This window comes from Myotis yumanensis, unplaced genomic scaffold (assembly GCF_028538775.1).
Source record: "Myotis yumanensis isolate MYYU_CA2020_CCGP unplaced genomic scaffold, mMyoYum1.0.hap1 SCAF_1, whole genome shotgun sequence".
Classification (NCBI taxonomy): Eukaryota; Metazoa; Chordata; class Mammalia; order Chiroptera; family Vespertilionidae; genus Myotis; species Myotis yumanensis.
The window spans coordinates 223,329,064-223,401,152 of record NW_027223752.1 but is presented as its reverse complement, the minus strand read 5'-3'; positions in this window follow the sequence as shown (position 1 = coordinate 223,401,152).

The window sequence follows — 72,089 nt, the reverse complement described above, 5'->3', positions numbered from 1 at the left end:
AGATGATTTGAAGGTTTAATGTTTGTCACAAAGTGTATGCAAATAACTTTATTCTAAGAATTATGGTAACAGGTTTGACCTGCAAACAATATCTACTTAGTGTTAGGGATTATCTCAATGTTTAATAGGACACACTGTGCCAATTAATTTAGGAATTATGGCTAACATATTTGTGGCATTTACATCCATGTATGTACGTTTGCATGTATGTATATATGCATCATGTATCTATTATCTACCTATTCAGCCATCCACTATTCATATCACAAAAGAAAATTGCTAATTGCTACCTACATATGTGTGTATTCATTAATTCTAATAATATGCCTATGGAACTGGTTTACTGACATTATCATCCTCTTTCTGCAAATGAATTAACTGGACAGAAGAAATTAAGCAAACTTTTCCAAGGTCATACAAGAAAAAAATGCAGGAAACAGATTGCCAATCTTGGCAATCTGGCTTCAGAGTCTGCGTTTACCTGCAATACAGTGATTCAGTCAATACTAGTAATTGATAAAACAGCCAAAATAGTTACAAGAAAAGTAAATTTAGAATAAAGGAATCTTTCTTTAAAATTTTGATTCACTTCAACCTTTTTCTCTGTAAATATCTTTTTTTTTTTTTTTTTTTTTTTTTTGGTTTGGGTTGAAGAAAGCATTATGGGCCTGAATTTACTCTTTAATATACTTCCCAATGGAAGAAAAGGTGGTACCCAGGAGAAGCCTGTGTGGGTAATAGAGTATATATTTATGAAACACACTGTAGATTAACATGAATAATTTTTTTACAAATTATGTGAATCCATGTGGGTCAGGCTTAAGCAAATGGCATTTAAATATTATATTGTAGAAATTGTTGAACTTATACCAATCATTTGCACCTCTTGGAAGTCTAAATAGAAATCATTCTTTGGGGGAAATATGTTTTTCTTTGCAAATGCTTGGTGCAGCATCTTCTTAAATCAGAAGTGTTTTGTTCTGAAAATAATGTTATTAATATGTTCAAATGCACTATTTAAACATAGATTTTGCTGATTTTACATTTGAAATAAGGCACAGCCCATGCAAAGTATGAATTGATTTATAGCTAGCTCAGTTGTCTATGATTTCATGGAGCACAAATGTATTTACAGTAAGTGTTATGACCTCCCAAGGGGAGAATCCACAATATTGAGCAAAGTGGCATTGAGCAGAACAGCTTCTGGAGAAATATTAACCAATTTCTGCCCAGCTTTTAATGTGTCTGAGGGGAGCTTCTGTTTTGCAGATGATCTTGCTGCTTTTGCTATCACATAGGATTTTAGTTGGGCTTAGAATATATTTTCATTATGGAAGAGGAAAAAAAAGGTGAATAAATAGGACTATGAAATATTGATATGAGTACAGGAGTGAAAAGAGGCAACAGCTACCCAAATTATCCTATATAATAAAAGGGTAATATGCAAATTGACCCTAACAGCAGAGCGACTGGGAATCACTGGTCACTATGACACACACTGACCACCAGGGGGCAGATGCTCAATGCAGGAGCTGCCCCCTGGTACTCCCACAGGGGGAGCTCTGCTCAGCCACAAGCCAGGCTGACGGCTGCCAGTACAGTGGTGGTGGTGGGAGCCTCTCCCGCCTCCTCAGCAGTGCTAAGGATGTCCAACTGCAGGTAAGACCTGCTCCCCACTGGCAAGTGGACATCCCCCGAGGGCTGCCAGAGTGCCAGAGGGATGTCTGACTGCCAGCTTAGGCCCAATCTCCCGAGGAGCCGGCCTAAGCCAGCAGGTGTTCATCCCCCGAGGGGTCCCAGACTGCGAGAGGTCACAGGCCAGGCTGAGGGACCCTCCTGAGTGCACAAATTTTTGTGCACCGGGCCTCTAGTCCTATCTAATAATAGACAAAGATTGAAATTAACTGTACCTCTGTGACATTTCCCATTGGCTAATCAGCAAGATATGCAAATTGACTGCCAACAAAGATGGTGGCCAGCAGCCACACAGCTGAAGCGAGCAGGAGGCTTGCTCGCTCCAGTGATGGAGGAAGCCAAGGTTCCCCGCCTGCCGCGGCCGGGCTCTGAGCTCCACTCTAAGCAACAAAGTTGCAATTATAGAAGCTAAACAAATCCCAGATACCTGCTTTCAGCAGGCCGTGGCCTTGAAGCTGGAGCGGCAACAAAGTTTCAATTATAGAAGGTAAATAAATCCCAGAATTTAAAAAAAAGAAGAAAAGGAGAGGCTGGGCGCTTCACTCGCTGGTGGGCTTGGCCAGCCTGAAAACCCTCAGCCCCTCATCCAGACTGGCCAGGCACCCCAGTGGGGACCCCCACCCTAAAGGGGGTGTGGCCAGCCTGAAAACAGCCATCAGCCACTCTTCCAGGCTGGCCAGGCACCCCAGTGGGGACCCCCACCCTGAAGGGGGTGTTACTAGCTGAAAACAGCCATTAGCCCCTCACCCAGGCTAGCCATGCACCCAAGTGGGACCCCCACCCTGATCCAGGACACCCTTCAGGGATAACCAGCTGGCCGTCACCCGTGCACCAGGCCTCTATCCTATATAGTAAAAGGGTAATATGCAAACTGACCCTAACAGCAGAAAGGCTGGGAATGACTGGTCACTATGACACACACTGACCACCAGGGGGCAGACGCTCAATGCAGGAGCTGCCCTCTGGTGGTCAGTGAGCTCCCACATGGGGGAGCTCTGCTCATCCACAAGCCAGGCTGATGGCTGCCAGTACAGTGGTGGTGGTGGGAGCCTCTCCCACCTCCTCAGCAGCTCTAAGGATGTCTGACTGCAGCTTAGGCCTGCTCCCCACTGGCAAGTGGACATCCCCTGAGGGCTCCTGAGCTTCCAGAGGGATGTCTGACTGCCAGCTTAGGCCCAATCACCCAGGGAATGGGCCTAAACCAGCATGTGGTCATCCCCTGAGGGGTTCCAGACTGCAAGAGGGCATAGGCCGGGCTGAGGGACCTCCCGTCCCCCTGAGTGCACACATTTTTGTGTACCAGGCCTCTAGTGTGTATACACACACACACACACAGACACACACACACTCTACAGGCCCAGTGCATGAATTCGTGCATTGGTGGGGTCTCTCGGCCTGGCCAGTTATGGAGGCCTATGGGGGGAGGGAGCCGTCATGAAGGGGGAGAGACAGTGGGAGTTTGACTGTAGGAGCACACTGACCACCAGGGGTCCGCTCCTGCATTGAGTGTTTGCCCCCTGGTGGTCATTGTGCATTATAGTGACTGGTTTACTGGTCGTGCAGATCATTTGGTGGTAACAGTGCATTCTGCTTTTATATATACTAGAGGACTGGTGCACAATATTTGTGCACTGGGGGGTTTTCCCTCAGCCCAGCCTGCAACCTCTCCAATCTGGGACCCCTTGGGGGGTGTCCGACTGCTGGTTTAGGCCCGAAACCTGTGAGATCAGCCCTAAACTGACAGTCGGACATCCCTCTCACAATCCTGGACATCAGGCTCCCAACCGCTCACCTGCCGGATGGCCCCTAACCACTTCTGCCAGCCTGATCACCCCCTAACCACTCCCCTGCCAGCCCAGTTTCCCCCAACTGCCCTCCCCTGCCAACCTAGTCGCCCCTAATTACCCTCCCCTGCTGGCCTGATCACCCACAGCTGCCCTCCCGTGCTGGCTATCTTGTGGTGGCCATCTTGTGACTACATAGGGGTGACCATCTTTGACCACATGGGGGCGCCATCTTGTGTGAAGGCATGAGGGCCAATTTGCATATTTTCTCTTTATATAGGATATCCTATCTAATAATAGACAAACATGGTAATTGACCATACCTTCGCTATGCCTCCCATTGGCTAATCAGGGCAAGATGCAAATTAACCGCCAACAAAGATGGCGACTAATTTGCATACTGCAGGCAGGGCCAGCAGTGCGCGACACTGCCTGCGGGACCCGGGCCCGGATTCCTGACCCGGCGAGTTGGGGCCAGCAGCGCACGCCGCTGCCTGGGGGATCCGGGCCTTGGATCCATGATCTGGGAGGGATCAAATCGGTGGAGAAGGGAAAGAGCCCAGTTGGCAAAGAAGGGATGGAGCCTAGGGCTAAGAGGCGAAGGGAGGGAGTGAGACAGCGGAGAAGGGAGCGAAGCCCGCCTAGGTGGGCTTCGCTCCCTTCTCTACTTCGCTCAGGTCTCAATTCTTGCAGGAATCTTCCTGCAACAGGCCTCTAGTATATATATATATATACAGAGACCTCCCAAGAGACCTTCCACACATCCTTCTGGACAAAACCATAATGGCAGGGCCAAGGTAAAGGTGGTTAGGGGTGATCAGGCTGGCAGGGGGGGCATTTGGGGGCAATCAGACAAGCAGGGGAGTGCAGTTGGGAGTGAGCAGGCTGGCAGGGGGGGCAGTTGGGGGTTATCAGGCCGGCAGGCAGGTGAACAGTTAGGAGCCAGCGGTCCTGTATTATGAGAGGGATGTCCAACTTCCGGTTGAGGCACAATCCCAGGGATCAGGCCTCAACTGGAAATTGGACATCCCCTGAGGGGTCCCAGATTGGAGAGGGTGCAGGCTGGGTTTAGGGACCCCCCCCTTTGTGCACGAATTTCATGCACTAGGCTACTAGTATGTATATGTGTGTGTGTGTGTGTGTGTGTGTATATATCACCTAGTATGTGTGTGTGTATGTGTGTGTGTATATACCACCTAGTATGTGTGTGTGTGTGTGTGTGTGTGTGTGCGTGTGTGTGTATGTATATACCACCCCAGTCTCCACTTGCCCCTCATGCTGTACTAATATATTCCTTCATGACTCCCTTCTCTACTCACCATCCCTCAGCTCTCTGGGCTGAAAAGATAAGGACCCATTTCCTTAGGAGGATCAATTCTTGTAAGAGCCAATTGACCGGAGGGGCATATGCGTCTGGAAAGGACAAGTGTCTCCCCAGAAGCATGGCTTCCTGGAGACATTTGGAAGTTTATTGACTTCAAGAGAATTGAAAGCTTGGACCTATGTGCCACTTTCTCAGAGGAGTTTATCAGAGCCCTAGGACCTTTTGGGCTCTGTGTCTCTGCTTTGAGTAACAAGGGAGTCATTGCCACAGCTTTATCATTGTGCTGAGACAACAAATATTGCACAGAAGGTTAAAAACCTAGGTTTGGGCTAAAATTTGTTTGATACTTTGCATTTCTTTACCTTATTAATGTTTTATGTGAGTTTGTATTCATTAGTGTTTGTTTTTTTTTATTTGAATGACTCTGGGCCCAAAATTGCTAGGGCCTTTTGCTACTTTACTGAGGGGTAGAGGCAATGCTTGTCATTATATCAGAAAAAAAAATTAACCCCCAGGCTCCTGAAGGTGAGTTTTGAATTTATGTTGTTACCAAAAGTAGAGAAGTGTAATAGCCATTATAAGGACAGCTAAAGAATGTGATAAATATTAAGACAAAGTAATATACAACATTTTTTGTTAATGTTGGTGTCTAAGCTTCCTGTTTTTTTTTTTTTTTCTCTCTTTTCCTTCTAAATTAAGAGAAAGTAATATACAAGGTTTTTGGTTTTGTTGTCTAAAAGTTCCTGTGATTTTTTCTCCCCTCTCTTTTCCCTCCAAATTTTATCTGTTATGGAAGAAGGAGACTCAGGAATATGTAGAGTGAACCTAGCTAGAGAGAAATATGTCAAATACTAATATTTGTCTAGCACCACTAATGTTATATGTCATATACTGGTAAACAAGGCAGGAAATAAAATAAAAGTTGGAATTGGTTTTGATCTCATTTTGCTTTTGAGCTCATTTAGAATACATAGCATCTGGCTGGGTGACTCAGACCTTTGCACTTCAAGTCATTCATTAAATCCTGTGATTTAAAATAGTCTCCCTTAATAAAGGTTTCAAATTAAAATGTACAAATTTTCAAAAAGAATTTTTTATCGTTGACACTATTACAGATGTCCACCATCCCCCCCGCTTTCCCCCCCATCACCCAGCCCACCCCCCACCCCAGGCCTTTACAACACTATTGTCTGTGTCCATGGGCTATGCATATAAGCACATATGATCTTCAATTAACTTCTTCCAAGTTGTCCCCACACCCCTCTTCTCTGAGATCTGTGAGTCCGTTCCTTGTATTCATGCCTCTGGACCTATTTTATTCTTCAGTTTATTTTGTTCATTAGTTATCTACAAAATGCATTTTGTAGATTTTATTTTTATCTAATCCAACTTAAGCTTCAATTCTCTCAGGTATTGGCTTGGAAAATAGTAAGTTTTCTTTTCTCCTAAATATTTTGGGCGAATCAATTTGTGATTTTAATTTTCTCATTTTGCTTTCTTTTACAATGGCTTTTGAGTCCACATTTTAGTATTTTATATAGTACTAGAGGCCCGGTGCACAAAAATTTGTGCACTCAGGGGACGGGGGGAGGGAGGCCCCCCAGCCTGGCCTGTGCCCTCTCGCAGTCTGGGACCCCTCGGGAGATAACGACCTGCTGGCTTAGGCCTGCTCCCGGGTGGCAGAGGGCAGGCCCAATCCCTAAGTGCAGCCCCTGGCCAGGCTCAGAGCAGGGCCGATTGGGGAGTTGGGGTGCCGCCCCGTCATGCACAGAGCAGGGCAGATCAGGAGGTTGAGATGCCACCCTCAGTCATGCTCAGGGTAGAGCCGATTGGGGGGTTGGGGCACTGCCCCCTGTCACACTCAAGGCAGGGTCGATGGGGAGGTTGCGGCGCCACCCCCTGTCACACACAGAGCAGGGCCGATCAGGGGGTTGGTGCACTGCACCCTGTCAAACACAGAGCTGCAGGGCAATCAGGGGATTGGGGAGCTCCACCTTATCAGGCACAGAGCAGGGCTGATCAGGGGGTTGGGACGCCTTCCCCTGTCATGAACAGAGCAGGGCGGATAGGGAGGTTGTGGACCAACCCCCTGTCACACACAGAGCCACAGGGCAATCAGGGGGTTTGGGCGCTGCCCCCTGTCACGCTGATCTCGGTGCCGGGAGCCTCGCTGCTCCTTTGATCCCGGTGCTGGGAGGCATATTACCCTTTTACTATATAGGATAGAGGCCTGGTGCATGGGTGGGGGCCGGCTGGTTTGCCCTGAATGGTGTCCTGGATCAGGGTGGGGGTCCCCACTGGGGTGCCTGGCCAGTCTGGGTGAGGGGCTGAGGGTTGTTTTCCGGAAGCGAGTGACTGAAGCTCCCAACCGCTCCTTGTTTTCTTTTCTTTTTTTTTATTCTGGGCCAGCTTTAGCTCTGAGGCCTCACTGCTGAAAACATTGATACAAAGTTTCGGTCCGGCTGGCTTTCAGTCTAGCTGGTTTCTGGTGTTTTGTTTAGCTTCTTATTTGCAACATAGTATATAGTTGCTTAGAGTTGCAGCTGCTGAGAGGCTGGCAAGTGAGGCGGGGAATGTTTGAGTCTGCAGCAAGCAAGCCTCATGTTCGCTTCAGTGCCTGGCTGCCGGCCGCCATCTTGGCTGACAGTTAATTTGCATATACTCACTGATTAGCCAATGAAAAGGGTAGCAGTCGTACGCTAATTACCATGTTTCTCTTTTATTAGTGTAGATAACATCCTATATAATAAAAGGCTAATATGCTATGTGTTCGGTTGTCTGTTTAACCAATCAAAGCATGATATGCTAATGATATGCTAAGGCAGCTCAACCACTCGCTATGATGTGCACTGATCACCAGAGGACAGATGGTCAACAAGTCGCTATGATGTGCACTGACCACCAGGGGGCAGGCTGCTCCGACTGCTAGGTTAGCTTACTGCTAGGGTCCAGTGAATCGGGACTGAGTGAGATGGGCTGGACACACCCTGGAGCCCTCCTGCAGTCCCTTCCTGGCCCTGATCGTGCACCGGTAGGGTCCCTCAGCCTGGCCTGCGCCCTCTCGCAGTCCAGGACCCCTCAGAGAATGTTGGAGAGCCAGTTTTGGCCCCATCCTGCAGGCCAAGCCAAGAGTCCCCATTGGTGCACGAATTTATGCACCGAGCCTCTAGTATTCCATATAAAATACAATATATTCAATCTTTTTTAAAAAAATATATGTTTTATTGATTTTTTACAGAGAGGAAGGGAGAAGGATAGAGAGTTAGAAACATCGATGAGAGAAAAACATCTATCAGCTGCCTCCTGCACACCGCCCACTGGGGATGTGCCTGCAACCAAGGTACATACCCTTGACCGGAATCGAACCTGGGACCTTTCAGTCTACAGGCCGACACGATGCTCTGTTCACTGAGCCAAACCGGTTAGGGCAATATATTCAATCTTTGACTCTCCATTTTGGTAATATATATTATCCTCATACTGCATCAAACCAAATACAAACACACACATCAGCTATTCAACTCTTTCTGCAACTCCTTTCTCATTGCTACTGATAGATTGTTTAAGACACGAAGAGAGCTTGCTAATGATTAATCTTGACTGTTTCTTCATTTTGGAGGAGGGGTTGGGAAATGGCCCTACCAGATATCTGATTATTTCTAATCTGGCTTCTTGGCAACACAACTAGGAAATGGATCCCTTTGTTTCTTGGCAGCTGGGGGAGGAGATGGGCAGTGAATTGTTTTCCTTAATGCTGATGAATAAATATACAAATGACATTTGAGATAATCAAAAATTAATGTACTCTTTGGTTTTTTACTTGTTCCTGCATTAATTCTGTCCTGCACCCTCATTTTCAAGATTGTAAAATACCCTATTATACGTTATAAATCATCTTTTATTTAAGAAATCCTCTGCTGTTAGATATTTAGGAACATTTAAATTGTTTTCTTTAATATTGTGATAGGTAAATTTATAAAACAGCGTTTGCTGATACCCATGATTAATTCTTTATGTAAACTTATAATATGTAACATTGATTTCATATAAAACAAGAAAATATTTTCTAAGATCATTTTTTGTTATTTAACTCTATCATGCCTTTTTATGAGGAGGCACTTTTTAGTTTCATTAAATCTCCCTAATATTTTTTTATATATTTATTTAGGATTTGTGACCTTTTTTATTTTAGTAGACTTTTTTTAAAAAAGCAATTTGAGGATCACATCAAAATGGAAAAATACAGACAGTTGCCATATACACCTTGTCCTGCCATACAGAGCCTTTCCCACTGTCAACATTCTGCAGCAGAATGGTACTTCTGTTATAATTGATGAACCTACATTCATACACCATCACTCAATGTTTATACAAATACTTTACATTATGGTTTATTCTTTGTGTTTTATATTCTATGACTTTTGACAGATGTATAATGATATGTATTCAGCCTTATCATCACACTGAATAGTTGCACTGTTCTAAAAATATTGTTTCTCTTCCCAACCCTGAACCACCACTGACTGTCTCCATAGTTTTGTCTCTTACAGAATGATATATAATTGGAGTCATGGAGTATGTAGGCTTTTCAGATTGGCTTTTCTCCCTTAGTAATATGCATTTAAGATTTGTCCATATCTTTTCATGACTTAGCATATTTTGTTTAAGTGCCGAATAATATTTTATTGTCTGAATGTACTACAGTTTAATCATTCACATTGTGATGGACATCTTGGTTGATTCCATTTTTTAATTGTAAATATAACTACTATAAACATCTGGTTTGCAGGTTTTTGTGTAGATGTAGTTTTCAATTTATTTGAGTATATATTATGGAACATAGTTGCTGAATTATATGGTACAAATATGTTTAGTTTTCTAAGAAATTGCCAAACTGTCTTCTCAAGTAACTGTACTAATTTGCATTCCCACCAGCAATGAATGAGAGAGTTCCTATTGCTCCACATGCTCACCGACATTTGGTGTTGTAAGTGTTTAGGATTTTTGCCATTATAATAGGTATGTAGTGATCTATTTTCTCTTAGGAAATATTTAATATATGGTTTCATGTTATTTCTTAAATCAGAAATACATCTCTTTTATGAAAGTGCTCTCATTATTAATAGTGACAAACTTATGCTGATAATTATATTTTTATCCCATTTTTTTCTCCAATTTTGTGGACCCAGAATGGGTCTAACCCATTCTTGCATTCTTGTAAGTCCTAATAATGTGTATTAAACACAGTAGGATCTCAATTTGGAAAGAGGATATGTGTCTAAAATGCACATACTTCCTGAAATATTTCAATAAGCAACACCAACGCATCAATTTAAAAATATTCTTAAAATCAATGTTCATATCTTTATTTTTAATTTAACTACAATCAACCCAGTAAATGTGTCTAATACTTTCACAAGGTTTTATTAAAAAGTTTTTTTTTATATTAAGTTCATTTTGAACTATGCTTGCCAGTCTTATTATTTTAATGTATAAAGTGAAGACTTGAAGAACCCAACAAATATATTTAATTTTTGAAAACCAACAAACAACCATATCAAAGCAAAAATTTTATTTTTTATTAATTTTTACTATAAATCTCATAGTGAAAAGAAAGATGTTTTGTGGCTGATACAAGTGATAATAGGAAAAATATGATTTAACATGGTTCAACACCAGGTTTATAGAATTTTATGTATATGGCTTATTTTGAAAGTGTAGCAGGTCAAACAAAGACAGGAAACTATAGTGAAAATTAGTATCAAAGACCTGCTATCATTTGCAAATGTGTTGTGGGCTGCCTTGAAAATTCTGATTTAGAGTAGAATATATGTGTTTACTTTTTTTGCTTAGTAATTAATTTCTTGAATCAAACTTTCTTGACTACCTTAACTCAGAATGAGACATGTCAAATATTTTAATTCAGAATCTTTAGTTTATATTTGCTATTTTATGAATTTTTTTGTTTATTTAAATCTGGTGATTAATCAGTTACATTTTTAGCATGCACTTTTATAGGCATTTCTAGGAATTGTAATGATATTTTGGCAAAATTTAATAACCCAAATAAAAATTTGCATGGTCTAGAGGACTATAATTAATATACTTATAAAGAAAAATACTGCCTATTAAAAGTCATTATAACTGCAGTTAGAAGGCTGTGCTTTATTTTTGGAGCAAGCATGCAAAAAGCAATCTTTGTTTCAAATTATGGTTCATTGTGTTCAATGAATTGATCTTGACATGTAATCCCCAATTTTTTTACTGTCTCTTTAAAAGACAATGGGATAGAATGGAATAAGTTAGGATAAGATGACAGAATAGGATAGGATAGATAGGATAAGATAGGATAAAATAGGTTAGGATAGGATAGGATAGGATAGGATAAAATAGGATAGATAGAATAGGAATAGAATAACCTAGACAAGCATAACATATAATAAAAATATAGCAGAGGGTATATAAGGTGTGTAACTAAATTTTGTATAGCAGATAAAATTCTGCAGGCAGTATAACCTGGGACAAACATTAGTGTACAGGAGGTTTATAAGTGAATGCCCTTCGGGGTTGTGTGGGAGGCATCTGGCTAGGAAAGTGAAGAGACAGGTAGAAAAGAGAAGAAATGCACTAGGCATTCCATAAACACTCGAAAAGTAATAGAAAATTAAGTAATTTCTAGAGGGTATTATGTGTATAATGCTACTTGACAATATTTGTGGAAAGAAGATAGGAGGAAGGAAGAAATGGAAGGACATAAGTATAAAAGGAAAAAAAGAAGGAGGGAAGAACATATTTTACAATCCATACACTTAGTGCAGCCCCCTATTAAAAGAAAATGTTGCTAAGGGCTGGGCATAGAAATGATAGAAAAATAAAGCTTATGACAACGTTCTTCAGAGCAGAATAGACTTTTTACTGAAGCTTTACCTTTTTAATTATTTTTTTTTTATTGCACTAGGGCAGCCGTGGGCAAACTACAGCCTGCGGGCCGGATCTGGCCCGTTTGAAATGAATAAAACTAAAAGAAAAAAAAAAGACCGTACCCTTTTATGTAATGATGTTTACTCTGAATTTATATTAGTTCACATGAACACTCCATCCATATTTTTGTTCCGGCCCTCCGGTCCAGTTTAAGAACCCATTGTGGCCCTCGAGTCAAAAAGTTTGCCCACCCCTGCACTAGGGGGACAACAAGGGAAGAAAATCATTGTTTCCCTCAAATTAATGATGCACTTAGTGGGAGAATATTTTTGAAAGAGAAAGAATATATATTTCAGGTTGAGGTTGAATTATATGATAACAACAACAACAACAACAGGAATATATCTATGTGTGTAGTGGTCATAAAGTTCTCGGTGTATCCACAGGCATAAGCACATGAAATAACCTATGTCAAGAGTTGGCACAGTCTATATGCTCTGGTGGCATCTGCTTAGCCTTCTTCATTTCATTTCATTTCCTCTTTTTGGAAGATGGTTGGGTATTATCCTCTGCTTTTGCACTGTATTTCACTACACCAACTCACATGGTTTAAACATGAGTAAGTCACAGCAAGACAAGCTCTGTAGCTAACACAGATTTGTGTTTGCAGGCTCCTTTGGGACAAAATCACAGATGTGTAAATTCTCTTGGAGCACTCCAGCTTCTCCCAGGGGCTGGCTTACACTACCAGAACATTCCCAGGATTAAGGGTTTTTAAAGAGGATGATTTTAACCTGTGCTTTGGCTCACACTGCAACTCTAAGCTCCAACTCTTGTCAGTCTATTGTACTATCTGGCTGAGCACTGCCAGGTAAACAGCGCTCCTATTGGTGGTCACAGAATGCAAAACCTTACTTAGGAATGAAGGTAATAGTGAAAATCAAAGGATTGCTGCAGTTGTTTAAATGCACTTCTATCTCATGATGGACACCTAGAAAAATCCACGTTACCTGGTAACCAGACCCATTAAGTCATGTAATCTTTTTTTTTTTTTCTGAGTTGGAACCCTTACCTCAACTCCTTGCTTTAGCCATATGCTAAATAGATAATGAGTGCTTGGCACGTGACCTCTTTGACTCTCATATGAAGAAAGATAGTATGCAGGCTATGGGTGCTGGTGAGATTTATGATTTTGCACAAAGAAAGAGGACACAGAAACCACTAGGTGCTTTTAGTTACTAGAACTAGAGAAAAATTGTTGGGTTTTGTGGGTTAAGCCAAAGCTGTTACTGAAATATTAATAATCCAGCACTGTGATCTCTAGTGGGGATAAACAATGTTCCAGCTTGTCCTCACAAATGGGTCAGGTACCATGAACATTCCTCTGAGTGTATATGTTGTTCCTCACCACTTCACTGAGGCCACCATTTCGCCCAGGGAGTTGTAATGCATTTCCTTGTTCTGTAGTTGAAGCTGTGGTGCTCCTCTTGAGAAAGCCCCTGTAATTCTAGCACAATATAATCTGCTTAAGAGCATATGCAGGATCCATTGTGTTTGCAAGGTCATATTCCTAAGTTTGAGAACAGCTCCATTTTCAAGGTTTAGAACAGCACTTGATATATGATAGTAACTTAATACATGTATATGAAATACTGTCTTCTGTCAGGACTGAAGTGTACTTACACAAAGGCTGCCACAAATTTTGTGTTATTGATCCTTATCCTAAAGTACATACTTGACTCACACTTTAAAATAGACTGTATTGTTTATTTAAAAAAATAGACTGTAACATTAACCATGCAATGATAAATAAAGGAGATGTTATAATTTGAATTATTGGATCCAAGTTTCAAAAGTAGATACTTTCTTCATTTTTACCTCCTTGGCACTGTGTATGGTGATATGATGGCCTTTCAAAAGAAACTTTGAACTTGGTTCCTGTAAGAATATATAAATATGTAGCTTAATTTTCAATTGGGAATGCAAGAAAGAAACCTGTAAAGCAATGGTATAAATGAAGACTTTTTAAACCAGTGTCTAAGGTAAGGCATAGATTAGTGTAGTAGATTTGGGAAAGAGCTTCCAGAATTCCCCGCAAGGAAGGACCTGTCCCAGCTGCTGGGAAAGTGGTCAGCAGACAGCTTCCAGCCGCTGGCCCCTTCAGTTTGCCCTGGGGTGTGCCTCCATTGCAGAGAGATACCTCACTGGGGAGGTTACTCCATTGCTTTGGCCACCATATCTGGTGACTGGTTGAGTAAGGCATATTAATAATATGTGACATGTTGGTCCAACATGGGCCAATGCTGACAGGTGATACTCCAGATTCTCCCATGAGGTTGAGCAAAGCTTAATGAGTCTACATCACAATTCAATGTTTTTACCTGCCTAATTCTTCTATCCAGCCCTCCCTTCTAAGTGTGTTGATTCCTAATAGATATTCATCTCCATCTCAGTGTCTTCTACTAGAAAACATAACCTGTGACCTCTGGAATTGCTAGAGAATATAATAAAAGCTAAAAAATGAAAAAGAACACTTGATAGGAAAAAATGGCTAATGGATTTGGCAATGCGGGTGTTACTGGGAAACAGATATTAAGAAAATAATGATATAAGCCATGCATTGAACTCTGACTCTGTGCTTTACCCTATGCTAAATGGTCGATACAGCTTATACATACTACTTCAGTTAATACCCAAAGCAACACAGTGTTAGGCATTAACATCCATATTTTAGGGATTAGAAAAGTTATGCATAGTGAGTGGTACAATGGTTTTCGAAATCTGGTTTGATGAATTCATTCATTTGAACTATTTTTAAGTTCAAGTTAGAAGTAGTTACCAGATAATTTAAAGGGTTATTTATATAATGTATAGAAAAGAGGTTTCATGGAATAGTCTCAGGTACGTGCTTCTAATTTTTTATATCCTTAGCGCTTTCATCTCCTTCGAGTTTAGAGGTCTTGACATTAGGTTACTATTTTTTCTAGATACTTTCTTTTTGCTTCTAGACTGCTTCTTGCAAAAACCCCTTGACAATTACCTCTCCTAGTTATACTGATTCCATCTCATCCTCATCATTTTTCACTCATACCTTTGGCACCTAGATAATAGACTGGTTCCAACACTTTCCTTTAATGCTTGACAACTGTAAGATCTGCACAAAAAGACCATTTGAAGTTGTGGCTTTCCTTCACCTTTTTTTCTTCAACAACTTTCTGCTCTTTTCTACTTAAACAATCTATTCTTAGAATAACATTCTAAACTGCCTCACTGTTCATAGATGTAACCTCTTTGATGTCTTAAAACCTAATATTCCTCTGACTGATTCTAAATAACTATTCTTCCAAAATCCCCACACTTCTCCCACTAAAGTTGGTGTTCAGTTTAACATGACCAAAATAACTCTACTTTCCAGTCTTTCAATATTCTAGAATTTCATCTGACTTCATTTTCCTTCCTATTTAATCTAGAAAATTTGCTAAATATTTCAGTGATGGTTCCACTAACACCTTCCATTCTTAGATTCATTTCTTTTATTGTACCATATGCACCTTCCACATAGCCAGACCTGTAACAACCAACCACACTTCTGTTTTCTGTGATGTAAGGAACAGGCCTGTCTGAAAATAACCCTATCACTCACTCAAGCTTGATAGAAGTCTGAGCCATCAGTACTCTTTCTCCAAGCAGAAGAGGTGGCCTCCAGCTAGGCCTTCTATGAAGTTTGTGTCTTTCTCCCTCTTGCAAGTGAAGGGACCACAATTTTCCATGGCCCCTGTTCTCTACCTGCTGGATACCTAGACTTCCCAGACAACTCCTAGAAATAGCTGCACCTAAACCCAGATTTGTTATCACCACAATGATAATTATTTTAATTTTCAAGCTTGACCTACAAATAGAAAAAGCAATAGTACATGGCTGTTATGGGATGAGTTTCTAATGTCTATGTTCCTCTTATTACCTTGAAAATAGACTCAGGGTTCCTAGGCTGGGAGAAATTATTGTTGTTTCAGAATTAACCACATTTGACTCCTTTTTGGCTCATCTTTCTCTTTGCTAGGGCAATGTGTTGAGAGCCAGATGCCACCCTACATGTACCAGGGTCTGCATTGCAGGAGAGGAACCCTGAAAATATGAATCAGGCACGTTATGTATACCTTGCTTCCTTCACTTCTCAAAGGAAGAAGAAAAGCTTAATCTCGCTAATGTACACACATTCTCTTGAGGAAGAGAAGGGTAAAGACTTTAGGTTCTTACCCTTTGGAATGTAAGTTAATGTCTTCAGAGGGAAAACAAGACAAGCCTTCAAGTTTACAAGTTCTGAAATTTCTGGGACATAACTTTCATTATTTTTCGAATAGGAGTGGATGGCTTTAGATCTAACTTATTTGAAATATAAAGAATAAATAGATCTGGAGTGAAGGAGACATTCTCTAACATGTCAATTCACTTTGCTTAAGAAGCCAAACTGCAGGGGGAAAAAATGTAATTCTCTAGATTTCCACAATACTTGGGACCATAAGTACATTCTGAGGGCCCGCGTGCACCTGGTGCCGCATTCTTCATTGTCTCGATAATGAAGGCAAGGCTGATTCATAACCTCTCGTTGATCTCAAACTCTTGAGATTCCTCAAGGAAAACTGTTTCTTATCCTATTCAAGGCACACAATGGAAGTTGTCCAGAGCTGGGTGCCCTATATGTGGTGATTATGAAGACTCAATTTTGCACACTTTATTTTCTGGGCTTCCTATTGCTGCATATCTGATATTTTTCACCAGCAGTCTCTCAACATTGCTCAGCATATATTTTGTTTAGTTTTAATCAACTGCATTCCCAATTCCCCATGATATCTGTTCCATAAGTTTAAAATCTTCTAAACAGCACCGTTCAGGGCTTCAAAAATTCTTTACCACGTATATCACCCAAACACACACACACACACACACACACACACACACACACACACACACATACTCTTACCTCTTCATGCCTTCATCATTAGTAAACTCCAATGCTAAGCTTTTCTCTGTCCCCTTGATCCTGACTCCATCTACCTATCCCATGAGCCTTGTAATAAAGACCATGGTTTTTGTTCTAACAAAATTAGATTTAAATATTTTTTTGCATAATGTGTCAGTTGTGTGATGTTGGTCATGTAATAAATGTTTCAGTTCTCTCTTTGGAAAATTGAAGTGTTGAGACAAATCCGAAGCAGTGATTTTTAACTGGTGTGCCACAAGAACTTTTAAAATATTCACTACCTGATTCTTTAGTCAGGGGCACTGACCTCTTTTCCCTTAGATTGTCAAATTAAAAAAATGTCAACAGCCAACACAACAATAGCCATCTGGTGTGAATGAATCAAAATCATTCTCATCTTTTTGTCAGATTGTCAAAAAATATATATTTTTGGTGTGTTGTGGAATTTCAGTAATTAGTATATGTGTACCATGAGATGAAAAATGTTGAAAATTGCTGCTGTGGAGGAAAATGAAGAGATAAAATATGTAAACCACTTAATTTAGCATCTACTCAAATGGTAGTTATTACTGTTATTAGACAGTTATTTCCTAATTATCCCATCTTTCTCTTTAGTCCTTTAAATGATGTCCCTTACCTACCTTAACCTCACTCCCCCGAATCAATTAATTCTCTTATTCTTGATAGATAATTATCTGACCCAAATGACTCTCCCAATTATATAATTATTTCCTTTCTGTTTTATTCTTTCATTGCAAATCCTTTGAAAATCTAGTATTTCTGTGCTCACTGCACTCCTGGCCTCATCTCCATTTGTTTCCTCATTTTCTCAATGCTTTGTGCTCAGTCATGATGTCTTTGTAATGACTGAATTCACAGGACCTCTTCTCAGTACACACCGTATTTTGCCTTTCTGTAACTTTTACAAGCATTGTCTACACTGTCTTAAAATCATCTTTTCCCAAGGTTTTTTTTTTTAGCATATTTTTTTCTAATTCATCATCTACTTCTTTGAGCTCTTTTTGCCATTCTTTTTTTTTTTTTTTTTTTTTTTAGCTACTTTCCCTTGTATATGTGTGTCCAATGAAAGCATTACCTTCCTGGCTCATTCCTTGTTGTAGTCTCTATCTGTGAGCTAATCACTAGGGACAAGGCTTCTCTTTCCCTGAGTTGAAAATGTCCCCATATATTTTTTTTTGCTTGGTTGGTTTACCCATCTGGTAAACTATTAGCTCCAGTACTTTTCTTAACCTTAACTAGATAACCCCAAATCATATGCATAACTTGAGAAATAAAACTTCTTAAAAATATTTTATTGATTTCAGAAAGGAAGGGAGATGGAAAAATATAGGGAAACATCAATGATGGGGAGAATCATTGATCAGTTGCCTCCTGCATGTCCCCTATTGGGGATCGAGCCTGCAACTCGGTATGTGCTCTGACCAGGAATGGAACTGTGACCTCCTGGTTCATAGGTTGATGCTCAACCACTGAGCAACACCAACCAGGCAGAAATAAAACTCTTTTATCAAAGGATTTTTTTGTATAACTTAATTGAGTAAAGAAATATAAAAGAAGGAAAAATAAATAGTAAAGAAGAAGACAAGGGTAATTTTTTTTCTTGGCATTTTAATTATGATGTGTCTTGGTGTGGTCCTCTGACAAGGGTAATTTTATAGTGTGTCCTCTGAATGTTCTAAATTACCATGTGTGATTGTTTTCTAAAATTGCAACTAAAATAAGTTGTACGACTTACGTTGTTCATTTATCATATTTAGACATTTTATCTTTGCAAAATCTTCTGAAAAGGCTCTGTGAGTTTGTCAAGTATTAAAAATAAAAATCCACTATAAAGAGTAAGAGCAAAATGATTATGTAGGAAATAATGTATTCTTGATTTGACTTTTCCTGAAAAATAAAATATTTTCTGACATGTGACAAGCACATCAATGCATAATCCTGCCTCTGAAGAGGCTCTATTCATTGTTCCCACAATTTGCATTGGTTTTAGGAATCCTTAATTAAGCCTTTGTTCACAGAACAGTAATATTTGGTGAATCTAATTATTTGTTGACTTGATGTGATTTGGGGAAAATTCTTGCCTGTTTTCTCTCTCCTACTTTTCCTCATATTTGAGCTTCTGTCTTCATATTATACAATCAATGTTTTTAAAGCTGCCTCTTCTACTAAAACCTTTTCCCACATCAGCATTCGGTGCCTCGCTTTCAGCCACTCTGAGTTCATCTGGTGCTGTACTCCCTGGTCCTCCTGGGGCCTTGGCCTGCCTCTACAACAGCGTGGGTTGAGTAGTTCCCAGCTTTTCTCCCTCCTCCTGGCTCAGTCGTGCTTCAAGTACTTAGAGCATCTGCTTAGACACAGAAACTAATATAAGTGAATGGAAATTACAATACAAATTCTATCACCATGCACTGTAGGGTAAATCAGATTTCATATGCAATAGTATTCCATTTTTCGAAGGCCATCAGAGGAGATTAGACTTGTATCTCTCCCTGATGAGGGTCAGGTAAAGGGAGATGTCGCATATGAGATGATGGCTCTGCTACACTTCTTTTCTCTGCCTGGGGTGATTTTTCTGAGGTTATATGTTTGGCTCACTCCTTCATCTCCCTCACATACACGCACAAATCTTATCTTCTCAGTAGGATCTTCTCTGACTCTGTCTGTTTAGTACTTCAATCTGTTACAGCTGTCTCCTCTGGAATTCTGGATCATCTTTACCTGGCTCTATTTTTATTTATTTTGCCCATAGGACTTAAATATGATAAAAAAATATTAGATAATAAATTTACTATATTTTTCATTCTTATTTTTAATTCTTCATTATACAACTTAGTTCCATTGTGGGTTTGAAATCAGAGGGAAATGTTTTAAATCCTAGTATCTAGCAGCCCAAGAGATGTTTGTCTTGTTAGATCCCAAACACTAAGAACCTAGCAATAGTGGGCACTTAAAGATACTCAAAGAATGAATGGAGGAAAGGAAGGAGGAAGGGAGAAAGGATGGAAGGAAAAAATGAAAGAAGGATAAAGATAATAAGCCAAATAAATTATTAATTCTTCTTTATCCACACATTTATTTTAGTTCTGTCAACATCTGTTTTCTGAGTATCACTGTAATGTAGGTATTACTGAGTGTTCATAGATCAGTGAGATATTCATCCTCATAATAATTTGGGAATACAACCATTTTTTAATGCAGTAAGGTATTATAGAAGTAGGAATATTGTGTAATGGAAATGTTTTAATAGATTTGCTCTTTAGTTCATTTTAATCACTTCTAGGTAATACTGGGGCTGGGATAGGGGCTCTCTCTGAGGTGCAGCATTAGAGCAAGGAGACCAGTTCGGGGATTCGTGCAATAGACAGAGAAAGAACACATATACCTGACCGAGAGCAGTGGTAATTGTTAGAGGAGAACAGGAATGGTTTCTGAAGTATTCAGATAAAATCAGAGGAACAGAGTGAATGATTAAAGATGAGGGATTTGCTTTTAGTAAGACATGGACTTAAGAATAAGAAAATTAAGTGCATTTACCTTTGTGCCAACCATTATTTAATACCACTACAGGAGAATAGAAGGAATAAACACAATCCAGAGATCAGAGAAAAAGCATCAGAAGAATGTGAGGCAGAGAAATGTCAGTTTGGAATGTTTCTAGTGTTTCTAGCCACAGAAAGCTAACCGCCCCGATCAAAACCAGGCATTGGGAGGGAGGGAGAGAAGTGCCAGCGCAAACCACTGACCATGATTCAGCTTTGTTTTATATGTTTTCTTATGTAATTTACTCTAAGACAAATTACTAACATTTTAAAAATTCCCAGACTGATAAGAAAGGAGAACATGCCAATTCAGTCCATTTTGCATGAGGCCAACGACCTAAGGAAATGAATTTTAAAAAATGCATGAAAAGTGTTGTACTTAAGATAAGAACACCAATGAAAAGTTCACCATGTTAACTTACATGATTGACAAATATCTATAAGTGACAAGGTGCATAATTCAGCGTTTCATGAGGATGGGGACATTATCTTGCTTGCCTCTTTGCCCCTAGTGTCTAACCCAGTGATGGCGAACCTATGACACGTGTGTCAGAGGTGACACACGAACTCATTTTTTGGTTGATTTTTCTTTGTTAAATGGCATTTAAATGTATAAAATAGATATCAAAAATATAAATCTTTGTTTTACTATGGTTGCAAATATCAAAAAATTTCTATATGTGACACGCCACCAGAGTTAAGTTAGGGTTTTTCAAAATGCTGACACGCCGAGCTCAAAAGGTTCGCCATCACTGGAACCTAAAGCTTGACACTAATAGGAACTCAATACATCATCTTTCAATGGCAGAACAAGTAAATGAAAATAGCAAGATTGTTAATAATGTGGGTTTTGGAATCAGAGAGAAAAATTTTAAATCCTAGATCTGCCACCTACTAGTTGAAAATGCTACTTTATTTTTTGAGCTTCAGTTTCCTCATGTGTAAAATGGAAATTATAATAGCTTTACCTCACAGGGTTGCTGACATTTAAAAGTAATAATCAGTTATTATTTTAAACACTTAGCATAGTGCCTAGCATGCAGTGTGTGTTCAATGGATGTTAATAATTATTATAGTATTACAGTTTGTGTGCCAGGTAAATTTTAAGCCACAAATAAATTTGATTTTTTATAAAGCTGCCTTCAAAATCAGAAAACATTGTGTGCTTAGTAAGCTGGAAGGCAAATCCTTTTAAAGAAGTCTTGGTGATAAAATATATATTTAACCTTTTCTCCTGTAAGTCCTCAGTTTTCATTATTTTATTATTATTTTCTTTTTGTTGTTGCTGCTCTTAATCAGGGATAAGGAATATGTAATCTAATGAATGGTTAAAAGATGAAATTATTTGTCTTAAGTAGAGAATCCTGAACAATTACTAGTGATTTTTAAAAACTATTTTATTCTTTTAGAGAATGTGGTGGAGTTATACTTATGCAAGAAATCTATACAATGGCTTCTGCACACTTATGAAGTAGGTATCTTAGAAGAGTAATACAAATTTCACTATGCTCCTTGGAAATTGATGGGATCCTATGCAGCAAATGTTATAGCTTTCATATTTTTTAGGAATGCTCCATAATTACACTACAATTGGTAATAAGATGGGTAAAAACTGCATGATCAGGTACCATTTTACCTTTAAAAAGTCACATGATTAATTTACAAGATTGCTCTGGATCAGAACATAAGAGGAATTGTAGTGTTAGACTCACTGACCACAGTTCAAATACAAGATCTAGACTAAGAACTACAGAAGGCTCTAAGAATTCCAGTAAAGGGAATAAATACTAGCAACCAAAATTGATTCATAGGAGTGAATTCTGTTTTATTTAGTTAGGGAAAGTAAATTTACATAAAATAACTTGGGTGTTTTAAAAAGACAAATTAATACAAGACCATAAAAATACTTAGGAAAAACATAAAAATGCCTAGTTCTAAACTATATTAGCCCATGAGTAAAATCAACAATAGTTCAAATATTATGATGTCAGAAAACAAATCAGTGGAACAGAAAGTCAAGAAAAAAACCCCAAACATATACACAAATCCATGCATATGCATATATATATTTTAATAAAGAATGTAAAATACCACAGAGAAGCAGTGGTTCTCAGCCTTGGCTGCACTTTGTAAGCACCTGGGGAGCTTTAAAAAGTACTGCTGTCTGGATGCCAACCCGAGATTCCAGTTTAATTCCTGGGAGGTGTGGCCTGGGTATTGGGCTTTTTAAAAGCTCCCCAACTAATTACATATAATATTCAACCAACGTTGAGAATTATTACTTATGGAAATTGACTTTTTTATTTACAATCACACAACAAAATTTCAACTTTGAGAATAGAACTAGGTGTATAAATGAGCTAGATTACATATTTTAATTCTTCTTGATTGTAATCTTCATTGCTTTTTCTCTCTTCAGTTAATATTGCCATTATCAGTTATAACTTCTATATATAGGTGAAATATAGCAGAATTAAAAAAATATACAGATTTTGTTGCTTTGATATATAATGAAAGAAAACCATATACAATAACAAATTGCATAACAAATGTATATGTGATGTAGATTTGTTATTCAATTTCATGCACTCCAGTATTTCAGATTATATTTACACTAGAGGCCCGGTGCATGAGATTTGTGCAGTGGTGGGGGCCATGGCCTGAGGGGATCACCCACTGTGGGAGCACCACTAATCCTGGTCAGCCCAGTGGCGCTCCCACTGTGGGAGCTCACTGACCACCAGGGGGCAGCTTCTGCATTGAGTATCTGCCCCCTGGTGGCCAGTGTGCATCATAACAACTGGGTGACCAGCCGTTTTGTTCGTTTCACCATTTGGTTGCTGGGCTTTTATTATATAAAGAACTAGAGGCCCAGTGCACCAAATTTATACACTTGGGGGGCATCCCTCAGCCCAGCCTGCACCCTGTTGCAGTCCAGAAGCCCTCAGGGAATGTCCAACTGATGGCTTAGGCCCATGGAGAGTGGGCCTAAGCCTCAGGCTGACATCCTTAGCGCTGCCATGGAGGTGGGAGAGACTCCCGCCACCAGAGGGCAGCTCCTGTGTTGAGCATCTTCCCCCGGTGGTCAGTGCACTTTATAGTGACCAGTTGTTCCACTGTTTGGTCAATTTGCATATTAGCATTTTATTATATAGGATACTAATGGCTTTTAACCATATGTCCCAGAACATATGCCCTTTGCTGACTACCAATGCCTATATGCTTCTCTCTATTTGGATATCTTCATGTGGATGTTTCATAAACTTCACAAATTCATTAGGTTCCATTTGAAGTTAAGGTCCTTCTTCAAACTTTTCCTAACATGTTGGTGTTCGCTAAAAGAAAAAAAAAGTAACACCATCCACCCAGATTCCAAGCCAAAATATGGCTTTTTAAAATCTTACACCCAGCCGTTTGCTTTCTTCTACATTCAATTGTCTATCACTTACATTTTTGTATTTATCTTCATCTCTTGTTCTGCTCTATTCCAGGCATCTTATCATTTGATTTATATCAGTCTAACAACTTACAGCTCCTCCTTGCTTCATGTTGTAGGTAGAATTCAAAAGATGCTTCTTCAAGATTTCTGTCCCTTGGTTATTCAATCAAATGCTGAACTAAGGGAAATTGCAGATGGATTTAAGACTACTTGTCAACTGACCTTAAGATAAGAAAAGAAAGTTGGATCATACAAAAGGGCCAATGTAGTCACTGGGGCCCTTGACAGCAGAAGAGAATGGCAGAAGAGATGTTTAAGAGAGATGGGACAGAACTCTAAGGTGTGATGTAACTGAAAGCAGTTGCTGGTTTTAAACAGGGCAAAAAGCCAGGTAATATGGGCAGAACTCTCAAATCTGTTCCTTGCTTATGCCTCAATTTATTTTATGTATTTCCACCTCTCAATTCCCAATGTATTTTTATTCTGTTTGTTCTTTTTTAATTTAAATTTTTCAATCACAATTGACATACAATATTATATTAGTTTCAGGTTTACAGCATAGCTATTATATGTTACTAGAGGACCGGTGCATGAAATTCATGCATGTAGGGGAGGTCCCCTTAGCCCAGCCTGCACCCTCTCCAATCCAGGGCCCCATGGGGGATTTCCTACTGCTGGTTTAGGCTGATCCCGGGGATTGGGCCTAGACCAGCAGTCGAACATCCCTTTCACAATCCTGGACCACTGGCTCCTAATTGCTCAAATGCCTGCCTGCCTGGTCACCCATATATGCCCCCCTGCCAGCCTAGTTACCCCTCACTGCCCCTCATGCCAGCCTAATTGCCCCCAATTGCCCCCCCTTCTGGCCTGGTCGCCCCCAACTTTCCCCCTATGATGGCCTGGTTGCTCCTAACTGCCCCCCCCCCCCCCCCCGCCAGCCTGGTCATTCCCAACTGCCCCCCCCCCCCACCGACTTGAGCTAATAATTAGACGTTGCTTTTGGCCATTAAGTGTATGGTATTTTAATTACACAGCAATAAACTAATACTTATTATATGTATTTCACATCACTATCAACTAGGTGAGAAATACTGGGGGTAGTAAAGCATAATGAATGAGAATGTGACCTTTGGAATGGGACTTCCTGGGTTTGAATTCTAACCCTGCCATTTGCTAGGGTTGCACCTTTGAGAAAATTGTGTAATCTCTATAAAACTGCAATTCATCATTTAAAAAAATAATATAGTGGCAAGATATACTGCATAGAATTGTTGAAATGATTAAAACAGATGAATGTGGTAAAACTCTCATTTGGTGCCCGACTCGTATAAATATTCGAAATGTACTACCTAGCATGTTTACTACAATGTCATAAATCTAACATTCAGGGCTCAGAGAAGTGAAAAATTAAACCAAGGGTGCAAACCTACTAAATTGTGAGTCAGCTTTCCCACGAAAACCTGTCTGGCTTTCCAATCTCTGTACTTGCCCCGGCTGAATCAATCCAGCACTCACTCCCCCTGGCATGGAGTCTCACAGGCCCTGTCAGTTTCTCACCTCAGGTGTAACTAACCTCTCCGGTCATGGAGAAACATCTCACAAATTTAGAGACCTAGATCAAAAAACATTATAAATCCAGATCCTTTTCATGATTCCTCACGTCTTTAGAACAGTAAATCTCTAGTGAAGCAAATACTCCTTTAAACCCGCCCTGAAAAATGCAGTAGGAATCTCCCATTTTCTACATTTTTCTGTTAGGACTCTGGGGAAACGTGCTGTTATGTGTCCCTGACCTCTTTGTCTTTCCCTTACTTGCTAACCTTCACCTACCTACAGGAAGTGTTAGCAGTTAGAACCTCACCCCGGGGCTTAGGGGACTAGCTTTCATGCAAATATTGCTAAGAAGCACCAGCAATCCTGTCTGCTGTCCCCACCTGTAGTAATTCAGTGGAAATGTTATATTTACTCATCTAAAACTACTTAAAACCTTTTCTATGGTCTATGAAGCCTAGGGGAAATGGGGGAAGGTTATTAGAAAAGAACACTATTAAAGAAATTGGGTTATTACAACTCTAAAATGGAAATTTGGCCTTGCCCAGGTATCCAGGCAGATTTTCTCCCCAGCTTAAAGGCTGTGCAGTGATGAGAATGTAGACAAACTGATTGGGTTAGGAAGATAGTCATCTGGTACAAAAGTAATTGCTAAGAGTTAACTAATTTAGAGTGCTCCAGTGGAGGACAAAGAGCTGTCGGCTATAAAAACTGGCTTCTGCTAGTTCTTTCTCACACAAATAATTATTCTAAGAAACAAATGAAGTCTTCTTTATTGGAAGTAGGACATGGATCCTTGGTGAAAAAGGAAACTGGGAAATTAATTTATACTAAACAACACCACACTCTATCCAGCAAAGCTGTCCTTTGAATTTCAGTTGGTATTTATGCAAATTATTGCCACCTGGAGTCATTTGAACACTGCAGCCAGTGCTCCCCCAGTTTGTACAATAGTCTTCCAGTTGGACATTTCACCTTTACCATGCACTGATCTATAACATAGGACACGAGTTATTATCTGTAATATATATTCAAAGAACATCCTTTCTCTCGCCCCCTCTTCCTCTTGTTGGTGGTGGACCCCTTCACCCAGGGACTCCCCTTGCTTGCATAGCCCCAAGTAATAAGCTATTTAATTACTTGTGACCCACTCACTGGCCTGATATGTTTTTGACACTGACATCATTGAAGTGGGGAGATGGTAGACCTGCCTATAGACAGAAGTAGGGTTGTAACAAGAAGCTTGAATCTTGAGGGGACGCATAAAAAAGGCAGTTGGGGGCTATTCATTCTGGCAGAGGCACCTATGGGATGATCTTGAGCAGGCACTAGTATCATGATGGCTGGGTTTCTTGCTTATTTGGGCCTGATTCTTCACCCTTTGCTTTGATCCTATGCATTCCTCCAACCTCCAATACTTTTTTTCTCTAAATAAGTAGTCAAGGGTTATGTTGCAAACCAAGATTTATAAATGATATAATGGGTTTAATGAGACTAGTCCTTTATTTGGAAAATAAATGAAACAAATGCAAATTAGAACTATCTCTGAACATCCCCCCCCCCACCCCCGACACACACACACACATGCAAACACACACATACCCATCTTAACAACTGGCCAAACCAGAGGATGTTTCTACTGATCCTCAAAGATCCAACCAGTTTGCTCATCACCTCTGCTGTCAATCATGTTTTCCTACTTTTACATCTAGAGACACCTTTCTCTCTCCTCTTAGCTCCCAGGTTCTGAGCACAACCCTGTATTTGACTCTGCTTTAAGGATAATGTAAAAATAACTGACATTTATTTAATGCTTACTACATCAGACACTGTTCTAAGAACTTTATGTTTATGCTCCTGTTTCTGCCTCAGAGCAGACATTAATTTTATTATACCATTATGCAAATGAGGAAACCGAGTTCAAAATACGTAATGTGTCCAAGGTTTCACAGCAAGTTCTGATTCAGATGGTCCTCATTTGATCAGCACCTTGTATTACATATGACTTATTTTCACACTTTGCTCATGTGATGCCCTCAACCTATCTACACTGGAAAGAGGTTGTGTATGTTGGACGTTACATTTGCCTAATGACTGGAAGCATGCTTGGCACATTTAGAAATTGTTCATGTCTGTTAACTTCTTTTTTTTTTTTTTATAAAGCAAACATTCTTTTTTAAAAATATATTTTATTGATATTTTACAGAGAGGAAGGAAGAGGGATAGAGAGTTAGAAACACCGATGAGAGAGAAACATTGATCAGCTCCCTCCTGCACACCTCCTATTGGGGGAGTGCCTGCAACCAAGGTACATGCCCTTGACCAGAATCAAACCCGGGACCCTTTAGTCCACAGGCCAATGCTCTATCCACCAAGTCAAACCAGTTAGGGCCTGTTAACTTCTTGTAGAGTTTAAAAGCCATAACTTGATTTTTTCACTATTCAATGAGCTATTTTGACATAATTTCAACATAAACTAAGTTCCTTTCAATCCAGGTGAAAATTTTTGTTAGCAATTGCCCAAGAAAGATTCTATTAAAAAAAGAAGCTGCAGCTCTGACAAGCATTCAGTGAATAAATTATGTAAACCTATAAATGAAGGCGCTTAAATATCTGCATGGAAGAGGAAAGGGCAAAGGGATTTGAAGATTATCAGCTGATAATCAGAGACAGGAAAGCTCTAGAGAAGGTATTATTGAAAAATATCAACTACCAGCAAAATATGCCCCAAAGTGCATGTATGAGGCAGAGCTAATTGTTTCATGTCTATCAGCAGCTAAGGAAGTGTGATCTTGTATTTTTAATTCAACCCTTCTGACTTTATATACTTCTGGGGAAGTTAAAGTGCCATTGTTTTAATATCGCCTGACACTATGGATATTTTTCTTAAAAAAATAAATTGTATCTCAATAGTAGGAAAAGAATGTTGACGTTAAAATAGACTCATTATCTGAGAAACCAAAATACCCCTCTAGGTACAACACTATTCCTTGGGCGCCAGGAGACAAGATGATATATCAGGGAGAGACTGGAAAATGTGATAAGCAAGGCTGGCTTTAGGCACTTGGGTTTCTTCGGGAGCCCACATGCACAGCAAGCTCTCCAAGGATGGTTTTAGTCTCTCATTTAGCATGACCTGGGGTTGAAGCGTGATGTGTAGCAACAAAATCCCAGCAATGTACCCATGGAGAAGTGCTCATTGCTCTCTCACCCGAAGCAGTTGAGCCCCATGAGCTCACACAGGGTCCTCTTAAAGCTGAAAAAGAAGTAATGACGTTACTAATGGAGGTAATTAAGGAGTGACAATGTGACTTACATCTGCCACAGTCCAGATCTCAGGAACTATTTATATTTAAATATCCAGACCTCTGGATAATGAGACTTCATGGTTTCCAGCCATTTTCACTCTTGAAATTATAAGCATTCCTGGCATTTTGGTGTTGCAATGTATTTATAATGCTGAATATACCTCAGTTCATTGAGGCCAGCTTATAATTACAGAATGAGAAAAGAATGTAAATATTCAGGGTATATAAAATTATTAAATCTACAAATGAATCAATGAAATTCAGCTTTAAGTCAATTATGCTTTCTCTATATAAGTGTATACAGAGTGAAAACATGCTAAATTAATTCTCATCTATACCAATGTTTATGGATATACAGATGGGTCTAAATCAGTGATAGCACACTGGTTTTTAAACTGCAAGAGTTTTTAAAACATGCAGTACCTGACTATTTAATCAGGGGCACTGACCTCTTTTCTCTTAGAATGTCAAATATGAAAATGACAACAGCCAACACAAGCCTTCCGGTGTGAATGCCCTGCCTTGAACCATAAATATATAGGTCCTATAACAGAGTTGCATCTTATTGTTCATGCCACATAATAAGGTTGCATCTGATTTGGTAAATTCTTGGTACCAGAAATCTGTATAAACGTATATAGGCACCTGATTTTTTTTAAAGCCTTACATTGGAGCAAAAGGGGTAGGTAATTACTATTATTATTCTTTTGTAAATCAATTAAACTTCTTTTTGTCAGATCAGAAAAAAAAATTTTTTTTTGGCTGTGCCACAGAATTTTAGTAATCTATATATATAAAAGCCAAGCAACCGACTGGAGGAATGAACAGAATGACCAGAACGACCGGTAGCTATGATGCACACTGTGGCAGCCAACCGGCCCGATCGGGAGCAGGGCTGGCCACCCACTGCCAGCCCCACCCCTGATTGACTCCCTCCCCGCCCCCCCCCCCCGCCCCCCGCTCCTGATCACAGTGATTCTAAGTAAGTAAATGCCCTCCAGCCTTCATAGACCAGGAACCTGAAAGACAAGTGGTCAGGAGGAATACTGCTCAGGGTTTGGACCATCAGTCAGGTGTCCAGGAGAGGTGCCCAGCACAACCACCATCTTCCCGCTTTCTCTCTCCACTGCTTCCTACCAAAGAGGACAGCCACATCACACCATGGCCTCTCTTTAGAGCAGCGATTCTCAACATGTGGGTTGCCAACCTGTGGGTCGCAACCCCTTTGGGGGTCGAACAACCCTTTCACAGGGGTCGCCTAAGACCATCGGAAAACACATATATAATTACATATTGTTTTTGTGATTAATCACTATGCTTTAATTATGTTCAATTTGTAACAATGAAATTGGGGGTCACCACAACATGAGGAACTGTATTAAAGGGTTGCGGCATTAGGGAGGTTGAGAACCACTGCTTTAGAGGGTTTGTCAGCAGGGAACTAAACCGCATTACCTGTCTAGGGAGAGGCTTAGAAACGAAAGCTGTAAGTGTCCCTGACACTAAAGCGCCTTTGACGTTTCAACTCATCCAAAAGCCTACAGCAAAAGTGTATACACCCTGCAAAGATATTTGACACGAATAACTCCCCCGGCCGGCCTTGCCCCCAATCGGTCCCCCAACCCCAATCAGGGGCAGAGCCAGACCCCACCCATGCACGAATTTATGCACCGGGTCTCTAGTTAGTTTATATGTCCCATGAGATGAAAAAGGTAGAAAATCACTGGTCGAAATGATTGATGATGGTGAGATTTTAACAGCGTAATGAATACTCCCTCCAAAAAAAATCCTCTCCTCTTCTGAAAGCCACTTTAGAACTCTCTGTTAAGATTTGTCTTTTCAGTTATCAAATTCAAATGACAGAGCAGATGCTGACCTTCGTTCTGTCGGCATTTAACAGGACAGATTCTGACTTGCTCATGAACAGCTTATTCTTTGCAACTGGCACATAGCCATTCTGATTTATGAGATAGAAAGTATAGCCTATACTTTTTTCCCTTTTGCCTTGTTTAGTGGTGGAAGTACTACCACCTGTAGGGACACCCCTGTTATCTCAATTCAGTTCCACCAGAGGTGAGCAGCCCATCTTCTCCCTCTCTCTCTCCATTCTTAATCATCTCTGCAATACTGCAACCTAAGACGTAAGTACTATTTTATGAAAGAAATACACTTGTATATTTTCATTTTCTTTAGCCACTATAATTTTGAGTCTCTCTATGTTGCTGCATCTTACTTTTCACCTTAGATAAAAATAGTGTTTAGTTGAAGGAATGGTTGCTTTCTGAAATGGAAATCAAGATGTTCTCTTTATGCACTCACTTTCTATCTAGGGTGGGAATCTAGGTCTCTCACCCTTTTCTTTCACTTGTTTTTGTGTTTGGTGATGTGTGGGGTGGGGTTAAATGTGCACACATTGTTGCTGAATGGCAAGGCAGAGTAGGCAGGTGTCCTTGCTCTGAGGTAGCTCATCCCCTCATGACTTTTGCTCTGCTCCTTGCTCTTCTGCAATGGAGAGACCCAGCTCTCTCCTGATCCCTGATCATTCTCCCTCTTCATCTAATTTTAGTTACCAATTGACCTTCTAACTACTCTTCTCTATTGGCTCAGCTTTGTTAATCTTCCTAAGGGAAAAGCCAGTACTGCACTCAATTAATATACTGAAGATATTCTCTCACATGCTGATTTGAAGCATTTCATATCTTACCTATGCATAATGGAACTGTGATGAACTTTGTGTGTGTGTTAAACAGTTCATTGTTTTTGTTTTATTTATTTTTTTATTTAAAATTTTTTTTTATTGATTTCAGAGAGGGAGGGAGAGGGAGATAGAGATAGAAATACCAATGATGAGAGAGAATCATTGATTGGATGCCTCCTGTATGCCCCCTACTGGGGATTGAGCCCACAACCCTAGCATGTGCCCTTGACTAGAATCAAACCTGGGACCGTCCAGTCCTCAGGCCAACGCTCTACCCACTGAGCAAAACCAGTTATGGCTGTTTTTGTTTCATTTAAAATATTTTATTGATTTTGACAGGAAGGGAGAGAGGGATAGAAACATCAACAATGAGAGAGAATCATTGATCCACTGCCTCCTGTATGCCTCACATGGGATTGAGCCCAAAACCTGGGCATGTGCCCTGACTGGGAATCAAACAATGACTTCCAGCCAGGCGCTGTTCATTGTTTTATTGGCTAATACTGCATGAAGAGTATAGTTTAATTTGAATTTGCCTAATATATGAGCCACATGGTCTCAGTTTGGTGGCCTGCTTGACCAGAAGCAACTTGAAAGCTGTGGCATGATTGCGGTACAAGTCAGTCTAACACTGAGAAAACAGTGAAGGGAACTGTGAAACAAGAAGCAAAACACAAAATCCAGAAACAGGGGAAGAAATTAATGAGTTTATGGTAAAGTTACCATGGCAAATTTATTTGATGTCTGTGTTATCAGTAATCTAGAGAGATTCAGAGATGTTCATTCCATGATACATTTGTGTGTGTGTGTGTGTGTGTGTGTGTGTGTGTGTGTGTGTGTGTTTATACACCTAACATTACAAGTTAGGTGCGAATCTAGGCCACACATTCAGGCAAGTGTGAAGTTTGATTTTAACACCACATAACAAAACCAATTTCTATTTTAAATTCAATCTGGTTGGATGGTTAAAAAAAATGTCAGCCAGATGGAATTTCTTCCTACCATTTGCTTGGTATTCCCTAAAGTATGAAGGAGTCTTAGTGGGGATGCTTACATTTTACCCCAGGATTGAAGGAGGGAATATCTAGCCCTTCCTGGCCATCTTTCCACCCTGAAATCCACTGAAGTATGCCTGGTCCTGTCTCATCTTTTATTGCATGAAGATTGCATAACAAAACCAGTGTTCTTCCCAATCATGAGGCCTAGCAATATTCACTTATTATTTAATTTGGGGCCACTCTGATGGCTCCAGAAACTCTCTGATGGAGCTCAGACCGTCTTTACTTAATGTTCATTTTCAACACTCCTTCTCCCGTGGGTTTCTGGGCAGGCACAAGATTTTAATCTTCCCGGAATACTCTTCTGATGTGAAGAGTTATCACCCTTTACTTTCAGATACCCTAAAAACTATCTGAAGGTTCTCTTATCCCTCGACTCCCTGGATTTTGGATAAGATGGAGCCTCATTTGCAGGAAGACTACCGCTTCAGCCTCATCACCCCAGCTCAAAGTGGAAATAACTAGCTCAGCCTCATCACCCATTCTTCCAAAACTTTTAGTCTTATGTCTGGTCCTCAGCTTATAAGCCAAACGAACATGTGTTCAATATAAGAGAAATATCAAGGAAAATTGATGCCAAGTAGTATATCAAAATAACTTCTTGCTAAATATTACTTGTATCCACATTCTACATTGTTAATTCATGTTTAACTTCCTCTTCATGATGGCCATACTATATGGTCATGGTAAATATTATTAACTCAATTTTATTTTTTTTCTTTATTGATTAAGGTATTATATATGTGTCTTTATCACTCCATTGACCCCCACCCCTACCCCCTAACTCATGCCCTCACCCCCCTGTGTCCATTAGTTAGGCTTATATGCATGCATGCAAGTCCTTTGGTTGATCTCTCCCCTTTACCCCAACCCTCCCCTACTTCCCTCTGAGGTTTGACAGTCTGATCGATGCTTCTCTGTCTCTGGATCTGTTTTTGTTCATCAGTTTATGTTGTTCATTATATTCTACAAATGAGTGAAATCATGTGATATGTATCTTTCTCTGACTGGCTTTTGTCACTTACATAATGCTCTCCAGTTCCATTCATGCTGTTGCAAATGGTAAGAATCCCTTCTTTTTTACCGCAGCATAGTATTCCATTGTGTAGATGTGCCACAGTTTTTTAATCCAATCATCTGCTGATGGGCACTTAGGCTGTTTCCAAAACTTAGCTATGGTTAATTGTGCTGCTATGAACATATGGGTGCATATATCCTTTCTGATTGGTGTTTTTGGCTTCTTGGGATATATTCCTAGAAGTGGGATCACTGGGTCAAATGGGAGTTCCCTTTTTAGTTTTTTGAGCAAACTCCATACTGTTCTCCACAGTGGCTGCACCAGTCTGCATTCCCACCAGCAGTGCATGAGGGTTTCTTTTTCTCTGCATCCTTGCCTGCACTGGTCATTTGTTGATTTGTTGATGATAGCCATTCTGACATGTGTGAGATGGTATCTCATTGTTTTTATTTGCATCTCTCAGATGATTAGTGACTTTGAGCATGTTTTCATATGTCTCTTGGCCTTTCTTATGTCCCCTTTCGAAAAGTATCTATTTAGGTCTGTTGGCCATTTTTTTATTGAGTTGTTAACCTTCCTTTTGTTAAGTTGTATGAGTTCCCTGTAAATGTTGGAGATTAAACTCTTATCGGAGATAACATTGGCAAATATGTTCTCCCATACAGTGGGCTTTCTTGTTGTTTTGTTGATGGTTTCTTTTGCTGTGCAGAAGCTTTTTATTTTGATGTAGTCCCATTTGTTTATTTTCCCTTTAGTTTCCATTGCCCTAGGAGCTGTATCGGTGAAGATATTGCTTCGGCATATGTTTGAGATTTTGCTGCCTGTGGATTCCTCTAATATTTTTAGGTTTCCCATCTTATGTTTAAGTCCTTTATCCATTTTAAGTTTATTTTTGTGTATGGTGTAATTTGGTGGTCTAGTTTCTTTTTCTTTCTTTTTTTTTTTTTTTTTGCATGTTTCTGTCCAATTTTCCCAACACCATTTATTGAAGAGACTGTCTTGACTCCATTGTATGTTCTTGCCTCTTTTGTCAAATATTAATTGAGCTTACTTATTTGGGTCAATTTCTGGGTTCTCTATTCTATTCCATTGGTCTATATGTGCATTCTTGTGCCAGTACCAGGCAGTTTTGTGAACAGTGGCTTTGTAATACAGCTTGATATCTGGTATTGAGATCCCTGCTACTTTGTTCTTCTTTCTCAGGATTGCTGCAGCTATTTGGGGTCTTTTTTATTCCAGATGTTTGAAATTAACTCAATTTTAAAAAGAAGGTAATAACATACAGATATGTCAAGCTGTCACCAAAATCTTGAGATGAGAACTACACTATAACTTAAGTCTAGTGATAGTTCAGGACAACAGCATGCATCTTAGAGCCTTTCAACTTATCTTCACATCCTCCCCCCCATAACAACACTAACAAAAATATAAACAATACAATTTGTTAAATGTCTGAGAACTGATAAAATACACATATGTTGGCATGGAAAAACAAGTTGTACACTTAGCCTTTAAGATGTAGCATTATGTCAGAGCATGTAAAGACTATTTAGCATCTGATAGAACCTCATTACATTTATGTGAAGTGTCTTGAGGACAGTGGGTCTTCTACAATGTTTATTATACCCATTTCTGGTGGTTGAGGCATGGAGGCTTTTAATCACCATAGAATGTTTACAAATTGAAACTTTATAAATTCAAATAAGATGACAAATATTCAATTCTATCAAGATATACCTCATCTTGTTCTATATACTTATACTGGTAGTTTTCCAACCCTTGCTTCATATTAAAATTACCTATGAAGATTTATATTTCTGGAAATTCTGATTTAATTGGTCTGGGTTAGGACCCCGAATTGGCTTATTATAAACTAGCTCTTCTAGGTCATTCTAAAGTGCCAGGGTTGAAAACCACTGCTTTAAAACAATGTCCCTGTATTATTTATTATCTACCTGTGCTGTAGTTAAGCTTCTCCTAGGGCAAGCAGCACCAGCTCATTTGCATTGAAAGAGCTACATTGATCCCAGATAAATCAATCTCTCTCTCTCTCTCTCCCTCTCTCTCTCTCTCTCTCCTCTCCCCTTCATTCCCAGGATCCTTTAGGAGAGAAAACAACCTGGGAAGAGTCATGCCTCCCTCCCAAATTCAAATATTCCTAGTGCTTGAGTCTTAACTTCACTGTCACTCTGACTCCTTTTTCATATCCTAGTGGGATACCTATAAGGAATAAGATGAAGGCTATGGTAAAAAAATCAAATAAACATATTTTCAACTTTACTTTTCTTTCAGAATTCAGAATACCCTGTCCATGCTCCAAACCTGTGGACCAAAGCCAATTGATGCCCTTTTGAATCTCATGAGTGAGGATATTTCCATGTTTTTTGGGAAGTGGTCCAGATGAGCATGTGGCAACATTGACATTAGCAAGAGTGTACTTTTAAGCCTATGGTTTGCATCATTCCATAGAATTAGCTTTGCGCTTATTTTATTGTCAGCCCTCCAAGAAGGCAGTTACCTGTGACAGCTAAGTTATTGTGTTCTCTATGAAGGTTGCATCTATGGTTGGCTCGTATTGCTGTTTTGCTTTGATCCAACTCTCCTCAAAGCAATTTATCATCTTGTCTACTGAAACACTGCACCTCTCATGTCATTTCAGTTTTATGTTTCCTATGCAGCATCCTCTAATGACCATTTAATAATATTGAAGAAGAGACATGTATTCTGTGCAAAGCCTTATTCTAAATAATAAAATAGCTTGTACAGAATTAGAGAAGACTTGAGCATTTCCTTTCTAGCAGTTATAAAAGGTCTCTTACTCAGTTGAAGTGATCATCTGTCTCTTAGCACAGGATTCCTCTATTGCAGACACTTATCTAGACTTGTCTCCCAGGTTAAACAATCAGCACATATATAACAGGTGTTGTGTCTTCATTATAGCATTTGGAAGCAATGCCACCTAGGCAGACCTAAATCTGTTGTATAAATAATCTCTGCTTTTATATTAAAGCTGTTGTAATATTATAAATAATGCAATAATACTCTACCAACACTAAGTAGACTGACTTGCCTTTAAAAAATACCCTTAGTTGTCAAGTACACACAAAAAAGTTCCAAATCAAGGAATATGCTTAATTGTTTATGATGGATATATTTTGCTTTTTATTTTTTATTTTTATATTTTAAATATATTTTTTATTGATTTCAGAGAGGAAGGGTGAGGTAGAGAGAGATAGAAACATAAATGATGAGAGAGAATCATTGATCAGCTGCCTCCCGCACACACCCTACTGGGGATCGAGCCTACAACCCAGGCATCTGCCTTGACGGGATTGAACAGGGGACCTTGAGTCTGCAGGCTGATACTCTATCCACTGAGCCAAACTAACCAGGGCTCTATTTTGCCTTTTAGAGAAAGAACTCAAAGGCATATTACTCAATAAATGCTTATTGACTAATTCATTCAAGCAAATATGTGCTAATGTGTATTTTCTCTCAGTTCTAAGTGTCATCATGATATGTGTCATCTCCCCATGTCAAGTACACTATGTAGAAATGTACCTGATGTGCTTAATAGATTTTTTGTATTTTTTTTTTCTTTCAAGCTCTTGAGGGTAAAACTTAGAAATTTGCCTTTGTGAGAAAATACTTGAGATTTAACATCAGAATGAAGGATGGATTCAAAAGACAAAAGAGATCAGATGGCTCCTCCTGAGTAGTGTTTAAGCTAAGTATGTTTTTAAATAACAGCATTTCAACTTTTTTTTTTAACTAAATAGAAAAAGATGATATTGACACTGACTTTTAAAATAACCTTTACCACATGTGGTCTAGGTCTTAAACAATGAACTCTCATTTTGGAATTTTAAGTTTTGAGAACTATTACATATTGAGTGGAAGGAAACTTAATTTAATTTTATGCTATCTAATTAAATGTACTTCCGATGAACAATATTTATATATACCCTTCTCCCTTCAAGCACACAAATTCCACAAGAAACCATTGTAGTTTCTTTATACATCAGCCTATTCTGGTTAACAGCAACAACAAAATCATGTCAGATAAAAGGTGAACTAATTCTTCAATGACAACATAATTATCTCTCACATGGTCATTTATTTTGAATTGCTGTTGTCTATCTATCATCCATAAACAGAATCTCAAAATCCCCAGATGCAGCAAAATACTCAGCATGGATAACACTTAAATGTTGAGTGAATATACATAGAATAAAACTAAGTAAGGCTTGATAAATGGATAGAAGAACAAATAAATTAATTCAAATAATAATATGGTAACATGGAAACATCCAAACTTTAAAGAAATAGACTTTTAAGCTTAACCATTCCTGATTCAGGATCATATTATTCACTTTCGTCTGTAAATGGTTTGTCTCCATCTCAAGATCATTTCGTTTTCTATTTTTTCTTACAAGTACTATATGCTTTTCTCAATTCCAATGTTCCCACCATAAAAGCTATAGTTTTACATCTTTACATGAAATTTTTCTTTTGTTAGTAAAAATAGGTTTTACATTTTTGCCTTTCCTACTTATAGAAACTCATATTTAACTCTAGCAAGAAAGTTTCTAAGACTTCTTTAAACTCTAGTGACTTTTTACCAGAGTTGGCATTGTTTCAATGAAAGCATTCAGCCAATTCTAATAACATGTTGGTAGCAATTTTAGATTTTACCATCCACATTCTGCATGATCAATGAAGGGATGCATTCACATAGATATGTGGGGTATATATCATATGCATGATTCTGAAACCAGTCGCTCTATAAACACTGCATTTGATTTGCACTTTCAATGTTACTTGGCAGTTTGAATGTTGCCTGAATGTCTCCAGCTGTATATATTGGACAGTTTAAATCAATTCTCTATTATGGGCTATCATTGACTGGAGAGAAATCATGCAAAAGTACATATAGTCAGAATAACTAACATAAATCAGACCTGAGATATGTAGGCATCTTAAAGTTTCTTCTGTGTATAACTACTAAATTACATGTCAAATAGTACTGGAAATTTTAACTTAAATGTCTTTTCTGTTTTTCTTAGAGATAGGTATCCCCAGCTCTAGATGCATATTAGATATGTGTGTGTGTATGGTGTGGTGTGTCTTACTGTTATTGTGGTTGCATGAACTCATTATTATTTACTTGATCCATATATGTTATAGCTGGTAGGATGCCAAGAAAGACAGAAGAAAGAGAAGCCTTGTGGCTTTTAGTATTTAACTTCCATGCAAAGTCAACACTGACCCTAAGTTCAATGTTATGGTTTACTGATGTAGAAAACTGCTTTAGTAAGCTCACTTATCTGTGAAGTAACTTTGATTGGTTGACTTATGTTGATAAAATTCACAAAAGCCTGTATATGTAAGTCAAGATGCAAATTTATTAATATTCTATTGCCTCTGTGATGACACACTTCTGTCCATCGGAGAACTTTTGGGATATTCATAAAAGGATACATGTTCTTCATAAGTGATGCACTTTCTGCTCTCCTCACATAGAGCTGGGCATCTCAGCAGGCATTTGCACATGATATCTAAAAGCACAGATCATATTATTGGCATCTATATGTTTCCTTGTTTTCTTCACTTCTTGAGGCCTTTGAGACAAGGGCCTTGACTCAGTCTTCAGTGTATATATTATGTGAAATAGGGTGGCTGACTTATGATAGGTCTCCCATAGATGACATAAGTATTGAAATCTACTTATTTTATTGTGTACAAGAAAATGAGATACCTTCCTCTGTGTCTTCTCAAGGGATTATTGTTGATATACCCAAACTCCTACAATATTCCTGCCCATGTGCAATTCATGTGTAGAAAAGCATAGGATCTTCAAATTAAAATCAGATATATTAGTATAGGTTGATAAAGCAATTATTAGTTCAGCATTCTTCATTATAAATGGGTTCTTCAGCATCTATTTTTATTGTGGTTACCGGGAGTTCGACCAATCGCTGACCACCGGGGGCTGCATGGAACATGGTGGGCGTTGGCGACAGGGCACTGGCAGCAGGTGGCAGTGGAGGCACTGCTTGCCCTGATGGGCCTCGACGGGCCCCGACGAGAGGGAGGCCACAGTGGGATGGTGGAGCAGGTGAGCAGGTGGCGCCAGGCCAAGGCGGGTGGAAGCAGGGGCCTGATCACCCAGCCTATCACCCTTCAGAGGGCGACCAGTGGCAGCAGCAGGGGTGGGAGGTGGGGGGGAGGGGAAGCAGGGAGAACAGGTAGCACCAGGCCAAGGCAGGGTGCTAGACAGGGCTGCAGGGCTGTGAGGCTGGGGGCGCAAGCTAGGGCCCGATCTTCGCAGGCCACCCAGAGGGAACACACCCGTGCACCTATAGTTAAAGTATAAAATTAAAAAAAAATGGACATAGATAATTAGATCCGAATAGAAACAGGTTCTGCCTGTCTCTGTGACTGTATATATAAATATACCACTGGCAACATTTTGCCCCTGCAAAAGCATTTCAAATGGATCTTTGGTATGTTTTTGTCTAAGTATTTTCACAGCTGCAATTGAGCTAGAATTATGGAGGTGATTAGCCTCAGGTCTGTCATCATTCATCATGAATCAAGGATGCCATGAATTTGCAGATAATATTGTACCATATCCAGAAATTGGCTCCAATGAAATATTATAGAAATGATGTATGATAGATGTGAATTTAAGCAGTATAACCATGTAGTGCGCAGGGATAAAAGGCAGTAGGAGCTGTGATCTACAATTACTGGCATCATAACATATGAGCATTGCTAGATCTGTCATGAAGAAATCCATTCATGACTAACGGCTGAAGTTCTGGTAAACTTAAATCATTATATTATCCATTGGTGATTTAATTGGTGAACAAATGATTCACCAGAGATGCTGGCGCAATAGCCCATCTAGAATTTGAAAATAAATTAATCAAAAGTGTAATTTGGGCATCAAAACAAAAAGGAAGACAATTGTTAAATAGTTATAGGTAAAGGAGAAAATTTTTTTTTTCAATTACAGTTTACATTTAATATTATTTTGTGTTGGTTTCAGCTATACAGCATAGTGGTTAGACAATTACATACTTTACAAAGTGCTCCCTCTGATATTCCAAGTACCCAGCTGGCACTATACATAGTTATGGCAATATTCTTTTTTTAAATATAGTTTTATTGATTTCAGATATGAAGGAAGAGGGAGAGAGAGATAGAAACATCCATGATGAGAGAGAATCATGGATCAGCTGCCTGCTGCAAGTCCCCCACTGGGGATCAAGCCCACAACCCGGGCATGTGCCCTTGGCCGGAATTGAACCTGGGACCTTTCAGTTCGCAGGCTGATGCTCTATCCACTGAGCCAAACCAGCTAGGGCTATGGCAATATTCTTGACTCTTTCCCTATGCTGTCATTTACAGCCCTGTGATTATTTCATAATTACCAATCTGTACTTTTTAATCCCTTTACCTCTTTCACCCAGTCCCCCAAAACACTGGCAACCAGCAGTCCACTCACTTTGTCTTGAGTCTGTTTCAATTTTGTTTATTCATTTACTAGAGGCCCGGCACCTGGGGGGGGGGGTGTCCCTCAGCCTAGCCTGCACCCTCTCCAATATGGGACATCCCTCTCACAATCTGGGACTGCTGGACCCCAACCGCTCACCTGCCTGCCTGCCTGATTGCCCCTAACTGCTTCTGCCTGCCAGCCTGATCACCCCCTAACCAATTCCCTGGGAGCTTGATCGATGCCTAACTGCTCCCCTGGCCCAATTGCCCCTAACTGCCCTCCCCTGCTGGCCTGGTCGCCCCCAACTTCCTACCCCTGCAGGCCTTGTCCCTCCCAAGTGCTCTCCCCTGCTGGCCTGATCTCCCAAACTACCCTCCCCTGTCGGCCATCTTGTGGTGGTCATCTTGTGTTCACATGGGGGCAGCCATCTGGTGTGTTGGCATGATAGTCAATTTGCATATTACCTCTTTATTAGATAGGATTCTGTTCTTTAGATTCCACATATAAGTTAAATCATATGGCATGTCTTTCTCTGACTGAATTTCAGTATCTCACTTAGCATAATACTCTCTTAGGTCAATCCATGATGATAAGATTTCATTTTTTATAACTGAATAATATTCCGTTGTATATATGTACCACCACATTTTTATCCACTCACCTGTTGATGGGCTATTGTAAATAATGCTGCAGTGAATATAGGAATGCATATATTATTGTTGTGGGTTTCCTCATATAAATCCTCACAAGTGCGCTGAGTCATAGACAGTTTTATTTTTATTTTTTTGGAGAACTTTCATACTGCACCAATATTCATTCCCATCAACAGTGCTCTCGAGTTCTGTTTTCTCAACATCCTGACCAACACTTGTTATTTGTGGATTTATTGGTGACAACCATTCTCAAGGCATGAGGTGTTATCTATTGTGGTTTTAATTTGCATTTCTCTGATGATCGGTGACGTGCATCTTTTTATTTGGCCATCTGTAAGTCCTCTTTAAAAATGTTTCTATTTTGGTCCTCTGCTCATTTTTTATTGGATTGTTTGTTTGCTTTTGGTTTTGAGTAATATGAGTTCCTTATAAATTTTTTATATTAAAACTTTATCAGATGTATCATTGAAGAACAGCTTCCATCCAGTAGATTATCTTTTCATTTTGTTGATGATGTCCTTTGTTGTGCAAAAAGATTTTAGTTTGATGTAGTCCCGTTTGTTTTGTTTGTTTGTTTGTTTGTTTCCCTTGCCCAATGGAGTGTCTGAGATTTTACTGCCTATGTTTTCTTCTAGGAGTATTATGGTTTTGAATCTTACATTTAAATATTTAATCCATTTTGAGTTTAGTCTTGTATATGATGTAAGAATGTTGTCTAGTTTTATTTTTTTTCTCATGAATATGCTGTCTAATTTCCCAGCACCATTTATTGAATAGACTGCCTTTACCCCATCATATATTCTTGCCTTCTTTGTCAAATATTAATTGACCATATAGTCATAGGTTTATTTCTGGACTCTCTATTCTGTTCCATTTATCTATATGTATTTTTTGTTTGTTTGTTTGTTTGTTTGTTTTTTGCCTATACCATCCTGTTTTGATTACTGTAACCTTAAAGTATAGCTTGATATTAGGTAGAGTGATACCTTCAACTTTATCCTTCTATTTCAAGACTGCTGTAGCTATTCAGGGTATTTATAGTTTCGTATAAATTTTTGGATTATTTGTTCTAGTTATGCAAAATACACCATTTGTATTTTGATAAAAATTGCGTTGAGTCTATAGATTGCTTTGGGTGGTATAGACATTTTGTCTATGTTAATTCTTCATATTCATGAGCTTGGTATATGATTCATTTATTTGTATCTTCTTCAGTTTCTTTCTTCAGGGTCTTATCATTTTCTGAGTACAGATATTTTACTTCCTTGGTTAAATTTATTCCTAGGTATTTTATTTTATTTTTTTCATGCAATTGTAAATAGGATTGTTTTCTTAATTTCCCTTTCTGATAGTTTATTATTGGTGTATAAAAATGTAACCAATTTCAGAATATTTCTTTTTTGATCCTGCTACTTTACTGAATTCATTTATCAGTTCTAGTATATTTTTGGTGGAATCTTTAGAGTTCTCTATATACAGTATCATGTCATCTGCAAATAATAACAGTTTTACTTTTATTTCCCAATTTGGATGCCGGTAAAAGAAAAATTTTAAATTGGTGTTTTCACTTTGGAAGTATTTAAAGAGCCTCAAGATTGAAAAATTATATACTTATTATATATTTTATCTATTTGCCATGCAGCTCATGTTCGCAAAATCCACATTTGCTGAATAAAATGAAATGAATAGGAAATGTTGTGTACATAAACTTTATAATATTAATGCACTAAATATCAATGTGAAGCATAGTGCAAGAAGGTTATTTCTACAAACGGAAACACTTTTTTATTTACCTAATAACCTGTGTGTAGGTGTTCTCAGGGAAGATAGTTAGCACCTCTGAGAGAGCATTCAATTTGCCTGGCTAGCCAAGGCAGAGCAAAATGAGAGTACAGATCGTAGGATCTTAGTCCTGGATGGGAGTTCAGAAATAATGTAGTCTGCATGGATGAGGGCCCTTAGGTCCAGAGCTATTGAGTGATTCACATATGTTCACATAATTGCCTAGTGACTGAGCTGGGATTAGAACCATTGTCAGCTGACACAGAATGCAGGGCCCTATGCTACCCCTCCCTCTCCAGGACAACTGGAAAATGACTACTAACATATCACCATGACCTTGGCGGCTTAAAATTCACTTCTCAGAATGTGACATGGTTACTGAAATAATAATCCAGAGGCTGCTCTAAGGTTTATTTTTGCACAGTTAACCTGAAGGAATCTGGGGCCCTCTGAGGCTGTTCCTGAAGAGACATTTATGACTTTTTCCAACTTCCTTAGGTGCCTGGGGGAGACATGCTTGGGAGGGACTGGTGGCTTTTGTGCTTTAGCATTCTGTTCTGTTAGCCATGGGGAATATGAGAGTGCATGTTGAACACAGAGCTCAGGTGGGTTTTATCTGCCCCATGAAACAGTGTGAGATGCTGAGGGAACCACTGAGGTACCATATTCCCCAGTCTCCAGGCCTGCTTTCTTACTGCAGCTCTAGAGTCTGGACCTTTAAAGGATCCAGCTAGCTCCTTTATTTATTTATTTATTTATTTATTTATTTATTTACTTACTTACTTACATACTTACTTACTTATTTATTTATGTATTTATAAGGCAGACCCCTGCTGAGCAGACAGCCTTTGCTCTTTTTTTGTTTTGTTTTGTTTTATTTACCCTCATCCAAGGATATATTCCCATAGATTTTTAGAGAGACTGGAAGGGAGGGGGAGAGACAGAGAGAGAGAAATGTCAATGTGAGAGATACATTGACTGGTTGCCTCCCACACATGCTGACCAGGGCTAGGGATCAAGCCTGCAACCGAGGTACGTGTCCTTGACTGGAGTTGAACCTGAGATACTTCAGTCCACAGGCCAATGCTCTAACCAGTGAGCCAAACCAGCCAGGGCAAGAATCAGCTTCTTTAAATGGTTTAAAGCATCGCTGTCACCCTGTAAAGCTCAGTGGGACTGCCTTACCAAGCTGCTTTCTCCAGATGTTGCTAAGAGAAGAGCTGCACACTGACTAGCTGACTCTGGAGATTCATAGACTATTCAAGAGATACATGCAGTTGCTAAATGGAGCAACATCTGGCTCTGTGACATTGGAATCAATGTCAACATACCAACAGGCATTCTAGCTTTAGCTGAGGAGATACTATTTTTCTGAACTTTATTTTTGTATTTGTCAGTCATCCAAATAGTGTTACAGCTCTAATTTTCTACTTTGTCTTGTGATTACTGAAAGTCAGGGAAGACTGGGATTTAGATCATTGGCTAGATATTTTTGTAGTTTGGTTCACTGTATGCTGGGAGATTTATTTATGTAATCTCATTAACTTATCTCAGTGTACTTTAGAAATATTAATCAATATCCTTGTTTTGAAATCAGGGAAGCAGAGACTCAGATATGGGGCAACTAACCTAAATTCTTTCTGTATAGGATATGTAGGATTGAGTTTCAAAATAGAGCAATACCAGGCTAGAGTTCATGCTCTTTCTACTGCACCACATGTTCTCTTCCTGATCTTGTTCTTTTGTTCTACCTCAATCTGAGAAGACTAAGCTACAGGTTCATACAATTCTGTGGAGACACTAGGTCCAGTCTTCCAGACAGTATTTTTTTCTCAGTTACAAGAACACAGGCACAATATTCAAGATAGGGAGATTTAAATCAAGGTAATAATCTGTTGTCTTCATAGGTCTCATTGTAATTTCAAATGCAGGAAGAATAATTAAATATTTTGGAAATAGTAACATGACATGCATCATTTGTGGGAGCTATAAATCATATGGAATATCAAATATTAGACAGTACACTTAGACAAGACAGAATTAGAAGCATCCTGTCTTGCTCCTTTATACATGTGGGTTGCTATGGTTACAAGAGGTACTGAGGGATGATTGAGGAAGCCACCCTAATTATTTTAGTTTGTGAGATGTTAGCGAATGTTTCTCTCTACAAGAGCAGGTGGAAGAACAACACTTCCTATGACATAGTAAACAGTATTTGACCAATAAAATACCCAAGATTGATTTTTTAATGAACATTTTTCTTTACCTTTTTCCTTTATATTTTCTGTAACACAAAAGAACTAGAAATATGAATGTGGAAGAAGAGTTCTGGTACCTATGACAGAGTTACTCTCAAAGTCACAGATTACATCCACAAAGCACTTTTCTAAATTTGCTGCCTTGTCCCTTCCTAAGTAGAGATCACATTTAAAACATCATTGGATTCACTATGGTTCACTAATTGGGTCTAAAGCTAGATCTTATTAGTAAACTTTTGTTGTTAAAGTATACGGTGTATATAAATGCACTCATATATATATATATTTAATACATTTTCATGTTGCATTCCTATATCCTATTGGTGGATAGAAGTCAGTGAGCTCTGCTTTTTCTTCTTCTAAATATTATATAGCCAGAAAATAGCAGCTATATCAAAGTAATTTTTATTTTCTTTAAAATATTTTAAAAATAATCTAACCATGAACATACTGATTATGTGTGGTAGTTGGAAAACCAATAACATTGGACTTGTCTTTTTAAATATTCCATCCAATTAAGATAATTGATACATTTCTTATAGACATTAGGTACATGCCTATGGGAAGCAACATTTTTATTGTTCTAAAAAGTAAAGGGCTATAAGATACTCTCTCACAAGATAAAGTCTGTCTATGAACAGTAGAGATAGGTTTATTTCATTTGAATATTTTCCTAATGTATATCTCCTAATAGACAAGATGATCTGTCTGAAGAAAGAATCAAACATGGTTTCAGGGGAAAATAGCATTTGTGGAGAGATCTAAATTAGGCCATTCTTAAAAAGTAAGTAATTTGAGGCAATGTGAAAGAACCATTTCATTTATCTGTACACATTGTTTGATATAATATATGGCTGCTGTGTTTCAGGCAATAAAATTTTATAAAAGGATGATAACTTAAGAAAAGTTGACCTTTCAAACCCCAGCTGATTTGACAGCTTTATTAAAATTGGTTTCTGTGATGAATAAATACTCTGGGTAGACAAAATCGGGACATGGTGGGTGTAAAACACTCCTGTTAGGGTGTAAGCACACACACTTCAGAAACCCAGGGGAGGAGCTTTTGCTCTCTTTGTCCAGCACCCTTTCATCTTTATTTTCCTGTAAAAATTGTTTCCTTCTTGGCTAAACAGAATAGAAAAAAATAACCTAACTCATCTCTCCTTGGTTGAAGGGATGGTCATGGGACTCAAACAAGACAAAGTAGACTTCTTTCATAATATTTTAAACTCTGAAACAGGAAGAATAAGAAGTTTTATTTGCAGGTGAGAGGATGTTAGAATCAAAGAACAAAACATCTACTGTTATATCTTTAATGTTCAGGAAAAATATTGGCTAGGGTGTAAAAAATTATTTTATCAATATTATCCAGTTGTGTGTTTTGTTTTTTATGTAGACAATTTTTATTCTGGTGCTTCTGCTTCTCAACTTTTTTCTTACTGTTGAAGAAAACATATAATTCAACAGAAATCTCTATTTTCTCCCCTTCAGGCCTAAGTTTGATAGTGACACAAAAATAAAAGACCCTAAAAGATGGTCCAACAAAGCTAAATTCTAGTATTTGTAGGCAGTTATTCTCAAAGCTCTAGAGAAATATCCTTGATAGCAGATAAGTCAAATATGTTTTCTGTGTGGTTCTGTAGGGAGGGTTCTAGAGCTAGGTGATCCTGAAATAACCTATTACAAGGACAAACTTTATTTGCAATTGGAGACTTGGCTTTAAAACATCTAACACAAATCACATATTCTATTAATTTATACAAAAGCAGTGATTTAGTTTACTTATAATACATTAATGAAGTAAAATGAATGTTACAGACAGATATGTCATATATTAACCCATAGATGGTTGAGGCACAGGCTTTTGGTCTTGATGGCTCCTGTAAAAATTAAAATGTTTTCCTAAAGTGGGATTTCATAAATCCAATAGTTCATATTAACATAAAGCTCAAATTACCTCATCCAGGCTTTCTTCATTTAATTGTAAAGAGAATGGAAAACTTGGAAGAAACAGGAGAGTCCAGGAAAAATTCAGAGCATGAAGTAAACTCAAAGGGATTCTTAAGTATCTCAGGAGCAGCTTCAAAGCACAGAATACCTGAAGATAAGACAGCAGAAGTCAAAAAAATTGCTCATATGGTGTAGGGTGGAAGTAAAACCCAAAGCATCTTTGCTAGTATCCCAGGTAAAGAGTGGACAATAGCTATGATCAAAATGTGTGGTAGCACCAGGGAAGACAGATACTTGGAGAAGTAGAGAATATGAGCCCAAGATAAGATGGGATTCTTGGGGCTGTCTATGGAGAATGATAGTTTCAGTGACTTGCTAGTTGTTATTTTTTAAAATATATTTTTATTGATTTCAGAGAGGAAGAGAGAAGGAGAGAGAGATAGAAACATGATGATGAGAAAGAATCATTGATTGGCTGCCTTCTGCACGCCCCACACTAGGGATCAAGCCCGCAATCCGGCATGTGCGCTAACCAGGAATTGAACCTTTACCTCATGGTTCATGAATGTTCAATAACTGGGCCACACTGGCCAGGCATCTAGATGTCATTTTTTACTTAGCATTAACAGATTGTTGCTTAACTTTGGACATTTTTAACAGCAGAGGAACTTTTCTATCAGTTCTGATATGATCATTATGAAGAACACATATTCTTTTATTTGGACGTTCATGAAATCACTTGGCCAGGAATTGAAATAACAAAATGTCTATTATGCTATTCTGTGTGTAATAGAAGTTATACAACACATTTATTCTCAGAAGAAATAATAAAAATTAAAGTAATATCCACCCCCAAGTGACCACTTTTAGTACTTTTACTTTATAAAGGTGAGGAACATGCATAAAATACATGTTATTGAATTAATCTCCCTTGAGTGTAGAGAGGAAAGAGTTCATTATTCTTCTTACAGGTAAAATTTGATTCTATTGACACCCTAGCAGTATGTCAATTGCTTGATATAGTTCCCTATGCTGTAGTCTTACAGACTTATTTTTTTTTTAACTTAGCAATTCTATGATATATCCCCATGGATGTCCTCTTACACTATCTTACAATTCACTTCTGGGATAACAACTACAATTTCAATGAAAACAGTGCATTACATGCTTGTCTACTACAAGAGAATCAAGTGTTTCTTCTTATTTGTAACTGGACCATACCCTGCACAAATTAGGTGTTTAATACATGAATTTTGTTTAGGAACTATATTAAAAGATAAAATTCTATATGGGTAGACATTTCTTTTTTAATCCATTTTATGTCTCTATTAGAGACCCAGTGCATGGCATTCATGCACTCGGGGGGTGGGGGGAGGGAGGTGGGGCTCTCAGCCTAGCCTGCACGCTTTCACAGTCCAGGGGGAGCAGGCCTAAGCTGTCAGTCGGACATCCTTAGTGCTGGCGCGGAGGCAGGAGAGGCTCCTGCCACCCCCGCTGCACCCGCCAGCCATCAGCCCAGCTTGTGGCTGAGCAGCGCTCCCCCTGTGGGAGTGCACTGACCACCAGGGGGCAGCTCCTGTGTTGAGCATCTTCCCTCTGATGGTCAGTGTGTGTCATAACGACCGGTTGTTCTGCTGTTCAGTTGATTTTGCATATTATCCTTTTATTATATAGGATAGATTTGCTCTGTGCCTCACATCTAGTAAGTGTAAAACAAATGTTTGTTGGCTAATCATTAAATGAAGGAATAAATAAATTAATGAATGGGTGGGTGAAAAAGTAAGTTGTTATATGTACCAACAAAAATGTTGGTGAATACATAGGATTAGATAATTTTAATTGCTGAGTGAGATCATCTAGTTCTACCAAAACTTGATGAGTAGACAGAATAATGGCCCCAAAGATGTCAAAAGCCTAATCCTGTGAATATGTTACCTTATAATACTCAAGGGACTTGGCAGGTGGAAGTGAAGGGTCTTCTCCAGTCCTGTTATCCAGGTGGGCCTAATATAATCACTAGGGCCCTTGAAAGAGGAGACATGAGGTCAGAATAAAAAAAGACAATCTGATTATGGAAGCAGAAAGAGAAAGAGAGATGTGAAGGTGCTAACCCACTAGCCTTGAAGATGGAGGGTGGAGCTAAGCTCCAAGGAGTGCTGGAGCCTTAGAAGCTGAAGAAGACAAGGAAGCAGATTGTCCCTAGAGCTTCCAGATGGAAGTATTCCTGTTGACTCATCGACATTAGGCCAATGAGACCTCTTTTTGGACTCTGACCTCTAGAATTGTGAGAGTACATTTGTTTCTTTTAAACTATAAATTTTATGGTAATTTTACTGAAGCAAAAGGTATAGGGTAGTCCTACTCAGTACATCTAGGATAAAGTCTGGAATCTGAAGGTGCTTTCAGTGTATCTGAGGCAGTGATTATCCAGGAAAGATTGCATCACACTCATTTTGTAAATGAAAACAAGCACAATATTAAAATCTTCACAACATTGGGATAGTAAGTACCATTAGCCATGTTTTAAAAAAAGCCTTTTGGAAAAGAAAGCCTGAAAAAATGATTAATACTATATTCTGTAACTGTGTATTGATTTTCTCCTCTTGCTTTTACAAAGAGAACAATGAGTAGCATGTGCTTTCCCAGAGGGTGGTTTGGATAACACTTTCCATGCATTGTTTCAAGCAGAAATTCTCCATCTATCATTTCTGCTTGTATTACTTCCCATCCCTCAAAGATGTTCCCGTTTCAGCCCAGGGAGCCAAAGTTGCCCGTGTTACATCTCTAACTGCAAACTATGATGCTTACTTCCTGCTCTCTTGAATAGAGAGTGGGTGTTTTTTCTTTATTTCCTTCTGTGAAGGTTATGATAAATATGTATTGTGAGCATGTTTTCTCTGTTTTACTAAAATGGTTCCCTTAATGCATACTAACCATGGCTCTATTAAATATAACACACTTAGAGTTTGTAACAACTTTGAGCCATTCAGTAGCTATGTAGTATGTTAGTACTGTTTATTTTCTAAAAATATCAAAATTAAGGATAGCATTCAAATATGGCATAAGTAACTTAGATCAAATTTAGGCCACTAATAGGAAAGGGGGGGAATGATAAGGTACCAAAGGAATCTGCAGAAATGACTCTACCAAAACAATAGCATCTTAAAGCAGGTATTGCAAAGCCATGCTCTATTAAGGATCAACAATTGTAACTTACCTCCTATGCTCTCATTTTCATTTCTTTAGTACCATTGAGTCATCATTATGACTATTACTGTTTCGTTATTTTAAACTCAACATGATTACTACATGTACTCGCTCTCATACTAAAATTTTCTGGGATGCACCCACTATATATAGAATCTTTCTTTAAAAAGAAGGGATCTCTTAGGACAGATTTTAGTTTGGATGCCTGATTGTCTACTTTCAGAATGATTATTCAAGAAGGCAAGATTTGAGACTCACTGTGTATTATTTTCATTTTGTATACAGTAAAAAATAGACTCAAAGACTCACAAGTCACAAGGAGCTGCGACTGTCAACTATGCTGCTTCCCACTGAAGGTTTAAAGCCTTTATTTTACTAAATGCATTGAAAATTGAAATGTGGTTAATAGGATTCCAAGGACCCATATTACTACACCTGGATCCTGAGCCTCATTGCTGGCATATGTTATTGCCTGAGACATTAAGCTACTAGACCTCTGTTGGGGACCAACTATACCTGCTTCACAACCTAATATGATGGATTAATAATGAGGAAATAAAATCTGCCCTGGTTTTGCCTGTGAGGCTCTTCAGCCCTCGCCATCTTCTCCTCATGCATGCTTTAGTGAATGCAGAGGAAAATTTTCTCACCAGATTTATGTGCAGTAGCAAAAACTGAAGCAACTCTCTCAGTTAATGAGCAGCCAAATATAAAAGTTTGAGCCAGTTGGAAACTTTTGAATATGGCGACCTACCAGTGCTGAAGTGACAATTCCTCTTAGAGAGCAAATTGTCACAAATGAGAGAGAGCAGTACTATATGAGAGCCACTGAAATTATCACTGACTCAGTTTCCATCACTGTAAAGGAATTACCAACAATTTTCAGTTATAGTGTTACAATTAATGAGTAATATAAGTTACATTAAATTCCTCAGAGATAGGAATTTATAAATAGAAACTACTCTATTAAATGGACAAAAGCTCAAGAAAGAGAGGCTAAAGTGGATATATAAAAAGTGATCTCAAATATAAGTAATTGACCAGAAACCAGGACTTTGGGCCAATTACTGGGCATCCCATCTGTGTCATTTTAGAAAAATTATAGAGAATACCCTTTCTTCATTTCCAACATTTGCTTATTACACGAAGTAGATAATTTAGTACTAAATAAGGACATGGTTACCTTCTCTCCATGTATCCGCAGACTGCTAAAAAAAGAACTATATTAAATTGGTAGTCAGAATCTTTCCCAAATGATGGTAATTGGATCTCAGATTCAAAAGACACCATTTAGTTGGAACCCAATGGCCAGAGGAAATAGAAAGGCTCTGTTTCAGTCAAAAGTATTTTCTATTTTCTTAGTTATTACATCAAGTTCACTCCACGGAGGGAGGGAGCTTTGAGCCAAGATGTATATCTGACATTTAACTTAAAAATGCCATGTCTTAATTTATCTTTTTCATATTGTGAAGTCTCTTTGTAGGTGAGAAGAATCCTCATTAATTTTTATTGATGCCCACTAAATATACAGCACTTTGCTAAGGTATTTTGAGGGAGTCAGGTTAAAGAAACCACCAGTGCAAAGGTACCTGAATCCTTTATCACAATCAGTGTGCATTTTGTTAGCTTGATATGAGAGTATCTCCATAGTTAATCATTTGTGTTTTTAACAAGTGATGTCAGGAGTTTCAGAAGATGCACAGGTACTATGATCTGAAGGAGTTCAGTATTTTAAGATGGACAAAAGTGGATTCATAAAAAAAGTCTTGAAAGTTTGTCAAGGGTGGTTTCGTTAGGAAAATTATCAATGTAATATTTATTTATAACACTAGTGCCCTGGTGCATGTATTCGTGCACACTGAAAGAAAATTAATTAGAAGGTGGCCAGCAGGTCTGGACTGGACGAGACAGGCTGGACATGCCCTGGAGCCAACCTCCCATGGTCCCTCCCTGGCTGGCCACATATGGGGTGGCACCCTGGCTTGAAGGGCATCTATATAGTGAGCGGGGTCTCTTCAGCAAGTGGGGTCCCTTGGCCTGGCCTGCAGGGATCAGGCCAAAACCAGTTCTCTGACATCCCCCGAGGGGTCCCAGATTCAAGAGGGCAGTTCTTAGGTGACGCACCCTGGAATCAGGCTTCCTTTTCTCTGGTTCTGGGTTGTATCACCTGAGAACCACTACTGCCAAGTCACCGCAGCTCCGCAGCTTCTACATTGAGTGTCTGCCCCCTGGTGGTCAGTGCTCATCATACCTATCAGCCAGTTGGATGGTTGGTCACTTAGCCTTTTATATATATAGACTAGAGGCCTATTGCATGAAAAGATTCGTGCAATAGGCCTTCCCTTCCCCTGGCTGCTGGCACCAGTTTTCCTCCAGCACCCGAGACCCAGGCCTTCACTCCAGCCAGAGCCACCTTCAAGCCTTCGCTGCTCCGACCAGAGCCGCCTTCAAGCCTTCGCTGCCCTGCCCCGCTGCCCCGGTTCTGGTAGCACACGGGAAGCCCAGGCAGGCCGGCTGATCACTGCTGCCCCACCCAGCCGCCTGGGTCCGGTCACACACGGGACGCCCAGGTGGGCCAGCCAATTGCTGCTGCCCTGCCTGGCCACCCCGGATCGTGTTGCACACAGGACGCCTGCCCCTCCGGGTCGGGTCTCACACAGGACACCCACCCCTGGGTCGCAGATAGCAGGCCCGGATGGCGGCAGGGCAGGCGGGATGGCGCTGTCCTGCACTGCCTACAGTATGCAAATTAGCAACCATCTTTGGTGGCGGTTAATTTGCATATCACACTGATTAGCCAATGGTAGGCATAGTGAAGGTATGGTCAATTACCATGTTTGTCTATTATTAGATAGGATGGCAAGTTGTTTAATCAAAGGACTCTTCATTAAGTTGAGCGCCATAAGCTATGTGTAATACTTTGCTAAAAATATATCTGCAAGAAGATTTATGAATTCCCCAAACAAAGAGAAAGAAAGTAAACAGCACTTACCTTGAAGGCAGACTGAAGAAGAATTATAGTGAGATAAGATATACATAAGGCACTACAGACAAATCAGGATGCTACCTGACCCCCAAATAGAATTGAACAATCTTTGAATAGAAAGGGTCTGAAAAACTCCAATCTAAATGATTCATACTGAGTTGGTTTGTGTTTCCTAGTGTCCCCTTCATGACCACTGAGAAGTCTTGGAGACCCTAGGGGACAAAAGGGGAGTTAAGTGGGTTCACAATTTCCACTAAGATTCGCATGTTACCAAAATGGTTGGTATTGCAACTCAGTTAATTACTTGGTAAAGATTGTTAAAGGAGTCAGTGAAATGATCATATTATTCCACAAAATTTCCCCATCTCATTCCTGGGAATCTATATATAGAAAAGCCTAAGTAACCATTAGGACCCAATGACCAGAACAACTGACAACCAGTCACTAGGACATGCACTGACCACAAGGAGGTGACACTCAACACAGGAGCTTCCCCCAGTGGTCAGTGTGCTCTCAGAGCCAACCTCCTGAGGCTAGCCAGCCTCCCGTGGTCCATCCCCCTGGCCAGTCCCTCTCCCAGCCGGCCACCTCTATCACCCCAATTGGGGCTGGCCAGCCAACCTCCTGTGATCCCTCTCTCTATTCCTTCCCCCCGGCCTGCAGGCCCCAATTGGCCAGGCCCCGATCGGGACTCGGTGAGATGGCCCCAATCGCCCAATTGGCCCTGATCACCAGCCAGGCCTAGGGATCCCACCCATGCATGAATTCATGCACTGGGCCTCTAGTATGTTTACAACTAAACATTTTATAACTTCTTTTTCCAAAAATATTTTGTTCCTATATCGACTATGTACATGCTTCAGTCTGTGTGTGTGTGTGTGTGTGTGTGTGTTTTCATCCAAATGCCACAGGAAGACACCACATTTTGATGATGATGCTAACCTTTCACTGTAATAGGAAAGCCTAGAAGTTAACAATACTTCATTGATTGCTTAAGTAATCCATTTTATTTTATATATATGCCAGAAATTGTGCGAAGTATTTTATACATATATATTTTTTTATTTTTACATATAAAAAGGTGTCCTGGTTTGTTCAGGATGCTGTAACAAAAAAATTACCACAGGCTGAGTGGATTATGAATAATAGACCTTTATTCCTCACAGTTCTGGAGCCTGGGAGCTCTAAGGTCATGGTGCCAGCATGACCAGTTCTGGTGAGGGTCCTCTCTTGCGCTAGGAGAGGCAAGGGGAGTTCTCTGGGGTCTCTTTGAAAATAATAGTAATTCCATTCATGAAGGTTCCACCCTCATGGCCTACTTACCTCCCACTTTTGCTACCATCACCTTAGGGGTTAAGGTTCAATACTAGTATATGAATTTCAGGGTGATACATTGGGACTATAGCAAAAGGTAGGATATTACTATTTAGTTTTTAATTAATATTGACAAAATTTCTTTTCTTGTTAAGTGTAATGACTAAATAGTTGAGTCCAAGGATGAAGAAACTAAGATAAAGAGTGTTCAGCAAAATGTTTACATGTAAAATGCTTTGACACCCATTAGCAACAAAGAAAATATAACCAATAGATCTTGAGGAACTTCACCTGAGAATGGAAGGTACTAAGTGATATATGTGTCAAACGGTTCATTCTATTTAAATATCAAAACTCCATTTGAACCTTGCAGGTATAACTTTTAAATGAAAACACGGTATTGATTTTATTTCTTGCCTCTAGAATGAAAACACATCCAATTTATCATTAAACCATGAATTTTCAAATTCTTTCTTCCATAGGCCACTTTCATGATGTCCCTTGGTTTCACTTCATTATAGAGGAACTTTTTATTTTCTTCCATAATGCAATGTCTTGACTCAGAAAGGATATTCTATCATTCAGGTGACCTCTTAGGCCACCTTATTTTGAAAACTATAGTTTTCTAATCTTATAACTATGTTGTATCTCTATAGAGATAATAAAGTTAGCATCTCCTTTTTTGTAGAAATTTGGTGGTATATATGTTAGATAAAGCCAAAAAGTGGAAGGGTATTAAAAATACTGTATATGTCCATATTCTTACATCAGCATTTCAAAAATGTGCATCCCAAATTATTAATTTCTATATTCATTTGGCTTTGGTATATGTGTATATCTAAATGTACTAAGCTTTGGTCAAAAGTCCCCTTTGTTTGCTGCAGCAGCCTATTCCTTTCTCTAAGAAATAATATTTTAAGAATAATAAAAAATTACTAATATCTATTTCTTTTTAAAAATGTATGTAATTATACAGTTTGATATATTTGACATATATTTATTTGTATTATATTTATGTTCCAAATATAATTCTAATAACAATCAAATATAAGATGTAACATTTCAAATGATATAATATCTCAAAAGTAATTGCTCCTCACCCTAATAGCTTGCCTCTTCTGATATAACAAAGATATAGAGAAATCTGCTTTCCTAGACATATTCTTCTTTGACTCACAGTTTATTGTTATCAACTATAGGAATAATGTGGAAATCTTTATTTACAATATTGACCCTGGCAGGAAGTATATTTCAGGTCAAAGTTTTTGCAGGCTTGCTTTGCTCACATTTTAAATATGTAATTCCAGAGATCATTTCTTCCAATTTTCTTTTTTCAGTTAGGGAGAATTATAATGCAATTTCAAGCTCAATTCAAGTCTCTGACCCTGATCTACTAGAACATAAATATATCTAATCCAATTACATCAGCGACCCAAGAACACTTTCTACTTCCTTGGAGATAGGTCTTTTCATTGTTTCCTGAGGATAAGACAGCCTTTGTGAGTGGAAGACCAGATGTATGGAGGAGTAATAGCTTTCAGGGCAGGTTTTCATCCAAGTGCCACAGGAAGACACCACATTTTGATGATGATGTGAAACGCCTATTTCAGTCCAGCTGTTTAATCCTCTGTTCCTTTTAATTCATTAACCTTTCACTGTAACAGGAAAGCCTAGAAGTTAACAATACTTCATTGATTGCTTAAGTAAATTAATTCTAAAATAAATCAATTACCAGTACAAAATATTCTACATACTTTCATTATTGACCCAGTGCTGAAACCCAGAGAGTTATCTTGTGACAGAAAATTAAAACATGCTGGAGTTATTTTTAAAGCCTTTATGCCCAAACTATGAAACAAATCAGTTAAGAAAAATTGATCAGCAGGGAGAACAACAGGGTTTGTGGGTTTGTTTTTTATTCCATTTTGTTTTTGCATTTTCACAAATATTTATTGACATGTGGAGATTGCTTTTAAATCTGCATTCTAGCTCATATTTTAAAATATATTTCCTGTAAATGCTAATGCACAATGGTAAGTAAAGTTACTAGTCCAATATGGAGGGTTACAGGAGATTGTGCCCTTTGTAGAGTCTCTTGTTATGAGTGAATTAGGACAGTCACAGGCATGGCAAGTAATATGTTTGAGAAAAGATTCCTAATGTGTCCTAATGTTTGGACCCCCTTGGTGATCTTTTTTTCCATGGGTAATGAGAGCAGCACTTTCTTCAGTTATTTCCTACCTACTCGACCTTGGTACAATCTGCAGGCCTTAGTGGTCTATGACTCTCTACCACAAAATAAAATACTAATCTTATCTAATAAAAGAGTAATATGCAAGTTAACGGTCACTTCACAATAAAGATGGCAGCGCCCACAGCCAATAAGGAGGGAATATGCAAATTGATGTGACAAAGATGATAGTGTTGGCTGGAGCCACGGAGCCAGCTGGAGAGCAGGCAGGAAGGCTTGGCGTCCTGGGTTGCCCCAGCGATCCAGGAATGGGGCTAGGGTGATCAGGCCAGGAGGGGAGGGCAGTTGGGGATGATCAGGCCGGCAATGGGGGAAGTTGGGGGGAAGCAGGCCAGCAGGGGCGGCAGTAGGGGGTGAGCAGTCCAGCAGGTGGGGCAGTTGGGGGCAAGCAGGCTGGCAGGGAGAGCAGTTGGAGGCAAGCAGGCCAGCAGTGGGGGGCTGTTGGGGTGAGCAGGCCAGTGGAGGGGCAGTTTGGGGCAAGCATGCCGGCGGGGGGGGGCGGGTAGTAGGTAGTGAGCAGGCCGGCAAGCGGGGCTGTTGGGGATGAGCAGGCTAGCAGTGGGGTGCAGTTGGGGGCAAGCAGGCCAGTGGGGGGGGGGGCAGTTGGGGCGAGCAGGCTGGCATGCAGAGTGGTTAGGGGCAATCAGGCAGGCAGGCAGGTAAGCAGTTAGGAGCCAGCAGTCCCGAATGAAGAGAGAGATGTCCCACAGGGACCAGGCCTAAACTGGCAGTCGGACATCCCCCAAAGGGTGCCAGATTGGAGAGGGTACAGGCCAGGCTGAGGGACAACGCCCCATGCACAAATTTCATGCACTGGGCCACTAGTTTATTGATAAGAGATCACAGAGAAGAGGTACAATATTAGAAAGTTAAAGTGTGTTGCATGTGTATAGATAAATTATAAATGATCTATTTACATGTGAGTATTTTAGAACTCTTGAACACCAACTCTAAACATATTCACAATTTCTTTTATAAAACATAGTCTTTCCACATTGTAATCATATCACTCATAAATCATGTGAGAAAATAGAAATTTTCTCTGTCTCAAAATGTAATATTTGTTTCATTTTTAGAGTACTGGACTAGGTGAAAATTCCAGCTATAACTGAGCAATTACCTATCTATGACCTGTGAGACCTATTCATTTGGAGGACAAAGCAGTGGGCTCCTTAGGTCCAACCAGATCAGAGATGACTTTGCCTGTGCATGGTTTTCATTAACCAAGATTGTTTTCAGGACAATAATCCCCATAGCTTTTAAGGAAATTTAACTTATAAGAATAAATCAGCTTTGGAAATACCATGTTCTTATTTGAATGAGTTTATAATTAAGAAGAACATAGGTTGTTTGTTTTTACAGAATCCCAACTACAAGCCTTCTATTGATTTAATGTTTCATTATATGAAATACCATGTACTAGTAAGGGTGAAGGTAAGGCAGAAAACAAATTATGACCTAATCTATGATGCAGATCTATATTGGAATGAGACTGCTGACCTGTGAAATACATTCAAGGAATATTGACAAAATCATTCATATTGTCAAAATAATAAGAGGAGATATTCCTTGGTTATTGGAAAATCAAGATTTAGAAATCAGAAATTTCCTAAAGGTACTTATAAACTTAAAATGCTAAAATGATTTGTGCATATTGCATTAATAAAAAATGTATATTTTAATTGTAGAAGTAATGATTTAATGTCCCCTAATGTTTCTTTATGTATAGGAAAGCTAGGTTTGGAGATAAGAATGTTGCATGGGGAAGAACTATTAAAATTAAATTCGTGAATGTTGAAGATCACAGTTTAATTTCATATATATTTTCAAACATCACTGTTGTCACTAAAATTGCTTTGAGATTATTATGTTGCCAGGAACCTTACAGGCAATGTTTCTCAGGCAAGGGATCATCGTTTTTATTAATAAAATAATATCTACATATAGAAAGTGCATTTATAACTGTAAAGCAAGAAAATAGTTATCATTATTCTTTTGTTTTTTCAATTATTTAACTAGCATAATTGAGTACTACTTTATATCAGGATATGGTATAATTCCTGGTAGGAATTAGAATTTAAAAATGAACAAAACAGTCCCTGTTCTATAAAAGGTAAAAACAAAAAACAAACAAACAAAAAAAATCACAATTTAAATTTAACATATGTGCTGGGTATGATAAGACCACTGAGAAAGATCACAAAAAAGGGGGTAAACAACTACTAGAAAGGCAACAAGCTTAGGAGTCAAGAAAACTAGATTCTACTGGAAGGAATGTGATTAAAAAATATGCTTTTTAAAATCCTCACCCAAGGATATGTTATTGTTGTTGTTTTTAATTTTTTAGGGAAAGAGAGAGAGAGAGAGAAAGAGAAACATAAACCATTATTCTCATTTATAAAATTAGTGTTTTGAAACGACAATTCATAGGATTTTGAACTTTAAATATCTTATAAGATCATAAAATTGTGTTTGACAAAATGGTGTTCAAAAATTAACTATAAAAATTTAATTTAAAAAGTAAACTATATCTGTAGTATAATACTTTTTATTTTACCAGTTTACTAAATGCATTTTACCTGCCAAAATTTATTTCTGGTGGTATTCCTTTTTAATTTAGAAGTACTTTAATTAGAAATGCATTGATACATTCTCAAGTGAGTCATTGTTTCTGAAACAAGATCTGGAATCCATCCATTGATATACACCTTTCCAAAAAGATGAATTCTGGTCTTTAATTGTTTGTATGTGAATCAGAAATTTAACCAATTAAGAATATATGATGTAAAGATGCATTCATAGATGAAGGAAGGAAGGAAGGAAGGAAGGAAGGAAGGAAGGAAGGAAGGAAGGAAGGAAGGAAGGAAAGAAAGAAAGAAAGAAGGAAAGAAGGAAAGGAGGAAGGGAGGAAAGAAACAAAAATCAGATTGCAAGAGAAAAAAATACTATTTTCTGTTGTTATTAAAAGTAAGTGTTTGGCCTATACTCAGTGTTTCTTTTATGATAAGTCAAATTATAAAATTTTATTTGAGATCTTCCATGGAGCCTTTAAGAAAATAATATTTAGGATTGAAGTGGTAGAGGTCCATTCAAATTTTGAGGAAAAACACCTGTATCAAGATATCTTGATCTTACATTTAATTTTGAAAGATTGCTTGCAGTAAATATTTTTGATAAGATATAATGAGAATTCCATTTAAGTTTCATATCTTATAGATACAAAGAAATGCCAAAGAGACCATTTATTATTAATTTGTCCTGTTGTGAAATGTGACTACAAATTCCCCAGATTGTTATCATCTGTGGGTTAAATAAGCCTCACTACATGTTTAACACATAAATCAGTACTTATTATTCTATCTAATTAAGAGGGAATATTCAAATCGACTGTCACATCATCACAAAGTTGGTGGCTCCTACAGCGAAGGCCTAGTTCCTGTAACGAGCCTTAGTAAGCAATCAGCAGGGACCTGAGGCTGCGCACCCCCCCTCCCCCCCCCGCCTGGTGGGCCTTGACAGGAGACCTCAGGCCATGCTCCCCTCCCTGGCGCCAGTCCGGGGGACCTCAGGCCACGCCCCCCACCCAGCGTGGCTTGACGGGGGATCTCAGACAGTGCCCCCTGCCTGACAGGGCTTGATGGGGGACCTCAGGCCACAGCCCCACCAGGTGGGGCTTGATGGGGCTCAACGCTCCCCCTTGCCCCGGTGCCAGGTCAGGGGACTTCAGGCCATGCCACCTGCCCTGGCACTGGGCCGAGGGACCTCAGGCCACACCCCCCACCCTGGCACCAGTCTGGGGGACCTGAGGCTGCACCCCCTACCCTGCAGGGCTTGATGAGGGCCCTGAAGCTGTGGCCCCTGCCTGGCGGGGCTTGACAATGGTGGGGCTGGCCGGGTCTGGAGCTTGTCCAGTGGGGGTGGGTCTTGAACGATTTTGAGGTGCCATGGGTGGGCGAGGACTTGACTCTGGGTTCCACAGCGTGCCCAAAACTCTGACAGGAGGCAGATTTTCATATACATTTTGCTAATTTTCTTTCATCTCTGACACTTCTATTACAGAGAAAGGTCAAATAGCAATATTAAAATATTTCCTCTAATTAATCCCCTTTTAATGTGCACGAATTTCATACATCAGGCCACTAGTGAAGGATAATGTTTAAAATATAAAACATGATATTTTATTTGACACACCTTTAAAATAGAAACTCATGATTTCCTTTAGTTTGAATATTATTATTTCAAAAAATAATTATTGAGTGTTTATTGCCAGTTACTGTCTTAAGCAGTCAATAGTATTTGCTGCGAATGATTTGTAAACAAATTCATAGCCATTTACATCTCTTTCTATTCTATAGGGTTTTGTTTTTATCAAGGTTGTCTCTCATAGGTGCACAGACAAATTCCCACACTAAACCACACATGTTCATCTAAGACAGTGGTTCTCAACCTCTGGGTCACGACCCCTTTGGGGGTCAAACAACCCTTTCACAGGGGTCGCCTAAGACTATCGGAAAACACATATATAATTACATATTGTTTTTGTGATTAATCACTATGCTTTAATTATGTTCAGTTTGTAACAATGAAAATACATCCTGCATATCAGATATTTACATTATGATTCATAACAGTAGCAAAATTACAGTTATAAAGTAGCAACAAAAATAATTTTATGGTTGGGTGTCAGTCACCACAACATGAGGAACCGTATTAAAGGGTCGAGACATTAGGAAGGTTGAGAACCACTGATCTAAGAAACATTACCACAACTTGCAATTTTCAAAAGCATGATGTTAATCTTTATTCCGGCAGTCTGAGATGGTTAGAAACATTGAGAATTCCAGATAGGTATGCTGTAAGTCATGGAAATCAGGAAACTGATAAGGCTCAGCAGAAGAGAGAAACCAAAATTCTGCCTCCTGCTGTGTTACATTAGGAGAGAAAATGTTTCTGTGACATATATAATCTCAGGTCAAAATGCGCTTGTTTGAAAAGATTGTGATATGTCACACTGTTCTCTCTATGGAGTCCCTCTGCTAAGTGAGGGCAATCAAATTCTCCCTGCTTCTTAGCACACACAGATGTTTGTCTTTTCTGGATTACCTAGGTGCCAAAGAAAGCCAAACTGCTGGGGAGAAGGGCATTGCACTAAAAATGCCTCCCATCAACCTTGGGGACCTAACTAAATTTTTTGACCCCTTAGAGATTTTGGATCCTGAATCCTTGCCTCTGATCACAGTGGCCAATTGTAAAGGAAAGGCTAGAAAAAAATTATGAAATAAATTGAGTAGGGTAGTAAAGGATGAAAATATAATATGTTCAAGAAGTTATCTGATAAATTTGTGGAAAGTACATGTACTCTAGGTCACAAAGAAAAAAAAATCAACAAAAGAGACATCTATTATTCCAGTGATCAGTGTAAATAAAAGGACCCAAGTGACAGTTTAATTCCTCAAGCACCTATACAATCGACATTGTCAATAATTTAAAAATTAAATATGCAAACTTACCCTTTGGTAAGAATATAACTCAATGTGTCAAGTCTTATATGGAGAAGAAATAGAAGCAAATATCAAGAAACCCAGCATGGCCAGTGTGGCTCAGTGGTTGAGCATTGACCTATAAAACACGAGGTGGAGGATCCATTCTGGTCAGAAAACATGCCCAGGTTGCGAGCTCAATTCTTAGGGTGAGGCATACAGGAGGCAGCCAATCAATGAGTCTCTCTCGTCATTGATATTTCTATCTTTTTATCCCTCTCTCTTCCTCTCTGAAATTAATAAAAATATATTAACAACAAGAACAAAAGAAACACAAATACATTCTGGCTGGTGTGGCTCAATGGTTGAGCATCAGCCCATGAATAGGAGGACACAGTTTGATTCTGGGTCAGGGCATATGCCAAGGTTTCAGGCTCAATCTCCAGGAGGGGATGTGTAGAAGGTAGCTGATCAATGATTCTCTCTTATCATTGATGTTTCTATCTTTCTCTCCCTCTTCATTCCTCTCTAAAATTATTTTTTTTAAAAAAATTGAAAAAGAAACCCAAATGGAATCTACATTTACATTTGCATTTACATAGAACCTTCCAGTTTATAATACATGTGTTCCTACTTTATCTCATTGAAATTTTATAACAATACTGATAGATTTATTAGCCCCCATTTAAGATTCAGAGAGGGTAAGCAAGCTTAGAAGTTTCAGAAAATAATATATGTCCAAGATACTGCACTGGTCCTAATATAGAAAAACAGAATTTTTCCCAAATAAAGAAGGAAATCTAACCGCACTTATCATGTCATCTTTCCATGTTCTCTGTCTCTTTATATGTTATACTGGGTGGGTTAAAAGGAAAAGAGACATCAATATGCTTAATTACATTGACCTATTACTTCTATGATTTTGTATGTGATTTATAGAAATTAAAATATTAAGAATTTAATGAACTATCTTCTATATTACACAATGACATCCAATTTCTTCAGGATTTGGGTCATACCTGGGTAAATAATTTTTAATTGATCATAACAATAATAAAATAATGGATGATGGTTTTTTTTGAAGAAACTGTTCATATACCCACCTTAATAATGCCAAGATCTCACTCATACATTCTGACATTTCAAATTCAAATGAATCTAAGCACTTAAAAGAAAGGCTATTCTCTTAGAAAAATACCTGCAATTGTACTAAAAAGTCTTCACAAACTAATAAAAAACCCAATTATATCTTAAATTTAAAGTGGACTTTATAAACTCTTTAGTGGGAAAAAATGGGAAAAGGAGAATACATCCTAGACAATGATTTATTTCTAATGGAAAGGAATCTTCTATAAAGATTTCATTCTAGGCACATGGGTGAAGTTGCCAATTATACTCTATTCTGATTCTGCCAAGAGAAAAGAAAACAAAACAGGTTCTCCTTTGTAGAAATAGAAAATGAAAGAAGAGAGCTGATTGCACTGCTTGGGAAGGTGGTAACAGAGTTTTGAATAGAGCTGGCAGAAATGGATTGCTTTTCTAAATTTTAACATGTTCTGACAGAAATTCTGCATAGTAAGAAACTTCATTATCAAGCATAAATCCCCTTAAAATTTGAAGGAATAAATGATTATCAGAAATTGGATACCTGTGATAATATTTCCTACTTAGTACTAATTTTTATTGTAAGTCTATCAAATTGTATGTTATATCTTTTGAACTTTGTGCTACTTATGAACATATATGGGCTAATTCCTTCTTTCTCCATGGCACTCATAGAATTTATAACTCTTTTTAACTCTGCATTGCCTGACTGCATTGGCTGCCAAATGTTTTCTGGAGTCATTTATCCAAACCTTTCCAATCCCTCTTGTAATTTTTTATTTTGACTTCTTTGCAATCAAATCACTTAAAATTCAAAAAAACAGTAATAGTGACCAGTTTTCTGAGCCACTCTCTGCCCTGGTTTCCAACAGGATATTCTCATAATCCAGACATTCTTTTCTTTGGGATCATGTGACTGATGGCCATGTGATGTTGGTGAATTTCCTAGGCCAGGCTTAGGCACATGGATTCCCAATTTTCTCATCCTGGGAAATCCATAAAAGAACGACCTGGACATTCCCTGAAGAACTTAACTGAAAAATTTCACCCTTAGCTCCCATCTCATTCCAGCCTTCAAAACAGAGCTAGCTACTGACTGGCCCATCTACTTGCTAAGCTGTAATATAAGAAACAGAGGCTCCTGGGTAATTATTTTATATCCTTATAAAACTAAGCCAGAGGAGTGGCTGTCTAATTACTAAGCTCAATTGCTTTATATTACTAATTGAGACAAAAGGTACTTAACCCAAAAAAACAAAAGGACTTGATCTCTATAATGTTACCTTCAAATATATTTTTAACTTTAAAATAAAATAAACTCCATAGCTGACCCCACATATAATATTAATTTAATTTAATTTTGACCAAAGTTGAAATAAACACAATAAAATAAGTGGAAAATCGTCAGTAAATAGCTTGCCAATTTGAAATGATTTTTCCCCTCCTCATGCTGAGGTAAATACAGATATTATGGAGAACAGGACTTCTGAATCTATCTGTGGCAAAGAACAGATTGTTTTTGTTTGTTTCTCCCCTTGAGCATAATTACATTGAATCTATCAGGAAGTGCGATTAGCTCCAACCCCAAGGTATTTTGTATATCTTATCTATCTTATTTCATCTCCATTACCATTATCCTAGCCCAACTCAACATCATCTCATGGTCAGATTCCCTGTGTCCATTCTTAAAACTATACAAACCGTTACTTAACTACTAAAAATAACACTTTAAAAATCATTCTTAATGAAAACATTTTAGTAAATAGCCTTACACATAAAATAAAATCCAAACACCTGACTTTGCATAAGGTGCCATACAACCTGGCTCTTCTTCCCATCTTCAAATCCGTTTCTCGGTAGCCTCTCCTTACCTTAAAGGAGTCTGGCCAGGGGGGCGTTTCTTTCTAGATCTCAATCATATAAAGGCCATTCTTATCTCAGGAACTTTGCATTTGCTGTCATCCCCTTTGTCTAGAATCCTTTTATCCCCAAATCCACCTGTCTGGCTCTCTCACTTCCCAGAATTGGGACTTAGATATGACTTCAGCAGTAGATGTTCTCCTGATCCACATTCCTGCCTGAAGCTTACTCCCCACCACAGCCCTACCAACATCCGCCATTGCCATGTATTGTTATTTGTTTATTCTTTATTGTAGTGTCCCTCACTAGACTGTAGACTCCAGGGGAAGAGGAAACTTTCTGTCTTATTCAATGTTCTATCTCCACTCTAAACATAGAAGTGTGCAACAGGTAGAGAAGAAAAACAGTAACCAAACAATGCTAATATAGGGAATCACTCCCTTGTCAATGAACACATGCTGAAGACTTATCAAAATGGGTTCCATATTAGACAAAAACCTTTATATAAATCCCCTAAAGTATGTAATGTCCATGTATTAGAGCATATTTCCTTTGGCATCAGTATTTATTTTATGTTAATACATGACCAACCTCAACTTTCAATCAAAAGTGCTTCAGAAACAGTATAGCCAGCCAATAGAGAAAACATTAGCACAATTCAATTTTGGCCCCTTAACTTAGTTTAATCCCAAAATTTTAACCATGAGTAAATTGTTTAATCATTAACAATCGTTTCTCTCCTGGCCAAAGTGGCTCAGTGGTTGAGCATCGACCTATGAACTAGGACAGTGACGGCGAACTTTTGAGCTCAGCGTGTCAGCATTTTGAAAAACCCTAACTTAACTCTGGTGCCGTGTCACATATAGAAATTTTTTGATATTTGCAACCATAGTAAAACAAAGACATATCTTTGATATTTATTTTATATATTTAAATGCCATTTAACAAAGAAAAATCAACCAAAAAAATGAGTTCGCGTGTCACCTCTGACACGCGTGTCATAGATTCGCCATCACTGAACTGGGAGGTCACAGTTTGCTTCATGATTCTCTCTCATCATTGATGTTTCTATCTTTCTCTTCCTCTCCCTTCCTCTCTGAAATAAATAAAAAGAATTTTTTAAAAATTAAAAGAGTTACTTATGTGTGGAATGGATATGATCAATCACATCTGTGTTGCAAGAGATTTTATCTTCCCATTTTCCTTCAAGAAGGTCACAAAGGCTAAGTTCTCTGGAATTATATCTTTTTAGAAAAAAAATCTCTATAAAAGTTATCAGTAAAAAATTAATTATAGACAATATGTGTTAGATGGTTTGTAGGAAAAGTTCAAGAGTCATCTCTGACCTGTAGTTGTTTTCAGTTTAGCATATATATATTTATGTATAGTTATTTTTTGTATACTTATATACTTATACATTATATATATATATAATTTGTATACAGATATATTTAAATATGTAAATATTTATGAAATAAATGGAAAACATGAATATACTAACAAATTTATATGGAAAACATTTTATTTATTGATAAAAATTCCGTGTTTGGCCACAAAAGTAATGATTAACATGCAAGTACTATATGTGATCCATTCTGCTAAGTGCTTTATCTCTTTTACTTACCCAACACATTTTTTGAGGTGGTGCTATTATTACTACCCTTTTACAGCTAACAAAGCCAGTGGTGTTTGTTCAGGACTCAAACCCTGGTTGTCTGACATGAGTCATATTCTTCATCCAAGTGGAATTTGTTCTGATGCAGGAAAATATTCATTCAAAAGTATCTAACAGTACCAGGCCACTTTCAGTGGATTTATATTACTACTAGAGGCTCAGTGCACAAAAACTTGTGCATTCGGTGGGGGAAGGGGGGGGTCCCTCAGCCCGGCCTGTAACCTCTCGCAGTCTGGGACCCCTCAGGAGATGACCACCTGCTGGCTTTGGCCTGCTCCCTGGGGGATTGGGCCTAAGCTGGCAGTCAGACATCCCTCTGGCAACCCGGCAGCCCTTGGGGGATGTCCACTTGCCAGCGGGGAGCAGGCCTAAACTGCAGTCAGATATCCTTAGCGCTGCTGAGGAGGCAGGAAAGGCTCCCACCACCACTGCTGTACTGGCAGCCATCAGCCTGGCTTGTGGCTGAGCAGAGCTCCTCCCATGTGAAAGTGCCCTGACCACCAGAGGGCAGCTCCTGCATTGAGCATCTGCCCCCTGGTGGTCAGTGTGTGTCATAGTGACCAGTCATTCCCAGTCTTTCTGTTGTTAGGGTCAGTTTGCATATTACCCTTTTACTATATAGGATAGAGGCCTGGTGCATGGTAGGAGGACCGCTGGTTTGCCCTGATGGGTGTCCCGGATCAGGGTGGGGGGTCCTGCTTGGGTGCCTGGCCAGCCTGGGTGAGGGTATGATGGCTGTTTCCAGCTGGTCACACCCCCTTCAGGGTGGGCGTCCCCACTGGGGTGCCTGGCCAGTCTGGGTGAGGGGCTGAGGGCCATTTTCAGGCTGGCGGGTGACTGAAGCTCCCAACCTCTCCTTTTTTTCTTTTTTATTCTGGGATGTATTTAACTTCTATGCCTATCACTGGAGCTGAGAGCCGGCATTAGCTCTGAGGCTCAGCTCCAGCTCTGAGACTTCGGCTGCTGAAAGCAGGTATCTGCTTTTGTTTGGGTTCTATAATTGAAATACTGTTGCAACTCCAGCTAGGCAGGCTGGCTGAAAGCATGGGGTTTTTTTTAGCTTCTATATTTGCAACATTGTTTCTTAAAGTGCAGTTCAGATGACGGTAGCGGCAGGTGGGGAACCTTGGCTTCCTCCATCACTGGAACAAGCAAGCCTCCTGTTCCCTTCAGCTGCCTGGCTGCCGGCCGCCATCTCGGTTGGAAGTTAATTTGCATATTGCCCTGATTAGCCAATGGGAAGGGTAGTGAAATTACGGTTAATTACCATGTTTCTCTATTATTAGATAGGATAGAAGTTTAGGGGCACTTATTATAGGTGATGCAGAGATACAAAGAGAATAGACAATGAGCAGATAGTGAGGGCATGATTTCATAATTAGTTAAAGCTAATAAACTATTTGCTACTCAAATAAGCATGTATTTTTTAGAGAATTTTTATGAGTTTATTTGAGGCAAATATATGATGGGGAGCAAGGCCTCAAATATTACCTGAGTAGGTTTTTATTTTATACTAGAGGCCTAATGCATGAAATTTGTGCAAGGAGCTTGGCCCTCACAGCCCCTGCTTCATCCGGCAGGTCATCCGGAAGTTCATCCGGCTATCTGATCTAATTAGCATATTATACTTTTATTAGATGCTTGGCAGAAGAATGGGTATGAAGTCTGAATGTTTAACTTCTGTAAACTGTTCACCAAATCTGGTAGATGCACTCTGTTTGTATCCAGATAGGTCATCTACAGGTAAACAATCACTATTTGTTGTTCTGCATTTCTCAAAATAATCAACTATGCCAAGAGTAGGAAAGTACACAATTTTAGTTCCATTTGTAAGAAAAGATTAAGAGGAAGGATCCATGGGTACTTAAGGATTAATTGAGAGGGAGGAGACACAGATGTGTTTTCTTTATTGATACGGCTTTTCAGACAAAACAGGACTTAGAAACTATTAATGACATGATGGTGATGATGCTTGTAAAGGTAAAGTTAGAGAAAAAGGAGACATTTCACAAAAGAGAAAAAAATGATCATATTTGGTGAATTTGGAGAGAGGATCATTGGATGTGATGCTTTGATATTCAGCCTACTTTTAGTTATGCAGTAGAAGCAAGCATGAAGTCATTGTCTATCTTTAATTAAGGTATGTCACAAGCAAATTAACACAATGATGGATTTCAAGGAAGTTTTGTAATACTGGTATTTTCAACCACAATTATTCATATGGAGAAAAGTGCCAAAAGAGGCTGAAATATAAAGATAAATCTTTTTTGTCTTGTTTTTGTTTTCATGTAACAATGAGAAAACATTCTCTTCGTAATTTAACTATAAATAAAATCTATGAAGCCCTTTGAGGATGCTTTAGTACAATCCTTCAAAGTCCTCCAAATTCATTCTTTATAGGCAGTTACAGTACAGGGAATCCATTTTTCAGCTTGAAATACCTATGGTAATACTGTGGATTATTTTTAGTCAATTTTAACTCATGTTATTTTTGAGGACATAAAGGAAGTTTATTATGTGATAAAATTGGAAATCACAAGATGTGAATTGTGTCAGAAAGTGATGGCAGATAAATGTCTTATAAGAATATCTATTATAAAGAGAGATGAAACTGAAATACAATAGACAAGAGCCATTTGAAGAAAATAAATTACATCTTTCTCCACATTCACATGTTCTACCTCTTTGCCTCGAATATTATATACACTATTTCTGTTCATAAAATGTTATTTAATGCAATATAAAGGCTCACATTTACCATTCCATATTCTTGTGCATCATAGCACAGTATTAACTGAAGACTGCCTAGTGATAGGAGAGAATGTTCATTGAATTTCCAAGCAATTTCCTTTTCTTTCAGAGATGTGCCAAAGAAGACAAAAAGTTTGAGTGTCTTACTTGTCATTAGCTCACTTGTTGCTGATACTATCTAGTAGTTATAGATTAAGACCTGTTTTGTTCCCAGTGTTGCTCAGTGGTTGAGTGTCATCCCATACAACAGGAGGTTGCTGGTTCAATTCCAGATCAGGGCACATGCCCAGGTTTTGGGCTCGCTCTACAGTAGGGAGTATGCATGAGTCAGCCGATTGATATTTCTCTCTCATGATATTTCTAGCTCTCTCTCCTTCTCCCGTCCTTTCTCTCTAAAATCAATATTAAAAAACAACAACAACAACAAAAACCTAGTTTGTGACCCCAATGTAACCCTTAAGGTGAACTGGTGAGCTCTAACTAACTAAATTCTAAAAGTCAATTACAAACTAATGAGACTGGTATATCTTTGTGAGAATTCCAGAAATATAGAGCTGAAAAAAATCTGAAATGGATTTACAAGTAAGCATCAAGGATCTGTCACCATTAGTTTTTGGTAGTATTAGGTGACCTTCCAGAATTAGCTTAAAATACATTTTTTAGATGTCACATCTGAACCCTCAAGGCTGATACAGGTTCTTTATATATATTCTTATAGTACCTCGTGTTTACCCTAATTTAACATTTGTCAAACTGTATTTTTGCCTGTGCTTGTCTATTTCCCCTATTAGAGTAGATAGTGGAAGAGCTTTGCCAGTCACAATTGCTATGAAATAAAGGAAAGAGGAACTGGAGGAAAATAGATAGGATGGGAAGGAGAGGCTATGAACATAGAGATGAATATAAAGAAGAGGAAAGATCAAAGTCTATTTCTTAAAATATGTGAAGAAAATGATCAGGTTAACTTTTGTTGGTGAAAACAAGTATTAATCATTTGTATGCAGGTGTATATTAAGGGTTAAGTGTTTGGAAAAAAATATGTAATGCTGGTAAGCAGCTGTGATGAAAGATGAAGTTGGTGATGGTGGATGGCTGGCACAAAACATGATGTTGATGATGATGATGTTAGTAATAAAAATAGAAGAAATTTAAAAGATTGCTTTGATTTCAGGGTGGTAACTTTTCTCTATTAGTAAATGTATTATGAAAGTTTCAAAGACTTTTTGATCTTTTAAAAATATAATGTGAAGTCTGTTAAATATAGTAAATTAATTCATACTAGGAGATCTTGGAGAATGAGACTCTTATGTTTGTGACAGTTTTAAAGTGCTACAATATGCTTTATATAGAGATACAGAAGATTATTAAATCTAAAAATCAGATAATAAAACATTTCAACAGCCTTCTTAAAGTAATAAAACCTAGAAAATACTTTCAACATGTGTATATATCTTATCAACATATTTTCATATCCAGTATTTGCTTTCCATATATATTTTTAAATTGTTATATATATTTTATATAAATTTTTATAGATATTTTAAATATCTTTCCTCACCATTTGAATAAAAGCAGTAACTTTTCAGACACATTCTCAAGGCCACTGACTAAATATAATGAGGGGGGAATGCACTACTACCTTGTTAATGAGAGTGTCAAAACATACCCCTACAGGATGTCACTGTGCTATCAGGAAAGGGCTGAGAGAGAGTCAACTAATTTTCTTAGCTGCCTACAGCAGATAGGGCTTGTAATAACTTGGGTAAGGATAATGAAAATCAAGAAATGTAAAATGCATGTAAAGTATCTTAAATCTGCTGCTTTTTTCCTTTTGAACACATCTTTGTAATCTAGTCTTAGGAGAATTTGCAAATATTATATTTAAAGCCAAAATATAGTTTTTTACTAGCCCAACTCTACCTAATAAGCACAAATTTACTTACATGTTGCATTACCTAAAACAATAGTTTTTTATTT